The sequence below is a fragment of the Schistocerca piceifrons genome, chromosome 3 (genome assembly GCF_021461385.2).
Source record: "Schistocerca piceifrons isolate TAMUIC-IGC-003096 chromosome 3, iqSchPice1.1, whole genome shotgun sequence".
NCBI lineage: Eukaryota > Metazoa > Arthropoda > Insecta > Orthoptera > Acrididae > Schistocerca > Schistocerca piceifrons.
In genome coordinates, this window is record NC_060140.1 from 47,924,995 (window position 1) to 47,997,083 (window position 72,089).

Sequence of the window (72,089 nt, forward strand, 5' to 3'; positions counted from 1 at the left end):
AGTCTTTATGTTGGTATGATTACCACACTGACAAAATCATCACATTTCATCGAATATACTATTAGATGTATTTAAGAAAGAAGCTGCAAAGAGCTCCTCCCTCATTTGAGCTTCTATGTTGGTGTGATTACCATACTGACAGAATCATCCACATCTCATCCATAATCCAATTGGATGTTTTTAAAAGAGTATCTGCAGAAAGCTCCTCCCTCCTTTGAGTCTCAATGTTGGTATGATTTCCACACTGTCATAATCATCACATTCCATCCATTATCCTATTCGAAGTATTTAAGAGAGGAGCTGCAGAAAGCTCCTCCCTGAATTGAGTCTCTATGTTGGTTTGACTTCTACACTGACAGAATCATTGCATTTCATTCATTATCCTATTGGAAGTATTTAAGAGAGAAGATGCAGAAAGCTCCGCCCTCTTTTGAGTCTTATTGTTGGTATGATTACAACACTGACAGAATCATCGCAATTCATCCATTATCCTATTGGAAGTATTTACGAGAGAAGCTGCAGAAAGCCCCTCCCTCTTTTGAGTCTCTATCTTGGTATTATTACCACACTGACAGAATCAACGCATTTCATCTATCATCATATAGGAAGTATTTAAGAGAGAAGCTGCAGCAAGCTCCTCTCTCATTTGAGTCTCTATTTTGGTATGATTACTACACTGAGAGAATGACTGGATTTCATACATTAACCTATCAGAGGTATTTAAGAGAGTAGCTGCAGAAGGCCCGTCCGTCATTTGAGTCTCAATGTTGGTGTGATTACCACACTGACCAAATCATCACTATACTCCAATATCCTATCAGAAGTATTTAAGAGAGAAGCTGCAGAAAGCTACTCCCGCTTTTGAGTCTCCACGTTCGTATGATTACGACACTGACAGAAACAAGGCATTTCATCTATGACCCTATATGGAATGTTACAGATGGGAGCTGCTGAAAGCCCCTCCCTCATCCGAGTCTCTATATTGGTATTATTACTACACTGAAAATATCATCCCATTTCATTTCATCTATTACCCTATGTGATATATTTCTGATGGAAGCTGCATAAAGCACCTCCCTCATTTGCGTCCCTATGTTGGTATGATTACTACACTGACAGAATCATCGCATTTCACCCATTATCCTATTGGAAGTATTTAAGAGGGAAGCTGCAGAAAGCTCCTCCCTCAATTGAGTCTCTATGTTGGTATGATTACTACACTGGCAGAATAATTGCATTTCATCCATTGTCCTATTGGAAGAATTTAAGAGAGAAGCTGAAGAAAGCTCCTCCCCCATTTGAGTCTCTATGTTGGTATTATTACTACACTGACAGAGTCATCGCCTTTCATACATTAACCTATTGGAAGTATTAAAGAGGGAAGCTCCAGAAAGCTCCGGCCTCATTTGCATTTCTTTGTTGGTATGATTACTACACAGACACAAACATCGCATTTCATCTATTAGCTTATGTGAAATATTTCTTATGGAAGCTGCAAGAAGCTTCTCCGTCATTTGCGTCTGTTTGTTGGTATGATTACCTGACTGACACAATCATCGCATTTCATCCACTATCCTATTGGAAGTATTTAAGAGAGAAGCTGCAGAGAGTTCCTTCCTCATTTGTGTCTCTAGGTTGGTATGATTACTACACTGACTGAATCATCGCATTTCATCCATTTTCTATTGGAAGTATTATAGAGAGAACCTGCTGATAACTCCTCCCTCATTTGAGTCTCGATGTTGGTATGATTACCACACTGACATAATCATCGCCTTTCATTCATTATCCTATTGGAAGTATTTAAGAGAGAAACAGCAGAAAGGTCTTCCTTAATTTTAGTCTCTATATTGGTATGGTTACTACCCTCACAGAATCATCGTATTTCATCTATTACCTTATGTGAAATAATTCTTATGGAAGCTGCTGAAAGCTCCTTCCTCATTTGAGTCTCTATGTTGGTATGATTACTACATTGACAGTATGGTCACATTTCATCTATTACACTATGTGAAATATTTCTGATGGACGCTGCTGAAAGCTCCTCCCTCATTTGAGTCTCAATGTTGTTACGATTACCACACTGACAGAATCATCGCATTTCATCGATTATACTATTGTATGTATTTAAGAGAGAAGCTGCAGAATGCTCCTCCCTCATTTGAGTCTCATTGTTGGTATGATTACTGCACTGACAGAATCATCGCATTTCATCCATTATCCCATTGGAAGTTATTACGAGACAAGCTGCAGAAAGCATCTCCCTCATTTGAGAATCTATGTTGGTATTATAACTACACTGACAGAATCATTGCATTTCATCCATCATCCTATTGGAAGTATTTAAGAGAGATGCCGCAGAAATCTCATCTCTCATTTGAGTCTCTATGTTGGTATGACAACTACACTGACAGAATCATCGCATTTCATCCATTATCCTATGGGAAGTAGTTAAGAGAGAAGCTGCAGAAGGCTCCTCCCTCATTTGAGTCTCTATGTTGGTATGATTACCACACTGACAGAATCATCACATTTCATCGATTATTCTATTGAATATATTTAAGAGGGTAGCTGCAGAAGGATCCCCACTCATTTGCGTCTCTAAGTTGGTGTGACTACCACACTGACAGATTCTTCGCATTTCATCCATAATCCAATTGGATGTATTTAAAAAAGACAATCTGCAGAAAGCTACTCCCTCATTTGAGTCTGTATGTTGGTGTGATTTCCACACTGACATAATCATCACATTTCATCCATTATCCTATTCGAAGAATTTGAGAGAGACGCTGTAGAAAGCTCCTCCCTCAATTGAGTCTCTATGTTATTATGATTTCTACAGTGACAGAAGTATCGCATTTCATCCATTATCCTATTGGAAGTATTTAAGAGAGAAGCTGCAGAAAGCTACTCCCGCTTTTGAGTCTCTACGTTCGTCTGATTACGACACTGACAGAATCAAGGCATTTCATCTATGACCCTATATGAAATGTTACTGATGGAAGTTGCTGAAGGCTCCCCCCTCATTTGAGTCTCTATATCGGTGTTATTACTACACTGACAATATCATCGCATTTCATCTATTACACTATGTGATATATTTCTTATGGAAACTGCGGAAAGCTCCCCCCTCATTTGCGTCCCTATGTTAGTATGATTACTACACTAACAGTTTCATCGCATTTCCCCCATTATCCTATTGGAAGAATTTAAGAGAGAAGCTGCAGAAAGCTCCTCCCTCATTTGAGTCTCTATCTTGGTATGATTACCACACTGACAGAATCACCGTATTTCATCCATTATACGATTGGAAGTATTTAAGAGAGAAGCTGCATAAAGCTCCTACCTCATTTTAGTCTCTATGTTGGTATGATTACCACACAGACAGAATCATCGTATTTCACCCATTGTCCTATTGGAAGTATTTAAGAGAGAAGCTGCAGAAAGCTTCTCCCTCATTTGAGTCTCATTGTTGGTATGATTACTACACTGACAGAATCATCGAATTTCAGCCATTATTGTAATGGAAGTATTTAGGAGAGAAGCTGCAGAAAGCTCCTCCCTCATTTGAGTCTCTATGTTGGTATGATTACAACACTACAGAATCATCACATTTCGTTTATTATCTTATTGGAAGTATTTAAGAGAGTTGCTGCAGAAAGCTCCCCTCTCATTTGAGTCTTTATGTTCGTATGATTACTACACTGACAGGATCATCGCATTTCATCCATTATCCAATTGGAAGTATTTAAGAGAGAAGCTGCAGAAAGCTCTTCCCTCATTTGAGTCTCATTGTTGGTATGATTACTACACTGACAGAATTATCGCATTGCATACATTATTCTATTGGAAGTATTAACGAGAGAAGCTGCAGAAAGCTCCTCCCTCATTTGAGTCTCTATGATGGTATTATTACTACACTGACCGATTTCTCGCATTTCATCCATCATCCTATTGGAAGTATTTAAGAGAGAAGCTGCAGAAAGTTACTCCCTCATTTGAGTCTCTATTTTTGTATGATTACCACACTGACAGAATCATCGCATTTCATCCGTTAACCTACTAGAGGTATTTAAGAGAGAAGCTGTAGAAAGCTACTCCCTCATTTGAGTCTCTATGTTGGTATGATTACCACACTGACAGAACCATCGCACTTCATACATTATCCTATTGGAAGTATTTAAGAGCGAAGCTGCAGAGAGCTCCTCCATCATTTGAGTCTCTATGTCGGTATGATTACTACACTGACCGAATCAACGCAATTCATCCATTATCCCATTGGAAGTATTTCAGAGAGAAGCTGCAGAAAGCTCCTCCCTCATTTGAGTCTCTATGTTGGTATGATTACTACACTGACAGAATCATCGCATTTCATCTATTACCGTAAGTAAAATATCTCTGATGGAAGCAGCTGAAAGCTCCTCCCCCATTCGTGTCTCTATGCTAGTATTGTTACTACACTGACAAAATCATCACAATTCATCTATTACATTATGTGACATATTTCTGATGGAAGCTGCCGAATGCTCCTCCCACATTGGGTAACTATGTTGGTATGATTACTACACCGACAGAATCATTGCATTTCATCCATTATCTTATTGGAAGTATTTAAGAGAGAAGCTGCAAAAAGCTCCTCCCTCATTTGAGTCTCTATGTTTGTATGATTAATACACTGACAGACTCATTGCATTTTATCCATTATCCTATTGGAAGTATTTAGGATAGTAGCTGCAGAAAGCTCCACCCTCATTTGAGTCTCTATGTTGGTACTATTAATACACTGACAGAATCATCGCATTTCATCCATAATCCAATTGGAAGTATTTAAGAGAGAAGCAGCAGAAAACTGCTCCCTCCCTTTAGTCTCTATTTTGGTATGATTACTACATTGACAGAATCATTGCATTTCATCCATAATCCTATTGGAAGTATTTAAGAGAGAAGCTGCCGAAAGCTCCTCCTTAATTTGAGTCTTTATGTTGGCATGAATACCACACTGACAGAATCATCGCATTTCATCTATGACCCTATGTGAAATATTTCTGATGGAAGCCGCTGAAAGCTCCTCCCTCATTTGAGTTTCTACGTTGGTATGATTACTACATTGACAGAATCATCGAATTTCATTCATTATCCTATGTGAAATATTTCTGATGGAAGTTGCCGAAAGCTTCTCCCTTGTTTGCGTTCCTATGTTGGTATGATTAATACACTGACAAAATCATTGCATTTCATCCATTATCCCATTGGAAGTATTTAAGAGAGAGGCTGCAAAAGGCCCTTCCATCATTGGAGTCTCAATGTTGGTATGATTACTACACTGACCGAACTATCGCATTTCATCCATTATCCAATTGGAAGTATATAAGAGAGAAGCTGCAGAATGCTACACCCGCATTTGAGTCTCTATGTTCGTATGTTTACGACACTGACAGAATCAAGGCACTTTATCTATGACCCTATATGAAATACTACAGATGAAAGCTGCTGAAAGCTCCTCCCCCATTGAGTCTCTATATTGGTATTATTAGTAGACCGACAAAATCATCGTATTTAATCTGATACCCTATGTGATATGTTTCTGATGGACGCTGCAAAAAGCTCCTCCCACATTTGCGTCCCTATGTCGGTATGATTACAACATTGACAGAATCATTGCATTTCATTCATAATTTTATTGGAAGTATTTAAGAGAGAAGCTGCAGAAAGCTCCACCCTCATTCGAGTCTCTAAATAGGTATTATTACTACACTGACAAAATCACCACATTTCATCTATTACCCTATGTGATATATTTCTGATGGAAGCTGCAGAAAGCTCCTCCCTCATTTGCGTTCATATGTTGGTATGATTACTACACTGACAGAATCATTGAATTAAATCTATTATCCTATTGGAAGTATGTAAGAGAGAAGCTGCAGAAAGCTCCTCCCTCATTTGTCTCTCTACGTTGGTATGATTACTACACTGACAGAATCATCGCATTTCATCTATTATCCTATGTGAAATATTTCTGATGGAAGCTGCTGATAGCTCCTCCCCCATTTGAGTCTCTTAGTTGGTATGATTACCACACTGACAGTATCATCGCATTTCATCTATTATCCAATGTGCAATATTTCTGATGGAAGCTGCTGAAAGTTCCTCCCTCATTTGAGTCTCTATGTCGGTACGATTACCACGCTGACAGTAGCATCGCATTTCGTCTATTATCCTACGTGATATATTTCTGATGGAAACTGCAGAAAGCTCCCACCTCATTCGAGTCTATATGTTACTATGATTACTACACTGACAGAATCATCGAATTTCATCTATTATCCTATGTGAAATATTACTGATGGAAGTTGCAGAAAGCTCCTCCCTCATTTGAATTTCTATGTTGGTATGATTACCACACTGACAAAATCATCGCATTTCATCCATTATCCTATTGGCAGTAGTTAAGAGAGAAGCAGCAGAAAGCTAACCCCTTATTTGAGTCCCTATGTTAGTATTATTACTACAGTGTCAGAATGATCGCATTTCATCCATTACCCTATGGAAGTATTTAAGAGAGACGTTGCAGAAAGCTGCTCCCTCATTTGAGTCTCTATGTTGGTATGATTACCATAATGACAGATCCATCGCAATTCATCCATTATCCTATTGGAAACATTTAAGAGAGAAGCTGCAGAAAGCTCCTCCCTCATTTGAGTCTCTATGTTGGTATTATTACTACAGTGTCAGAATCATCGCCCTTCATTTATTACCCTATGGAAGTATTGAAGAGAGAAGCTGTAGAAAGCTCTCCCTCGTTTGAGTCACTATGTTACTATGTTTACTACACTGACAGATACATCGCATGACACTATGTGAAATATTTCTGATGGAAGCTCTTGAAAGCTCCTTCCTCATTTGAGTCACTCTGTTGGTATGATTACTAGACTGACTGAATCATCGCATTTCACCCATTATCCAATTGGAAGTATTTAACAGAGAAGTTGCAGAAAGCTCCTCCCTCGTTTAAATTTTAATATTGGTATGATTACTACACTGACAGGATCATCGCATATCATCCATTATCCTATTGGTAGTATTTAAGAGAGAAGCTGCAGAAAGCTCCTCCCTCATTTGAGTCTCTATGTTGGTATGATTACCACACTGACAGAATCATCGCATTTCATCCATTATCATTTTGGAAGTATTTAAGAGAAGCCGCAGAAAGTTCCTCACTCATTTGGGTCTCTATGTTGGTATGATTACCACACTGACAGGACCTTTGCATTTCATATATTATCCTATTGGAAGTATTTAAGAGAGAAGCTGCAGAAATCTGCTCCTTCATCTGAGTCTATTAATTTGTATGATTACTACACTGACAGAATCATCGCTTTTCATCTATGACCCAGTGTGAAACATTTCTGATGGAAGCTGCTGAGAGCTTCTCCCTCATTTGAGTTTCTATGTTAGTATGAATACAGCACTGACTGAATCATCGCGTTTCATCTATTACCCTTTGTGAAATATTTCTGATGGAAGCTGCTGAAAGCTCCTCCCTCATTCGAGTCTCTATGTTGGTATTACTACCACACTTTCAGAATCATCGCATTTTATCCATTATCCTATCGGTAGTATTTAAGAGAGAAGCTGCAGAAAGCCCCTCCCTCATTTGAGTCTCGATGTTTGTATGATTGCAACACTGACAGAATCATCGCATTTCAACCATTATCATATTGGAAGTATTTAAGAGAGGAGCTGCAGAATGCTTCTCCCTCATTTGAGTCTCTATGTTGGTATGATTACTACACTGACAGAATCATCGCATTTCATCTATTATCCTAAGTGAAATATCTCTGATGGAAGCAGCTGAAAGCTCCTCCCCCATTCGTGTCTCTATGCTAGTATTGTTACTACACTGACAAAATCATCCCAATTCATCTATTACATTATGTGACATATTTCTGACGGAAGCTGCAGAATGCTCCTCCCACATTTGGGTCCCTATGTTGGTATGATTACTATACCGACAGAATCATTGCATTTCATCCATTATCTTATTGGAAGTATTTAAGAGAGAAGCTGCAAAAAGTTCCTCCCTCATTTGAGTCTCTATGTTTGTATGATTAATACACTGACAGACTCATTGCATTTTATCCATTATCCTATTGGAAGTATTTAGGAGAGTAGCTGCAGAAAGCTCCACCCTCATTTGAGTCTCTATGTTGGTACTATTAATACACTGACAGGATCATCGCATTTCATCCATAATCTAATTGGAAGTATTTCAGAGAGACGCAGCAGAAAGCTCGTACCCTATTTGAGTATTTATGTTGGTATGATCACCACACTGACAAAATCATCGTATTTCTTCCATTATCATATTGGAAGCATTTAAGAGACAAGCTGCAGAAAGCTCCTCCCTCACTTGAGTCTCTATGTTGGTACGATTACTACACTCACGGTATCAAGCATTTCATCCATTATCCTATTGGAAGTATTTAAGGGAGAAGCTGCATAAAGCACCTCCCTCATTTGAGTCTCTATGTTGGTATTATTTCTACACAGACAGAATCATCGCATTTCATCCATCATCCCATTGGAAGTATTTAAGAGAGAAGCAGCAGAAAACTGCTCCCTCACTTTAGTCTCTATTTTGGTATGATTACTACACTGACAGAATCATTGCATTTCATCCATTATCCTATTGGAAGTATTTAAGAGAGAAGCCACCGAAAGCTCCTCCTTAATTTGAGTCTTTATGTTGGTATGAATACCACACTGACAGAATCATCGCATTTCATCTATGACCCTATGTGAAATATTTCTGATGGAAGCCGCTGAAAGCTCCTCCCTCATTTGAGTTTCTACGTTGGTATGATTACTACAGTGACAGAATCATCAAATTTCATTCATTATCCTATGTGAAATATTTCTGATGGAAGTTGCCGAGAGCTCCTCCCTTGTTTGCGTCCCTATGTTGGTATGATTAATACACTGACAATATCATTGCATTTCATCCATTATCCCAAAGGAGGTATTTAAGAGAGAGGCTGCAGGAGGCCCTTCCATCATTGGAGTCTCAATGTTGGTATGATTACTACACTGACCGAATCATCGCATTTCATTCATTATCCTATTGTAAGTATTTAAGCGAGGACCTGCAGAGAGCTACTCCTGCATTTGACTCTCTACGTTCGTATGCTTCCTCATTTGAGTCGCTCTGTTGGTATGATTACTAGACTGACAGAATCATCGCATTTCACCCATTATCCAATTGGAAGTATTTAACAGAGAAGTTGCAGAAAGCTCCTCCCTCGTTTAAATTTTAATATTGGTATGATTACTACACTGACAGAAACATCGCATTTCATCCATTATCCAATTGGAAGTATTTAAGAGAGAAGTTACAGAAAGCTCCTCCCTCATTTGAGTCTCTATGTTTGAATGATTACCACACTGACAGAATCATCACATTTCATCGATTATACTACTGGATGTATTTAAGAGAGAAGCTGCAGAAAGCTCCTCCCTCATTAGAGTCTCTCTGGTTGGTGTGACTACCATACTGACAGAATCATCTCATTTCATCCATTATCCAATTGGATGTATTTAAAGAAGAGAAACTGCAGAAAGCTCCTCCATCATTTGAGTCTCATTGTTGGTATGATTACTACAGTGACAGAATCATTGCATTTCAACCGTTATCCTATTAGAAATTATTACGAGGGAAGCTGCAGAAAGCTCCTACCTCTTTTCAGTCTCTATGTTAGTATTATTAGTACACCGACAGAATCATCGCATTTCATGCATCATCATATTGGAAGTATGTAAGAGAAAAGCTGCAGGAAGCTCCTCCCTCATTTGAGTCTCTATTTGGTATGATTACTACACTGACAGAATCATTGCCTTTTATCCATGAAACTATAAGAGGTATTTAAGAGAGATCCTGCAGAAGGCCCTTCCGTCATTAGAGTCTCAATGTTGGTATGAATACTACACTGACCGAATCATCGCATTTCATTCATTATCCTATTGGAGGTATTTAAGAGAGAATCTGCTGAAAGCTACTCCCGCATTTGAGTCTTATGTTCGAATGATTACGACACTGACAGACTCAAGGCTTTCAGCTATGACCATTTATGAAATGTTACAGATGGAAGCTGCTGAAAGCTCCTCCCTCATTTGAGTCTCCATATTGGTATTATTACTACACTGACAAAATCATCACATTTCATCTATTAACACATGTGATATATTTCTGATGGAAGCTGCAGAAAGCTCGCCCCAACATTTGCGATCCTATGTTGGTATGATTACTACAATTACAGAATCACCGCATTTCATCTATTATACTATGTGAAATATTTCTGTTGGATGCTGCTGAAAGCTCCTCCCTCCTTTGAGTCTCTATGTTTCTATGAGTACCACACTGACAGTATCATCGCAATTCATCTATTACCCTTATGTGATATATTTCTACTGGAAGCTGCAGAAAGCTCCTCCCTCATTTGAGTCTCTATGTTGGTATGATTACCACACTGACAAAATCATCGCGTTGCATCCATTATCTAATTGGAAGTATTTAAGAGAGAAGCTGCAGAAAGCTCCTCCCTCATTTGAGGCTGTATGTTAGTATGATTACTACACTGACAGAATCATCGCATTTCATCCACTATCCTATTGGAAGTACTTAAGAGGGAAGCTGCAGAAACCTCCTCCCTAATTTGAGTTTTTATGCTGATATGATTACTACACTGACAGAATCATTGCATTTCATCCACTATCATATTGGAAGTATCTAAGTGAGAATCAGCAGAAAGCGCCTCCCTCATTTGAGTCTCTATGTTGTTATGATTACCACACTGACATAATAATCACATTTCATCCATTATCCTATTGGAAGTATTTAAGAGAGGAGCTGCAGAAAGCTCCACCCTCAATTGAGTCTCTATTTTGGTATGATTACCACACTGACAAAATCGTCGCATTTCATCCATTATCTAATTGGAAGTAATTAAGAGAGAAGCTGCAGAAAGCTCCTCCCTCATTTGAGTCTCTATCTTGGTATGCTTACTACACTGACAGAATCATCGCATTTCACCCATTATCCAATTGGAAATATTTAAGAGAGAAGCTGCAGAAATCTCCTCCCTCATTTAAGTTTCTGTATTGGTATGATTAATACACTGACAGAATCATCGCATTTCAATCATTTTCCTATTGGTAGTATTTAAGAGGGAAGCTGCAGAAAGCTCCTCCATCATTTGAGTCTTTATGTCGGAATGATTACCACACTGACAGAATCATCGCATTTCATCCATTATCAATATGGAAGTAATTAAGTGAGAAGCTGCAGAAAGTTCCTCACTCATTTGGGTCTCTATGTTGGTATGATTACCACACTGACAGGATCATTGCATTTCATATTTTATCCTATTGGAAGTGTTTAAGAGAGAAGCTGCAGAAATCTCCTACCTCATCTGAGTCTATATGTTGGTATGATTACTACACTGACAGAATCATTGCATTTCATCTATGACCCAATGAGGAACATTACTGATGGAAGCTGCCGAGAGCTCCTCCCTCATTTGTGTTTCTATGTTGTTAGGATTACAGCACTGACAAAATCATCGCATTTCATCTATTACCCTATGTCATATATTTGTGATGGAAGCTGCAGAAAGCTCTGCCCTCATTTGAGTCTCTATGTTGGTATGAATACTACACAGACACAAACATCGCGTTTCATCTGTTAGCCAAAGTGAAATATTTCTGATGGGAGCTGCAGAAAGCTCCTCCCTCATTTGAGTCTATTTGTTGATATGGTTACTGCACCAACAGAAGCATCGAATTTCATCCATTATCCTATTGGAAGTATTTCAGAGAGAAGCTGCTGAAAGCTCCACCCTCATTTGAGTCTCTATGTTGATATGATTACCACACTGTCAGAAACATCGCACTTCATCTATTACCCTATGTGAAATACTTCTGATGGAAGAAGCTGAGAGCTCCTCCCTCAATTTAGTCTCCATGTTGGTATGATTACTACACTGACAGAATCATCGTATTTCAAACATTATCCTATTGGAAGTATTTAAGAGAGAAGCTGCCGAAAGCTCCTCCATCGTTTAAGTCTCTATATTGGTATGATTACTACACTGACAGAATCATCGCATTTCAACCATTATCCTATTGGTAGTATTTAAGAGAGGAGCTGCAGAAAGCTGATCCCTCATTTGAGTCTCTATGTTGGTATGATTATCACACTGACAGAATCATCGCATTTCATCCATTATCATTATGGATGTATTTAAGAGAGAAGCTGCAGAAAGTTCCTCACTAATTTGGGTCTCTATGTTGGTATGATTAGCACACCGACAGGATCATTGCATTTCATATTTTATCCGGTTGGAAGTATTTAAGAAAGAAGCTGCAGAAATCTCCTCCCCCATCTGAGTCCATATGTTGGTATGATTACTACACTGACTGAATTATCGCATTTTATCTATTACAGAATGTGAAACATTTCTGATGGAAGCTGCTGAGAGCTCCTCGCTCATTTGAGTTTCTATGTTGGTATGATTACAGCACTGACAGAATCATCGCATTTCATCTATTACCCTATGTGAAATATTTCTGATGGAAGCTGCTGAAAGCTCCTCCCTCATTCGAGTCTCTATGTTGATAATTTTACTACACTGACAAAATCTTCGCATTTAATCTATTACCCTATGTGATATATTTGTGATGGAAGCTGCAGAAAGCTCCTCCCTCATATGAGTCTCTATGTTGGTTTGATTGCTACACTGACAGAATCATCGCATTTCATCCATTATCCTATTGGAAGTATTTAAGAGAGAAGCTGCACAAAGCTCCTCCCTCATTTGAGTCTCTATGTAGGTATGATTACTACACTGACAGAATCATCGCATTTCATCCATCAACCTATTGGAAGTATTTAAGAGAGAAACTGCTGAAAGCTCCTCCCTCATTTGAGTCTCTATTTTGGTATGATTACTACACTGACAGAATCATTGCATTTCATCCATTGTCCTATGGGAACTATTTAAGAGAGAAGCTGCAGAAGGCTCCTCCGTCATTTGAGTCTCTATGTTGGTATGATTTCTACACTGACCGAATCATTGCATTTCATCCATTATCCTATTGGAAGTTTTTAAGAGAGAAGCTGCAGTAAGCCCCTCCCTCATTTTAGTCTCGATGTTGGTATGATTACAACAACTGTCAGAATCATCGCAATTCATCCATTATCCTATTGGACGTATTCAAAAGAGAGTCTGCAGAAAGCTCCTCCCTTATTTGAGTCTCTATGTTGGTATGATTACCACACTGACATAATCATCACATTTCATCCATTTCCCAATTGGAAGAATTTAAGAGAGAAGCTGCAGAAAGCACTTCCCTCAATTGAGTCTCTATGTTGGTACGATTACTACACTGACAGAGTCATTGCATTACATCCATTATCCAATTGGAGGAATTTAAGAGTGAAGGTGCAGAAGGCCTTTCCCTCATTTGAGTCTCAATGTTGGTATGATTACTACACTGACAGAATCATCGCATTTCATCTATTATCCTATGTGAAATATTTCTGATGGAAGCTGCTGTAAGCTCCTCCCTCATTTGAGTCTCTTTGTTGGTATGATTACCACACTGACAGTATCATCGCATTTCATCAATTGGCCTATGTGAAATATATCTGATGGAAGCTGCTGAAAGTTCCTCCCTCATTTGAGTCTCTATGTTGAAATAATTACCACACTGACGGTATCATCGCATTTCATCTATTTCCCTATGTGATATATTTCTAATGTAAGCTGCAGAAAGCGCCTTTCTGATTCGAATCTCTATATTGGTATGATGACTACACTGACAGAATCATCGGATTTCATCTATTATCCTACGTGAAATATTTCGGATGGAAGCTGCTGAAAGCTCCTCCCTCATTTGAGTCTCAATGTTGGTATGATTACCACACTGACTATATCATTGCATTTCATCTATTACCCCGTGTGAAATATTTCTGATGGAAGCTGCTGATGGCTCCTACCTCATTTGAGGCTCTATGTTGGTATGATTACTACACTGACAAAATCATCGCATTTCTTCCATTATCATATTGGAAGTATTTAAGTGAGAAGCTGCAGAAAGTTCCTCCCTCATTTGAGTCTCTATGTTGGTATGATTACAGCACTGACAGAATCATCGCAAACCTTCTATTACCCTATGTGAAATATTTCTGATGGTAGCTGCTGACAGCTTCTCCCCCATTTGAGTCTCTATGTTGGTATGATTACTACACTGTCAGAATCATCGCATTTCATCCATTACCCTATCGGTAGTATTTAAGAGAGAAGTTGCAGAAAGCCCCTCCCTCATTTGAGTTTTGATGTTGGTATGATTACAACACTGACAGAATCATCGCATTTCATCCATTATCATATTGGAAGTATTTAAGAGATAAGCTACAGAAAGCTCCTCCCTTAATTGAGCCTCTATGTTGGTATGATTACCATACTGTCATAATCATCACATTTAATCCATTATCCTATTGGAGGGATTTAAGGGAGAAGCTGTATAAAGCTCCTCCCCCATTTGAGTCGATATGTTGGTATTATTACTACGCTGACAGAATCATCGCATTTCATCCATCAACCTATTGGAAGTATTTAAGAGAGAAGCTGCTGAAAGCTCCTCCCTCATTTGAGTCTCTATTTTGGTATGATTACTACACTGACAGAATCATCGCATTACATCCATTATCCAGTGGAAATATTTAAGAGAGAAGCAGCAGAAAGCTCCTCCCTCATTTGAGTCTGTATGTTGGTATGATTACTTCACTGACAGAATCATCGCATTTCATGTATTACCCTATGTGAAATATCTCTGGTGGAAGCTGCTGAAAGCTCCTCCCCCATTCGAGTCTCTATGTTGGTATTATTACTACACTGTCGAAATCATCACGTTTCATCCATTATTCAATTGGGAGAATGTAAGATAGAAGCTGTAGAAAGCTCCTCCCTCAAATGAGAGTCTATGTTGGTATGACTACCACACTGACAGGATCATCGCATTTCATCCATTAACCTATTGGAAGTATTTAGGAGCGAAGCTGCAGGAAGCTCCTCCTTCATTTGAGTTTCTATGGTGGTATGATTACTACACTAAAAGAATCATTGCATTTCATCCATTATCCTATTGGAAGTGTTTAAGAGAGAAGCTGCAAAAAGCTCCTCCCTCGTTTGAGTCTCTATGTTTGTATGATTACTGCACTGACAGAATCATTGTATTTTATCCATTATCCAATTGGCTGTATTTAGGAGAGAAGCTGTCGAAAGCTCCACCCTCATTTGAGTCTCTATGTTGGTACTATTACTACAGAGACAGAATCATCGCATTAGAGCCATTATCCTATTGGAAGTATTTAAGAGAGAAGCTGCAGAAAGCTCCTCCCTCAATTGAGTCTCTTTGTTGGTATGATCACCATACTGACAGAATCATCGCATTTTATCCATTATCCTATTGCAAGCATTTAAGAGAGAAGCTGCATAAAGCTCCTCCCTCATTTGAGTCTCTATGTTGGTATGATTACTACCCTGACTGAATCAAGCATTTCGTCCATCATCCTATTGGAAGTATTTAAGGGAAAAACTGCATAAAGCTCCTCCCTCATTTGAGTCTCTACGTAGGTATGATTACTACAGTGACAGAATCTTCGCATTTAATCTATTATCATTTGTGAAATATTTCTGATGGAAACTGCTGAAAGGTCCTCCTCATTTGAGTCTCTATGTTGGTAAGATTACCACACTGACAGTAACATCGCATTTGATCTATTACCCTATGTGAAATATTTCTGATGGAAGTTGCAGAAAGCTCATCCCTCACTTGCATTCCTATGTTGGTATGATTACTACACTGACCGAATCATGCATTTCATCCATTATCCTACTGGAAAATTTTAAGAGAGAAGCTGCAGAAACGTCCTCCCTAATTTGAATCTCTATGTTGATATGATTACTACACTGACAGATACATCGCATTTCAGCTATTACCCTAAGTGAAATTGATGTGTCGGCAGCTGGGCCAACACCTTGTAGATCGAGATGCCTGAAAATGCACGCTAGACTAACGCAGAAAGGCGTGAAGTACTGGAACAGGCTACGTAATTAATGCTATGAAGAAAAGTATGTAGCTGGATTAACACTTATCTTTAATCAATCATTGTGGTACATCGCTCTTGACGATGCACAGGAGACTTTATTTACAATCACTATAAGGCTAATGGCGCCTTGCTAGTTCGTAGCCATTAACTTAGCTGAAGGCTATTCTGTCTCTCGGCTAATGAGGTAGAAAGGCTTCGTACATCTAGTCGCTAGCTAGGTCGTCCGTACAACTGGGGCGAGTGCTTGATCATATCAGGAGACCTGCCTTGTGGTGGCGCTAGGTCTGCGATTCCACAGTGGCGACACGCGGGTCCAACATGTACTAAATGGACCGCGGCCGATTAAATCTACCACCTAGCAAGTGTGGTGCCTGGCGGTGACACCACAAAAATATTTCTGATGGAAGCTGCTGAAAGCTCCTCCCTCATTTGCGTCCCTATGTCGCTATGATTACTACACTGTCAGAATCATCACATTTCAACCATTATCCTATTGGAAGTATTTAAGAGAGAAGCTGCAGAAAGCTCCTCCCTCATTTGAATCTCTATGTTGGTGTGATTCCCACAATGACAGAATCATCACATTTCATCCATTATCCTATTGGAAGCATTTAGGAAGAAGCTATAGATGGCTCCCCCTCATTTGAGTCTCTATGTTGGTATTATTACTTCAGTGTCACAATCATCGCATTTCATCCATTACCCTATGGAGGTATTTAGGAGATAAGCTGCAGAAGGCTCCCCCTCATTTGAGACACTATGTTGCTATGATTACTACACTGACAGATAAATCGCATTTCATCTATTACCCTATGTGAAATATTTCTGATGCAAGCTGCTGAAAGCTCCCCCCTCAATTGAGTCTCTATGTGTGTATAATTACCACACAGACAGAATCATCGCATTACATTCATTATCCTATTGGAAGAATTTAAGAGAGAAGCTGAAGAAAGCTCCTCCCTCATTTGAGTCTCTATATAGGAATGATTACTACACAGACAGATTCATTGCATTTCATCCACTATTTTTTTGGAAGTATTTAAGAGAGAAGCTGCAGAAATCTCCTCCCCTTTTTGAGTCTCTATGTTGGTATTATTACTACAGTGACAGAATCATCACATTTCATCCATTATCCTATTGGATGTATTTAAGAGAGAAGCTCCAGAAAGCTCCCCCTTCATTTGAGTCTCTATGTTGGTATGATTACCACACTGACAGACTCATCGCATTTCATCTATCACCCTATGTGAAATATTTCTGATGGAAGCTGGTGAAAACTCCTCCCTCATTTGAGTCCTAATATTGGCATGATTACTACACTGACATAATCTTCGTATTTTATTCATTTTCCAAATGGAAGTATTTAAGAGAGAAGCTGCAGAAAGTTCCTCCCTCATTTGGGTATCTGTTTTGGTTTGATTACTACACTGACAGAATCATCTCTGTTCATCCATTATCATATTGGGAGTACTTAAGAGACAAGCTGCGGAAGGCTCCCATGTCATTTGAGTCTCTATATTGGTATTATTACTTCACTGACAAAATCACTGCATTTTATCTATTACACTATGTGATATGTTTATGATGGAAGCTGCAAAAGCTCCTCCCTATGTTTGTATGATTACTACACTGACAGAATCATCACTTTTCATCCAATATCCTATAGAATGTATTTAGGAGAGATGCTGCAGAATGCTTTTCCCTCATTTGTGTCTCTATGTTGGTATAATTACCACACAGACAGAAGCATTACATTTCATCCTTATCCTATTGTAAGTATTTAAGAGAGAGGCGGCAGAAAACTCCTATCTCATTTGAGTCTCTATGTTGGTATGTTTACTACACTGACTGAATCTAGCATTTCATCCATTATCCTATTTGAATTATTTAAGATCTAATCTGAAGAAAGCTCTTCCCTCGTTTGAGTCTCTACGTTGGTATTAATACTACACTAACAGAATCATCGCATTTCATCCATTATCCTATTGGAAGTATTTAAGAGAGAAGCTGGAGAAAGCTGCTCCCTCAATTGAGTCTCTCTGTTGGTATGATTACTACAGTGACAGAATCATCGCATTTCATCCAATAACCTATTAAAAGTATTTAAGAAAGAAATTGAAGAACGCTCCTCATTCATTAGAGTCTCCACGTTGGTATGAATACCACACTGACAGATTCATCGCATTTCAACCTTTATCCTATTGGAAGTATTTAAGAGAGAAGCTGAAGAAAGCTCCTCCCTCAATTGAGTCTCTATGTTGGTATGATTACTACACTGACAGAAGCATTGTATTTCATCCATTATCCTATTAATAGTATTTAAGAGAAAAGCTGCAGAAAGCTCCTCCCTCATTTGAGTCTCTATGTTGGTATGACAACGACATTGACAGAATCGTCTCATTTCATCCATTATCCAATTGGAAGTTTTTAAGAGAGAAACTGCAGAAGGCTTCTCCCTCATTTGAGTCACTAAGTTGGTATTGTTACAACACTGACAGAATCATCACTTGTCATCCATTATACTATTGGATGTAATTTCGAGAGAATCTGCAGAAAGCTCCTCCCTCATTTCAGCCTCTATGTTGGTATGATTACCACAGAGACACAATCATTGCATTTCATTCATTATCCTATTGGATGTATTTAAGAGAGAAGCTGCAGAAGGCCACTCCGTCATTTGAGTCACAATGTTGGTATGATTACTAAACTGACCAAATCATCGCATTTCATCCATTGTCCTATGGGAAGTATTTAAGAGAGAAGCTGCAAAATGCTTCTCAATAGTTTCAGTCTCTTTTTTGGTACGATTACCACACTGACAGAATCATCGCATTTCATCCATTATCCTATTTATTGTATTTAAGAGAGAAGCTGCAGAGAGCTACTCCCTTATTTGAGTTTTTATGTTGGTATTATTACTACACTGACAGAGTCAAAGCATTTCATCCATTATCCTATTGGAAGTACTTAGGAGAGAAGCTCCAGAATGCTCTACCCTTATTTCAGTTTCTATGTTAGTATGATTACGACACTGACAGAAACATCACATTTAATACATTATCCTATTGGAAGTATTTAAGAGAGAAACTGCAGAAAAAGGCTCCTCCCTCATTTGAGTCTCTATTTTGGTATGATTACTACACTGACAGAATCATTGCAATTCATCCATTATCCAATTGGAAGTATTTATGAGAGAAGCTGCAGAAGGTCCCTTTTCTCATTTGAGTCTCTTTGTTGGTATATATACTACACTGACAGAATCAAGCATTCCATCCATTATCCTATTGGATGGATTTAAAAGAAAGAAGCTGCAGTAAGCTCCTCCCTTATTTGAGTCACTGTGTTGGTATTATTACTACACTAACAGAATCATCGCATTACATCCATTTTCCTATTGGAAGTATGTATGAGAGAAGCTGCAGAAAGCTCCTTCATCATTTGAGTCTCTATGTTTGTATGATTACTACACTGACAGAATCATTGCATTTCATCTAAGATCCAATTGGAAGTATTAAGAGAGAGGCTGCAGAATAGTCCTCCCTCATTTGTGTCTGTATGTTGGTATATTTACCACACAGACAGTATCATCGCATTTCATCCATTATCCTATTGGAAGTATTTAAAAGAGATGCGGCAGAAAGCTCCTATCTCATTTGAGTCTCTATGTTGGTTTGTTTGCTACACTAACAGAATCTAGCATTTCATCCATTATCCTATTGGAAGTATTTAAGAAATATGCTGAAGAAAGCTCTTCCCTCATTTGAGTCTCTATGTTGGTATTAATACTACACTGACAGAATCATCACATTTCAATCATTATCCTATTGGAAGTATTTATGGGAGAAGCTGCAGAAAGCTGTTCCCCCCATTGAGTCTCTATGTTGGTATGATTACCACACTGACAGAATCATCGCATTTCAACCATTATTCTATTGGAAGAATTTAAGAGAGAAGATGCAGAAAGCTCCTCCCTCATTTGAGTCTCTATGTTGGAATGATTACTACACAGACAGAATCATTGCATTTCATCCATTATCCAATTGGAAGTATTTAAGAGAGAAGCTGCTGAAATCTCCTCCCACATTTGACTCTCTATGTTGATATTATTACTACACTGACAGAATCATCATATTTCATCCATTATCCTATTGGAAGTATTTAAGAGAGAAGCAGCAGAAAGCTCCTCCCGAATTTGAGTCTCTATGATGGTATGATTACTACACTGACACTATCATCGCATTTCGTCTTTTACCCTATGTGAAATATTTCTGTTTTTAGCTGCTGAAAGCTCCTCCCTCATTTGAGTCTATATGTTGGCAAGATTACTACACTGACAGAAACATCGCATCTCATCCATTATCCTAATGGAAGTATTTAAAAGAGAAGCTGCAGATAGATTCTCCCTCATTTGAGTCTCTATGTTGGTATGATTACTACAGTGATAGAATCATCGCATTTCATCCATTATCCTACTGGAAGTATTTAAGAGAGACGTTGCAGAAAGCTCATCCCTTATTTGAGACACTATGTTGTTATTATTACTACACTGACAGAATCAAAACATTTCATCCATTATCCAATTGGAAGTATTTCAGAGAGAAGGTGCAGAAAGCTCCTTTCTCATTTGACTCTCTATGTTGGTATGACTACCACACTGACAGAATCATTACATTTCATCCATTATCCTATTGGAAGTATTTAAGAGAGAAACTGCATAAAGCTCCTACCTCATTTGAGTCTCTATGTTGGTATTATTACTACACTGACAGAATCATCGCATTTCATCCATTATCCAATTGGAAGTATTTGAGAAAGAAGGTGAAGAAAGCTCTTAACTCAATTGAGTCTCTATGATGGTGTGATTACTACACTGACAGAATCAAGCATTTCATCCATCATCCTATTGGAAGTATTTAAGAGAGAAGCTGCAGAAAGCTCCTTTCTCATTTGAGTCTCTATGTTGGTATGATTACCACACTGACAGAATCATTACATTTCATCCATTATCCTATTGGATGTATTGAAGAGAGAAACTGCATAAAGCTCCTACCTCATTTGAGACTCTATGTTGGTATTATTACTACACTGACAGAATCATCGCATTTCATCCATTATCCAATTGGAAGTATTTCAGAAAGAAGGTGCAGAAAGCTCTTAACTCAAATGAGTCTCTATGATGGTGTGATTACTACACTGACAGAATCAAGCATTTCATCCATTATCTTATTGGAAGTATTTAAGATAGAAGCTGCAGAAAGAACCTTCCTCATTTGTGTCTCTATGTTGGTATGATTACTACACAGACAGAATAATTCCATTTCATCCATTATCCTAATGGAAGTATTTCGGAGAGATGCTGCAGAAAGCTACTCCCTTATTTGAGTCTCTATGTTGGTATGATCACCACTCTGACAGTATCATTGCAATTCATCTATTATGGTATGTGAAATATTTCTGATATAAGCTGCTGAAAGTTCCTCCCTCATTTGGGTCTCTTTGTTGGTATGATTACCACACTGACAGAATCATCGCATTTCATCCATTATCCTATCGGAAGTGTTTAAGGGAGAAGCTGCAGAAAGCTCCCCCTCATTTCAGTCACTATGTTGCTATGATTACTACACTGATAGATACATTGCATTTCGGCTATTACCATATGTGAAATATTTCTGATGGAAGCTGCAGAAAGCTCCTCCCTCATTTGAGTTTCTATGTTGGTATGACAACGACATTGACAGAATCGTCACATTACATATATTATCCAATTGGAAGTTTTTACGAGAGAAAATGCAGAAGGCTCCTCCCTCATTTGAGTCTCTAATTTGGTATTATTACTACACTGACAGAATCATCACTTTTCATCCATTATCCTACTGGAAGAAATTTCGAGAGGAGCTGCAGAAAGCTCCTCCCTCATTTCAGTCTCTATGTTGGTATGATTACCACAGTGACAGAATCATTGCATTTCATACATTATCCTATTGGAAGTATTTAAGAGAGAAGCTGCAGGAGGCCCCTCCGTCATTTGAGTCTCAATGTTGGTATGATTACTAAACTTACCGAATCATCGCATTTCATCCATTGTCCTATGGGACGTGTTTAAGAGAGAAGCTGGAAAAAGCTTCTCAATAATTACAGTCTCTATTTTGGTACGATTACTACACCGACAGAATCATCGCATACCATACATTATCCTATTGGAAGTATTTAAGAGAGAAGCTGCAGAAAGCTCCTCCCTCATTTGAGTTTCTATGTTGGTATGATTACCACACTGACAGTATCATCGCATTTCATCTATTATCCTATATGAAATACTTCTGATGGAAGCTGCTGAAAGCTTCTCCCTCATTTGAGTCTATATGTTGGTGTGATTACTACACTGACCGAATCATCGCATTTCATCCATTATCATATTGGAAGTTTTTAAGAGAGAAGCTGCAGAAAGCTCCTCCTTCCTTTGAGTCTCAATGCTGGTATGATTACCACACTGACAGACCCATTGCATTTCATCCATTATCCTATCGGAAGTGTTTAAGAGAGAAGCTGCAGAAAGCTCCTCCCTCATATGAGTCTCTATGTTGGTATGATTACCACACTGACAGTATCATCGCATTTCATCTATTATCCTATATGAAATACTTCTGATGGAAGCTGCTGAAAGCTCCTCCCTCATTTGAGTCACTATGTCGGTGTGATTACTACACTGACAGAATCATCGCATTTCATCCATTATCCAATTGGAAGTACTTAAGAGAAAAGCTGCAGAGTGCTACTCCCTTATTTGAGTGTCTAAGTTGGTATTATTACTACACTGACAGAATCAACATATTACATCCATTATCCTACTGGAAGTATTTAAGAGAGAAGCTAGAGAATGCTCCTCCCTCAATTGACTCCCTATGTTTGTATGATGACTACACTGTCAGAATCATCACATTTCATCCAATATCCTATTGGAAAAATTTAGGAGAGAAGCTGCAAAATGCTCCTCCCTCACCTGTGTCTCTATGTTGGTATAATTACCACACAGACAGAATCATCACATTTCATCGCATATCCTATTGGAAGTATTTGAAAGAGAAGCTGCAGAAAGCTCCTATCTCATTTTGAGTCTCTACGTTGGTATGTTTACTACAGTGACAGTTTCTAACATTTCATCCATTATCCTATTGGAAGTATTTAAGAAATATGCAGAAGAAAGCTCTTCCCTCATTTGAGTCTGTATGTAGGTATAAATACTACACTGACAGAATCATCACATTTCATCCATTATCCTATTGGAAGTATTTAAGGGAGAAGCTGAAGAAAGCTCCTCCCTCATTTAAGTTCTATGTTGGAATGATTACTACACAGACAGAATCATTGCATTTCATCCATTATCCAATCGGAAGCATTTAAGGGAGAAGCTGCAGAAAGGTCCCCCTCATTTGAGTCACTGTGTTCCTATGATTACTACACTGACAGATACATCGCAGTTGGTCTATTACCCTACGTGAAATATTTCTGATGGAAGCTGCTGAAAGCTATTCCATCATTTGAGTCTCTACGTTGGTATGATTACTAGACTGACAGATCCATCACATTTTATCCATTATCCTATTAAAAGTATTTAAGAGAGAAACTGAAGAAGGCTCCTCACTCATTAGATTCTCTATTTTGGTATGATTACCACACTGACAGAATCATCGCATTTCAACCATTATCCTATTGGAAGTATTTAAGAGATTCTGAAGAAAGCTCCTCCCTCAATTGAGTCTCTATGTTGGTATGATTACTACACTGACAGAAGCATTGTATTTCATCCATTATCCTTCTAAAAGTATTTAAGAGAAAAGCTGCAGAAAGCTCCTCCCTCATTTGAGGTTCTATGTTGGTATGACAACGACATTGACAGAATCGTCACATTACATATATTATCCAATTGGAAGTTTTTACGAGGGAATTTGCAGAAGGCTCCTCCCTCATTTGAGTCTCTAATTTGGTATTATTACTACGCTGACAGAATCATCACTTTTCATCCATTATCCTACTGGAAGTAATTTCGAGAGGAGCTGCAGAAAGCTCCACCCTCATTTCAGTCTCTATGTTGGTATGATTACCACAGTGACAGAATCATTGCATTTCATCCATTATCCTATTGGAAGTATTTAAGAGAGAAGCTGCAGAAGGCCCCTTCGTCATTTGAGTCTCAATGTTGGTATGATTACTAAACTTACCGAATCATCGCATTTCATCCATTGTCCTATGGGAAGTGTTTAAGAGAGAAGCTGCAAAAAGCTTCTCAATAATTTCAGTCTCTATTTTGGTACGATTACTACACCAACAGAATCATCGCATATCATCCATTAACCTATTAGAAGTATTTAAGAGAGAAGCTGCAGAAAGCTCCTCCCTCATTTGAGTCTCTATGTTGGAATGATTACCACACTGACAGTATCATCGCATTTCATCTATTATCCTATATGAAATACTTCTGATGGAAGCTGCTGAAAGCTCCTCCCTCATTCGAGTCTATATGTTGGTGTGATACTCTACACTGACCGAATCATCGCATTTCATCCATTATCTGATTGGAAGTTTTTAAGAGACAAGCAGCAGAAAGCTCCTCCTTCTTTTGAGTCTCTATATTGGTATGATTACTACACTGACAGCAACATCACATTTCATCTATTACCCTATGTGAAATATTTCTGATGGAAGGTGCTGAAAGCTCCTCCCTCATTTGAGTCTCTATGTCAGTGTGATTACCACACTGACAGAATCATCGCATTTCATCCATTATCCAATTGGAAGTACTTAAGAGAGAAGCTGCACAGCGCTACTCCCTTATTTGAGTGTCTATTTTGGTATTATTACTACACTGACAGAATCAAAGCATTTCATCCATTATCCTATTGGAAGTGCTTAGGAGAGAAGCTCCATAAAGCTCTAACCTCATTTCAGTTTCTATGTTAGTATGTTTACGACACTGACAGAAACGTCACATTTAATACATTATCCTACTGGAAGTATTTAAGAGAGAAACTGCAGAAAAAGAGCTCCTCCCTCATTAGAGTCTCTATTTTGGTATGATTGCTACACTGACAGAATCATTGCATTTCATCCATTATCCTATTGGAAGTATTTATGAGAGAAGCTGCAGAAGGCCCCTTTATTATTTGAGTCTCTTTGTTGGTATATTTACTACACTGACAGAATCAAGCATTTCATCCATTATCCTATTGGATGGATTTAAAAGAAAGAAGCTGCAGTAAACTCCTCCCTCATTTGGTATTATTACTACACTAACAGAATCATCGCATTTCATCCATTATCCTATTGGAAGAATTTAAGAGAGAAGCTGAAGAAAGCTCCTCCCTCATTTAAGTCTCTATGTTGGAATGATTACTACACAGACAGAATCATTGCATTTCATCCATTATCCTATTGGAAGTATTTAAGAGAGAAGCTGCAGAAGGCCCCTCCGTCATTTGAGTCTCAATGTTGGTATGATTACTAAACTTACCGAATCATCGCATTTCATCCATTGTCCTATGGGAAGTGTTTAAGAGAGAAGCTGCAAAAAGCTTCTCAATAATTTCAGTCTCTTTTTTGGTACGATTACTACACCAACAGAATCATCGCATATCATCCATTAACCTATTGGAAGTATTTAAGAGAGAAGCTGCAGAAAGCTCCTCCCTCATTTGAGTCTCTATGTTGGTATGATTACCACACTGACAGTATCATCGCATTTCATCTATTATCCTATATGAAATACTTCTGATGGAAGCTGCTGAAAGCTCCTCCCTCATTTGAGTCTATATGTTGGTGTGATTACTACACTGACAGAATCATCGCATTTCATCCATTATCTGATTGGAAGTTTTTAAGAGAGAAGCTGCAGAAAGCTCCTCCTTCTTTTGAGTCTCAATGCTGGTATGATTACCACACTGACAGACCCATCGCATTTTATCCATTATCCTATCGGAAGAGTTTAAGAGAGAAGCTGCAGAAAGCTCCTCCCTCATTTGAGTCTCTATATTGGTATGATTACCACACTGACAGTATCATCGCATTTCATCTATTATCCTATATGAAATACTTCTGATGGAAGCTGCTGAAAGCTCCTCCCTCATTTGAGTCTCTATGTTGGTGTGATTACTACACTGACAGAATCATCGCATTTCATTCATTATCCAATTGGAAGTACTTAAGAGAGAAGCTGCAGAGCGTTACTCCCTTATTTGAGTGTCTATGTTGGTATTATTACTACACCGACAGAATCTAAGCATGTCATCCGTTATCCTATTGGAAGTACTTAGGAGAGAAGCTCAAGAAAGCTCTACCCTCATTTCAGTTTCCATGTTAGAATGATTACGACACTGACAGAAACATCACATTTAATACATTATCCTACTGGAAGTATTTAAGAGAGAAACTGCAGAAAAAGAGCTCCTCCCCCATTTGAGTCTCTATTTTGGTATGATTGCTACACTGACAGAATCATTGCATTTCATCCATTATCGTATTGGAAGTATTTATGAGAGAAGCTGCAGAAGGCCCCTTTATCATTTGAGTCTCTTTGTTGGTATCTTTACTACACTGACAGAATCAAGCATTTCATCCATTATCCTATTGGATGGATTTAAAAGAAAGAAACTGCAGTAAACTCCTCCCTTATTTGAGTCACTATGTTGGTATTATTACTACACTAACAGAATCATCGCATTTCATCCATTATCCTATTGGAAGTGTGTAAGAGAGAAGCTGCTGAAAGATCCTCCCACATTTGAGTCTGTATGTTGATATTATTACTACACTGACAGAATCAACATATTACATCCATTATCTTACTGGAAGTATTTAAGAGAGAAGCTAGAGGAAGCTCCTCCCTCAATTGATTCCCTATGTTTGTATGATTACTACACTGACAGAATCATCACATATCATCCAATATCCTATTGGAAAAATTTAGGACAGAAGCTGCAGAATGCTCCTCCCTCATCTGTGTCTCTATGTTGGTATAATTACCACACAGACAGAATCATCACATTTCATCGAATATCCTATTGGAAGTATTTCAAAGAGAAGCTGCAGAAAGCTCCTATCTCATTTGAGTCTCTATGTTGGTATGTTTACTACACTGACAGTTTCTAGCATTTCATCCATTATCCTATTGGAAGTATTTAAGAAATATGCAGAAGAAAGCTCTTCCCCCATTTGAGTCTCTATGTAGGTATAAATACCACACTGACAGAATCATCACATTTCATCCATTATCCTATTGGAAGTATATAAGGGAGAAGCTGCAGAAAGCTGCTCCCTCAATTGAGTCTCTATGTTGGTATGATTACCACACTGACAGAATCATCGCATTTCATCCATTATCCTATTGGAAGAATTTAAGAGAGAAGCTGAAGAAAGCTCCTCCCTCATTTAAGTCTCTATGTTGGAATGATTACTACACAGACAGAATCATTGCATTTCATCCATTATCCAATTGGAAGTATTTAAGAGAGAAGCTGCTGAAAGATCTTCCCACATTTGAGTCTCTATGTTGATATTATTAATACACTGACAGAATCAACATATTACATCCATTATCCTATTGGAAGTATTTAAGAGAGAAGCTGCAGAAAGCTTCTCCCGAATTTGAGTCTCTATGATGGTATGATTACTACACTGACAGCAACATCGCATTTCATCTATTACCCTATGTGAAATATTTCTGATGGAAGGTGCTGAAAGCTCCTCCCTCATTCGAGTCTATATGTTGGCATGATTACTACACTGACAGAAACATCGCATTTCATCCATTATCCTAATGGATGTATTTAAGAAAGAAGCTGCAGAAAGATTCTCCCTCATTTGAGTCCCTGTGTTGGTATGATTACTACACTGACAGAATCATCGCATTTCATCCATTATCCCATTGGAAGTATTTAAGAGAGACGCTGCAGAAAGCTCCTGGAACATTTGAGCCTCTATGGTGATATGATTACCACACTGACCGAATCAACGCATTTCATCCATTATCCTATTGGAAGTATTTCAGAGAGAAGGTGCAGAAAGCTCTTAACTCATTTGAGTCTCTATGATTGTGTGATTACTACACTGTCAGAATGAAGATTTCACCAATAATCCTATTGGAAGTATTTAAGAGAGAAGCTGCAGAAAGCTCTTAACTCATTTGAATCTCTATGATGGTGTGCTTACTACACTGACAGAGTCAAGCATTTCATCCATTATCCTATTGGAAGTATTTAAGAGAGAAGCTGCAGAATGCTCCTTTCTCATTTGAGTCTCTATGTTGGTATGATTACCACACTGACAGAAACATTACATTTCATCCATTATCCTATTGGATGTATTTAAGAGAGAAACTGCATAAAGCTCCTACCTCAGTTGAATCTCTGTGTTGGTATTATTGCTACACTGACAGAATCATCACCTTTCATCCATTATCCTATTAAAAGTATTTAAGAGAGTAGCTGAAGAAAGCTCCTCCCTCATTTAAGTCTCTATGTTGCTAGAATTACTTCACAGACAGAATCATTGCATTTCATCCATTATTCTATTGGAAATATTTATAAGAGAAGCTGCAGAAAGCTCCTCCCCCATTTAAGTCTCTATGTCGGTATGATTACTACACTGACAGAATCACCGCAATTCATCTATTACCCTATGTGAAATATTTCTGATGGAAGCTGCTGAAAACTCCTCCCTCATTTGAGTCTCTATGTTTGTATGATTACCACATTGTCAGTATAATGGCGTTTCACCTATCACCCTATGTGAAATATTTCTGATGGAGGCAGCTGTAAACTCTTCCCTCATTTGAGTCAATATATTGGTTTGATTACTACACCGACAGAATCATCGCATTTCATTAATTACCTTATTGGAAGTATTTATGAGAGGTGCTGCAGAAAGCTCCTCCCTTACTTGAGTCTCTATGTTGGTATTATTACTACACTGACAGAATCAAAGCATTTCATCCATTCTCCTATTGGAAATATTTAAGAGAAACGCTCCAGAAAGCTCCTCCCTCATCTAAGTCTCTATGGTGGTATGATGACAACACTGACAGAATCATTACATTTTATCCATTATGTTATTGGAAGTATTTAAGGGAGAAACTGCCGAAAGCTCCTTCCTCATTTGAGTCTCTGTGTTGGTATAATTACCAAACTTACAGAATCAAGGCATTTCATCTATGACACCATGTGAAATATTTCTGATTGAAGATGCTTGAAGCTCCTCCCTCATTTGAGTCCCTATGTTGGTATGATTACGACACTGACAGAATCATCGCATTTCATCTATTACACTATATAAAATATTTCTGATGGAAGCTACAGAAGCTCCTCCCTCATTTGCGTCCCTATGATGGTATGTTTACTACACTGACGGAATCATTGCATTTCATCCATTATCCAATTGGAAGTATTTCAGAGAGAAGCTGCAGAAAGCTCCTCCCTCATTTGAGTCTCTATGTTGGTATGATAACTACACTGACAGAATCATTGCATTTCATCCATTATCATATTGGAAGTATTTAAGAGAGAAGCTGCAGAAAGGTTCTCCCTCATTTGAGTCTCTATGCTGATATTATTACTACACTGACAGAATCATCATATTTCATTCATTATCCTATTGGAAGTATTTAAGACAGAAGCTGCAGAAAGCTCCTCCCTAATTTGAGTCTCTATGATGGTATGATTACTAGACTGACAGTATCATCGCATTTCAACTATTACCTTGTGTGAAATATTTCTGATGGGAGCTGCTGAAAGCTCTTCCCTCATCTGAGTCCATATGTTGGTATGATTACTACACTGACAGAATCATTGAATTTCATCCATTATCCTATTGGAAGTAGTTAAGAGAGAGGCTGCAGAAAGCTCCTTCCTCATTTGAGTCTCTATGTTGGTATGAATACTACACTGACAGAATCATTGCATTTCATCCATTATCCTATTGGAAGTATTTAAGAGAGAAGCTGCAGAAAACTCCTCCCTCATTTGAGTCCTTATGTTGGTATGATTACAACACTGGCAGAATCATTGCATTTCATCCATTATCCTATAGGAAGTATTTAAGAGAGACGCTGCAGACGGCTCCTCCCTTATTTGAGTCCCTATGTTTCTATTATTACTACACTGACAGAATCAAAGCATTTCATCCATTATCTTTTTGGAAGTATTTGAGAGAGAAGCTCCAGAAAGCCCCTCCCTCATTTGTGTCTCTATGTTGGTATGATTACTACACTGACAGAATCATTCCATTTCATCCATTATCCTACTGGATGTATTTAAGAGAGAAGCTGCAGAAAGCTCCTCCATCATTTGAGTCTCTATGTTTGTATGATTACTACACTGACAGAATCATCGCATTTCATCTATTACCCTATGTGAAATATTTCTGACTTAAGCTGCGGAGGGCTCCTCCGTCATTTGAGTCTCTATGTTGGTATGATTACTACACTGACAGAATCATTCCATTTCATCCATTATCCTATTGGAAGTATTTAAGAGGGAAGCTGCAGAAAGCTCCTCCATCATTTGAGTATCTGTTTTGGTATGAATAATACATTGACAGAATCATCGCATTTCATCCATTATCCCATTGGAAGTAATTAAGAGAGAATCTGCAGAAAGCTGGTTCCTCATTTGAGTCTATATGTTGGTATGATGACTACACTGACAGAATCATCGCATTTCATCCAATATCCTATTGGAAGTATTTAAGAGAGGGGCTGCAGAAAGCACCTACCTCATTTGAGTCTCTGTGATGGTATGATTACTACACTGACAGAATCATTGCATTTCATCCATTATCCTATTGTAAATATTTAAGAGAGAAGCTGCAGAATGCTCCTCCCTCATTTGAGTCTCTATTTTGGTATGATGACCACACTGACAGATTCATCGCATTTTATCCATTATCATATTGGATGTATTTAAGAGAGAAGCTGCAGAACGCTCCTCCCTCATTTGAGTCTTTTTGTTGGTACAATTACTACACTGACAGAATCATCGCATTTCATCTATTACACTATGTGAAATATTTCTGATGAAAGCTGCAGAAGCTCCTTCCTCATTTACGTCCCTATTTTGGTATGATTACTACACTGACAGAATCATTGCATTTCATACATTATCCCATTGGAAGTGTTTTAGAGTGAAGCTGCAGAAAGCACCTCCCTCAGTTGAGTCTCTTTGTTGGTATTATTACTACACTGACAGAATCATCACATTTCATCCATTATCCTTCTGGATGTATTTAAGAGAGAAGCTGCAGAAAGCTCCTCCCTCTCTTGAGTCCCTATGTTTGTATGATTACTACTCTGACAGAATCATCGCATTTCATCCATAATCCTATTAAAAGTATTTATGAGAGAAGCTGCAGAAAGTTCCTCCCTCATTTGAGTCTCTATGCAAATTCCTTACATTAATCTCCATGTTGGACAGCTGCTGTTTGACGTAGACTTACCTTTGGTCACATGCTTAATTCGCTGTGGCAAGTTTAATCACTGAAGCGTAGAACAAATTTTGAAGGGTTGTGGATGGAAACATCAGGTCTACATGGTACATACTGCACATACACTACTTTTTATTATTGTTTCCAGTCAGGAATCACTCATTTAAAGCACCGCATGTGTGAGAAAATCCACACTGACACAGCTCTTTTAGGGATACTGGAAGTAATAAACAACAGTATAACATTTGTGTGGCAATGAGCGCCAAAGACTAAAAATCAGATAATGTGACTAATTTTTGGAGTGTTTGCTTTGATAACCATAACCACGGTCCCGGGGAAACGTGAGGAGGATTACAATTTTTTTTTCAGCCGGATTTCCTGCTCATCTATTTTATTAATTCTGGCACAGCATGCTTGACACAGCATTCTGGCTTGCTCTATGGCGATGTCCAGAATGTCTTATTTTCGCCAGCCTCTGATACAAGCACATTTTTGTGGTTCCAGTACGGGCCATCAGGGGTGAGCCTGTTGCACCAACTGCTCCACTACACACCAGACACTTGTTTGGCAGACATCCTTGTAACTGGAAGTAAAAGCAAATACATGGTTGCGTTAAGTATTTCTCAATATTTGTTTATGTTACAGTGAACTATAATACTGCATACCCTAAAAGGAGTACCTGTAACTACTATTACCAGCAGTTTGAAGCAGTACAAAATATGATACAATGACCTACCCTACACAATTTGTGATTGACAATCATTACTTGTGACATTCACTCAAGCTCCTGAGTCTCAAACTTTAGCATGCTGAAATACACATAGATTTTCTTCAGTTTCTATTGCATCAAGTTATGTTTTATAACTTCCATTTTTAATATCAGTTAATTGGACCATGCAGAAGTGCATGGACTTTCTATATAATTTGTTACTGTTATTTCCTGAAACAAATATTTCTGAGTTGTTGTATGTTCCTCCATTCTTGAGACAGAAATAAGTTAATAAAAACAGGACAAAATTATAGGCTTAAAATTTAAGTGATGGCATTCTAAAGACATAGCAGAACTATTAATAGTTTCAATTTTTCATGTGTAGCTAATATATAATTAAAGAATATGTAGGTTAAATACTAAGCTGTTAGGCTAAGCTTAAGTGAATTATATTAAACAATAAAAATTTTATTGCATGCAAAAAAACTCATTTACATCAAACTAATACGTAGAGGCTTTTTTACAGCATCTCTCTAGATGATGTCATCAATAAAACTTTCTGTTGGCTCGTCGTCCCCTTAAGTTGAAATCTTCACACAAACTTGCAGAGTTTCCTGACCGATCCTATTCCTTAATTTTGTCATCACACTGTTTATTGTACTAAATGACCTTTCCACATGGCAAGTCGAAACTGGAATGCACAGTACACATTCAGTGAGTGTCCATAGTGCTTTGTAGCTGATGTCGGCTCTCAGAATGAATGAAGCAACATGAGAAGACTTATTGTCTAATAACAGTGTTGATGTTTGTAAGCCCCAAAATCAAGCACAGTTCTTTACAATCACTAAAATCCAGAAATTCTTTAAAACTTTCAAAATATGCTCTTAGTTCTATCACTTTTATTGCCAACTCATAAAACTGTTGCTCAATTTCATCAATCATACTTTCAACAAATTTCCTTGCACTTTTCATAGCTTGAATCTGCTCCTCTACATTCATGAATAGCACACCCTTAACTTCTGTTGCATCCTCCTGCAGTTTCTTAATTTCATTAAGAGTTTCATTTTCTGCACTGTGTCCAATGCAGTCACAAAGACAGTCAATGTGTCTTAAATGTTCGAGAGTTCCAAAAACAAGTAGAGGGATTCGCTAAATTTTAAGTGACTGTCTCTACAAAAGTTTACGGGAGTTTGAGACTGCATTTAACTTATTGTCTAATATCACTACACCTACAATGAAATTGGAATTCATCATTTCTAACAAGATTCCTCCAGCTAAACTTGCTAAATCCGTGCCATCCTTCTGTATATGTTCACGCTATTTTCCTAACCTACAAGTCCATTATAATGGCATGTGAACTATGGGATAGGTACTAAAACATCAGATGTCAACAGCTTTGGGTATTTTTAAAAGAGGTTGCTCTAATGCATACTGAATTTCATGCAAAACATCTTCTCATTTGGAAGAACCATGAAAAAGTTTGTGTCTTGAATAACATGTAATGTGCGTTTTATAATGGTGTTTATTCCTAGAGTTAGTGGCAGCAATTGACAAAACATGTGCTCTAAAGTGAATGTATCGCAGCTTATGGCCCTTCCTCCCTGACAATTGAGCGTGGGCTCATGAGATAGAACCACTAAAATTAGTAGCACTGTCGAAAGAACAAGAAAATAATCTGTCATAAGAAAGTTTTCATTACTTCAGTTCAGTATCAATTGCTGTATATATGGATTCAGCTGATGTGCTTTCCAACTCAACGATACATAAAAATGTTTTCTTCACGTCAAACGATGGAGACGGTGCAACATATCAAACTACTAAAGACAATGGACTTTGGTTAGATACATTTGATTTGTCTGCCATATAATGAAAAATATATACACTTTGAAGATGAGATACTGCTCCACGACAAAGACTCTCCCAAACAAGTCAACAATTCTGATGCAGTATACTTACTAAAATATGTGGAGCTTTTGCTCTGAAATTTTAACCACTTTTCACGGTTAATGTCGCTTTTGAGTACTACCTTACTAATTAGAGGTTCATATTTTGTTGTGTGGGGTATTTCTTCCTTACTAAGGAAATACAGACTTCGAATTAATGATTACAATGCTTTGTGATTTAAATCTTTCAAGTTTCAATTTTGTTTAAATATATGCGTATGAATTGAATTGGAGCATTTAATCCCTGTAATATACAATTTTCAAGTGCAATGGCTCTTGCATGTTTTTCTGAGTTGGTGTGATTTTCTAGTTTTCCCATGCTTCCAGTAGCTTTTCTAAATTTAGTGAAAGCTACAGAAATGAACACTCCTCCTGTTTTCTGTAAAGCTTCAATATAGTTTTTTAAATGCATTTCACACAATTTGCAGAAAGCCCCACCCTGCTCGTGATCAAAGTACAACCAATTGTACTTACACTCCCATTTTTGCTGATACTTAATCTCGCATTCAATACTTCGTTTAGAATTGCAATTCATGGATTTGCCAGAAATAGCACATTTATCATTTGAAAACTGTGGAAGGGAATCTGATGACTTGGTAGACCTATGCAGTTCATCACAATCACTAGCACTTTCAGTAGTCACACTCGCCTGTCTTTTGCAATGCACTGTCTTTATTAGAAAAGAAAGAAATTAAGGTTTGTTGTATCGACATTGTGTTTTGGCACTAACACTTCTTTATATGTTATAAACTGATGAAGACTGCACATAGTACACTACATAATCACATCACACTCCCATAGTAACTTGTCGACTGACTGTCACAACCTTACAACAGCTTCAACAATGCATTGAGTTTTTATACAACAATGAAAGCTTAGATTATACTCATAGAGCAGCGTTGCCAAAAGTTCCACTCCCTGAATAAAACAAGATCCTCAGTCTTTTACATTTAGTAACATTCAAAATAAGCAAGGTGGTCCACTGAAATAGCAGGGTTTTGTGTTCCATAACAGCCATAAACTACTCTCAACTAGAATGATCACACCATCCCCCTCCCTTTTTCCCATGTTGTGCTGAAATCACAATAATTTGTTTAAAAACAAATTTGTCATAAATAATAAAAATTATGTAATGTGACTCATTTGTGGAGTGTCTGCTATGCTTACCGTAATCAGGGTGCCTGGGGAGAACACAGAGTATAATTAATTTCTTCAGCTGCTTTACCCACATTTCCTTTTTGTCTACCTCATTACTTTGTGAACAGCACTCTTAACAGAGCATTCCTTTCCTGTCAATTTCCACATTCCACATGTATATAATTTCGGCCAGCCTCTGGCTGAGGCTGATTCTGTTGGTGCTGGTGAGGGCAGTCATGGGTGCCCCTGTCGTTCCCACCACTTTGCAGCATAAAAACAGCTACTTGCCCTGGCTGGCAGATGTTCTTGGAACTGGAAGTATAAGCAAAGACAAATATGTGGTAACTATTTGTCAGTATTCATTAATGTTACAGTGCACTACAATACTGCGTACCCTAAAAGGAGTACTGGGAACTACACTACTGGCTATTAAAATCTCTGCACCATGATGTGCTACAGACATGAAATTTAACACACAGAAAGAAGATGCTGTGATACGCAAATGATTAGCTTGTCGCGGCATTCACACAAGGTTGGAGCCGGTGGCGACACCTACAATGTGCTGACATGAGGAACATTTCCAACCTATTTCTCATACGCAAACAGCAGTTGACCGATGTTGCCTGGTGAAACGTTTTTGTGATGCCTTGTGTGACGAGGAGAAATGTGTACCAAGCCTATCGCGATTGCAGTTTATCGTATCACGACATTGCTGCTCGTGGTGGTAGAAACCCAATTACTGTTAGCAGAACATGGAATTGCTGGGTTCAGGAGGGTAATAAGGAACGTCATAGTGGATTCCAACGGACTCGTACCACTAGCAGTCGAGATGACAGGCATCTTACTCGCATGGCTGTAGCAGTTCATGCAGCCACATCTCGATCCCTGAGCCAACAGATGGGGACGTTTGCAAGACAACAACCATCTGCACTAACAGTTCGACAACGTTTGCAGCAGCATCGACTATCAGCACGGAGACTGTAATGCAGTGTCAAGGGTAACTGCAGCCAGACAGGAGCGCCTGCGATGGTGTACTCAACGACGAACCTGGGTGCACGAATGGCAAAAACATCATTTTTTCCGATGAATCCAGGTTCTGTTTACAGCATCATGATGGTCGCATCCGTGTTTGGCAAAATCACTGTGAGCACACATTGGAAATGTGTATTCGTCATTACCATACTGGCGTATCACCCGGCGTGATGGTATGCGGTGCCATTGGTCACACGTCCTGGTCACCTCTTGTTCGCATTGACGTTACATTTCAGATGTCTTACGACCCGTGGCTCTACCCTTCATTCGATCCCTGCGAAACCCTATATTTCAGCAGGATAATGCACGACCGCATGTTGCAGGACCTGTACGAGCCTTTCTGGATACAGAAAATGTTAGACTGCTGCCCTGGCAAGGAAATTCTCCAGATCTCTCACCAATTGAGAACGTCAGGTCAATGGTGGCCGAGCAACTGGCTCATCACAATACGCCAGTCACTACTCTCGAACTGTGGTATCGTGTTGAACTTGCACGCCATCCAAGCTCCGTTTGACTTAATGCCCAGGCATATCAAGACCGTTATTATGGCCAGATGTGGTTGCTCTGGGTACTCATTTCTCAGGGTCTATGCACCCAAATTGAATGAAGATATAATAGTATGTCAGTTCTAGTATAATATATTTGTCCAATGAATATCTGTTTATCTGAATTTCTTCTTGGTGTAGCCATTTTAATGGCCAGTAGTGTACTATTATCAGCTATATTTGCGACAGTCTTTTTGTTGTGCCTATCTGCCACTCAGCATCTCCACTATATGGTGAGTTGCAACTTTCCTTTCCACAATATAATTAAAACACAGTAGCATGTAGTAGTATGCACAATGAATGAGACTCCCCCTGCGGGTCCAGGGTAAGAATAAGCCTGAGGTATTCCTGCCTGTCGTAAGAGGCGGCTAAAAGGAGTCCCTCCCCCTCAAAGGGGGGTAGTTCGCGCCTGCGTCTAGAGACAGATGGTTCAACGACTTACATTTGTGGTCATCTTGGTTTTTCGCTTATTCTGGTTTCTTCCTTCCTGTTTCCTTTCTTTGTCCTTCTCCCTATCTCGCTGTCTTCCCTACTTTTTACCTTGCCTTGTCCTCCTTGCCGCCTTGTCCACCCTCTCCCTGGTCTCACTCTCTGCCTTCTTTTTTCCTCTTCTTTCCTCCCTGTGCATGCCTGAAGGCCGACCCATGCATTTGCACGCGTTGATGGTGACAGGGTAAAGCGTAATTCCCCACCCTGGGTAGACAAGTAGGGCCAGTGCGTACCCCATGGTAAAGGCCAGGCCTGGGGAGGGGTGATTGCCCGAGCTGACACTTTCCGACCATGCCGATTGGTCCCTCCGGGAGGTGTGACCTGAAGTGTAAACATTCACCTGAGGTGGGAGTGCCCTCTGGGAGAGTCCCCACAAGGAAGGAGCACGCCATCGGAGACGCTGGCAATCATGGGGGATACATCCACAATGGATTTTCCTCCTCCTCCTCCTCCTCCTCCCCTCTCGAATTCTGCCCAAAAAACAGAAACTTTACCAGGCACCAGTGACAAACATACTACAGCCTGCCCCAAAGTTCCTCGTAGTTTCTAGATCTGAGGATAGAAAGGATTTTTCATCTGTCAACCCTTTGGTTATTCAGAAGGGTGTAGATGCCATAGCCAGATCTGTAAAGTCTTGTACCAGGATGCGTAACGGTACCTTGTTGTTCTCCTTTGGGCCACACTCCTGTACACATTCCCTGCCCAGGTGGAGGCTCACCACACTTCGAATTGGTCACGTGGTGTGGTATCTAATAGATCACTTGGTGGATTGACGAGAATATTGTCTCTCCTCGCTGAGCAGGGCGTGACGGCTGTCCACAGGTTCATGAAAAAGGTCAACAATGACCTTGTACCAACCCAGACACATTTGTTGACCTTTGATAGTGTTCAGCTGCTTTTGCACATCAAAGCGGGCTGTGAGGTTATTTGTGCTTGCCCCTAAGTCCCGACACCAACGCGCTGCTACCAGTATCAGCATTTTAAGCACACCCGACGGTCTTGTTCTAATGCGGCTAAATGCGTCACTCATGGCAGGGACGCCCATGAAGGTGACCGTCCGCCTCAGTCTCCTAGTTGCGTGAACTGTCAGGGTGACCATGCAGTGCCCTCTCGCAACTGCCCCAATACAGGAAATTCGGGTCAAAGAGAGAGTATCCACCTCGGTTGCTCGCAAGCTATTTGCTAGTAGGAAGCCCACGCTGCTCCCAGTGGGGCAATACAGCACTGTCCTCACCTCACCTCTCCTCAGACTACCAAGGAGGTGTCGATGCAGACATGCAATATGACCTTTTGCGCTATGGTCGTCCATTTGGCCAGTGCTAAGATCACCTGGTTAACGTCTCCTCTTCATCCTGTCACCCCTAGCCCACAAACACCTTCATCAGTTTCTGCCAAGAATAAGACCCAGAAATCAGATTCACGGGCCTTCAAGAAGGAACCATCCCGTGAAGACTTCTTACATAAACCCAGCCATCGACCAGTACTTTGCTTCCTATGAGCCCTCTTGTAAGGTCGTTTGGTCAAAGTTCTCCTTCTCTGCCCCCATTCATTTCTTCTCCTGTGCCACACAGCAGTTGCCACCCCAGGCCGTCATTCGTTTAACGTAACCCCCCCCCCCCGTGGGTCCAGGGTAAGAATAGGCCCGAGGTATTCCTGCCTGTGGTACGAGGCGACTAAAAGGAGTTTCAACCGTTTCCGCCTTCCATGTGATGGTCCCCCTTGGGGTTTGACCTCCATTTTTCAAAATTCTACAGAAGTACGAGCCTTTTGGGGAAGGACACCTTATGTGGTGTACCACTGGTCCTAAGTGCACTAAGACCTTGGCATTCAGCATTGCACCGGCGTTGTAACCATACCCACTACTCCTCAAATTGGGCCTAAACGCCTGATGGGTTGTCCAAGTTACGCCCATAGTGCATCTCCATCTGCACCAGCGATCATGATGGACTTTCCATGGCACCAGAAATCCAGCATGGTAGCCAGCCCGTTGTGGTGGGGTCATCATGTACCCTCTAGGTTGTAGCCCCCTGACAACACAGGGATCGTTCTGCCGATACCTGAGCTGCACCCTCCCCACGTCGGCCAAGGAGTAGATGCCCGTCTCCCTGGGGCATCAGGACTCCCAGCAATGGTCATCCTGCCAGGTGGCCCTTGCTGCGGCTGGGTGGCGCCCATTGGGAGAGCCCCTGGTCGGATTGGGTGGTATCGGGGCGGACGTTTCGCAGATGAAACGTCAACACGCATCAGGTCACTCTGCGGATGAGTCTTTCAAAAGAAAAGGCACCGTTTCTAGTTCTGGTTCTCCTGCCCTTTCCCCCTTGGCCACTCCATGGGAGGAGGGACAGGCCTGCCGGCTTGGGGCGAAGTACCTCCCCCACTATTTGGTCTGTTCTCGAACAGATGGGGGGACATTCGCCACCTCCAAGCCCATGTTCTTTGTTCAGCACATTGAGGACATCTTCGTGGAAATCAAGGCTCTCAGCAAGATGCGTTCAGGGTCCATTCTTATCAAGACCACCTCCGCCACACAGTCGGCGGCGCTCCAGTCATGCGACCGCCTAGGGGACATCCCAGTATCCATTGTCCCACATCTGGCACTAAATAGGACGCAGGGGGTTATTTTTCATCGTGACCTCCTGCTACAATCTGATGAGGAGCTCAGGGCCAACCTGGAGTGCCGAGGCGTGCATTTCGTCCGGCGAGTCCAGCGCGGCCCCAAAGACTGTCGCATCGACACCGGGGCCTTTATCCTCGCCTTCGAGGGGGACGTTCTCCCAGAGAAGGTAAAGGTGATGTGCTACTGGTGTGACGTGCGACCTTACGTCCCGCCTCCTATGCGCTGTTTTAGGTGTTTGCGCTTTGGGCACATGTCGTCACGGTGTGAGGCTGAACCCCTTTGTGGCGATTGTGGACGTCCTCTTCGTGAGGAACATACAAGCACCCCACCACCTCGGTGCATTAATTGTCCTGGCGTCCACTCGCCTAGATCCTCAGACTGCCCCGCATATCAGAAAGAGAAGAAGATACAATAAATCAAAACTTTGGATCGGCTCTCTTATTCTGAGGCCAGGAAGAAGTATGACCGCCTCCATCCTGTGCCATTGACCACTTCGTTTGCCTCAGTTGTGTCCACTCCTTCCGCGGTATCCACACCCCTATCCTGTCCCCCCTCCACCTCCTCCGCCCATCAGGGGGCTCCGCCTCCGCCTCCCAAACCCCTCCCTTCAAAATCCTCCTCCCCCGTGGCCCCCACCCCCTCTGCCCCAGGGGCCACCCTTCCTCCTCCTCCTCCTCTCCCCACGCCACCTGAGAAGCGATCCTCTTCTCAGGCGTCCATCGGGGAAACGTTCCGGACCCCAGCTTCCGAGGTCCGGCGTTCCAAAACGGACCCCGCGCGTGAGGTCCTTCTTCGGGTCCAGCCCACCATCCCTGTGCCTCCTCGGCCTTCCAAGAAGGCCTCCAAGAAGTAGTCTCTATCCTCCTCTCCACCCCGGCGCGTTTCGGCTGACGCTCCATCCGTGAGTCGCTGCTCCCGGCCGTCCTCAGTTTCGCCGGGACGCTCTGCTGCCAGGCGCTCAGCTGACCTTTCGTCGGCAAATGATGCTGCCCCTCCTAAACAACCAGGGAAAGCGGCCGCAGCTGGCGACGAGTCGATGGAACCGGATCCGCCTCCCGTCGGCTGTAGCGTTGTTTCCTCGCAACCTGGCCTTCCGCAGCCATCGACGTGACCAGCTCTTCCCCGTCTCGTTCCACCAACTTTTTGACTAGCGATGGCGTTGTTTCGTTGGAACATAAGAGGTATTTGATCTAATCAGGAGGAATTACAACTGCTCCTCCGCCTGCACTGTCCGCTCGTCCTTGGTCTCCAGGAAACCAAGTTGCGCCCGACTGACTGTATTGCCTTTACCCACTATACCTCGGAGCGGTATGACCTCACCCCTGTGGACGGTATCCCAGCTCATGGTGGGGTCATGTTGCTCGTTCGGGATGATGTCTATTACCATCCCATCCCATTGACCACCCCACTCCAAGCAATAGCGGTCCGCATTACTCTTTCTGCTTTTACTTTTTCCGTTTGTACCATCTACACTCCACCATCATCTGCTGTTAGTCGGGCTGACGTGATGCACCTGATCGTTCAGCTTCCACCGCCGTTTTTATTGTTTGGCGACTTCAATGCCCATCATCCCCTTTGGGGCTCTCCTGCAACCTGTCAAAGATGCTCACTCTTGGCGGATGTCTTCAGCCATCTCAATCTTGTCTGCCTCAATATCGGCGCCCCGACTTTCCTCTCGGACTCTACTCATATCTACTCCCACTTGGACCTCTCGATCAGTTCTACCACTCTTGCCCGTCGGTTCGAGTGGTATGTCCTTTCTGACACCTATTCGAGCGACCACTTCCCCTGTGTCGTTCGTCTCCTGCACCACACCCCATCCCCACGTCCTTCGAGCTGGAACATACTGAAAGCTGACTGGGGACTTTACTCCTCCCTGGCGACCTTTCTGGACCACGATTTTCCCAGTTGTGACAGTCAGGTCGAATATCTCACGGCTATTATCATCAATGCTGCCGAACGTTCCATTCCTCGTACTACTTCTTCTTCACGTCGCGTTTCCGTCCCCTGGTGGAACGAGGCTTGTAGGGACGCTATCCGTGATCGACGACGTGCTTTGCGCACCTTTCGCCGCCATCCTACGTTGGCGAATTGTATTGACTACAAACGACTCCGAGCGCAATGCCGTAGAGTCATCAAAGACAGCAAAAAAGCTTGTTGGGCCTCTTTCACCAGCTCCTTTAACAGTTTTACTCCCTCTTCCGTCGTTTGGGGTAGCCTGCGCCGGCTGTCGGGCATTAAGGCCCACACCTCGGTACCTGGCCTGACCTCAGGTAATGAGGTCCTTGTTGATCCTGTGGCTGTCTCCAACGCCTTTGGCCGCTTTTTCGCGGAGGTTTCAAGCTCAGCCCATTACCATCCTGCCTTCCTTCCCAGGAAAGAGGCAGAAGAGGCTCGGCGACCTTCCTTCCACTCGCTGAATCTGGAAACTTATAATGCCCCCTTTACTATGCAGGAACTCGAACGTGCACTTGCACTGTCCCGGTCCTCTGCTCCGGGGCCAGATGCCATTCACGTTCAGATGCTGGCACACCTTTCTCTGGCGGGCAAAAGCTTCCTTCTTCGTACCTACAATCGCGTCTGGACCGAAGGTCAAGTCCCCATGCGTTGGCGTGACGCCGTTGTTGCTCCTATACCCAAACCCGGGAAGGATAGACACCTTCCTTCTAGTTACCGCCCCATTTCTCTTACAAGCTGTGTCTGTAAGGTGATGGAGCGCATTGTTAATGCTCGGTTAGTCTGGATTCTTGAATCTCGACGGCTACTTACTAATGTCCAATGCGGCATTCGTCATCGCCGCTCCGCTGTTGACCACCTTGTGACCTTGTCGACATTCATCATGAACAACTTTTTGCGAAGGCGCCAAACGGTAGCTGTGTTCTTCGACTTGGAGAAGGCTTATGATACCTGTTGGAGAGGAGGTGTCCTCCGCACAATGCACAGGTGGGGCCTACGCGGTCGCCTGCCGCTTTTTATTGATTCCTTTTTAACGGATCGAAAGTTTAGGGTACGTGTGGGTTCCGTATTGTCCGACGTCTTCCTCCAGGAGAACGGAGTGCCTCAGGGCTCCGTCTTGAGCTAGACCCTTTTTGCCATTGCGATCAATCCAATTATGGATTGCATTCCACCTCTTGTCTCCGGCTCTCTCTTTGTCAATGACTTCGCGATCTACTGCAGTGCCCAGAGAACATGCCTCCTGGAGCGCTGCCTTCAGCATTGTCTAGACAGCCTCTACTCATGGAGCGTGGCAAATGGCTTCCGGTTCTCTGAAGAGAAGACGGTTTGTATCAACTTTTGGCGATATAAAGCGTTCCTTCCGCCATCCTTACATCTCGATCCCGTTGTTCTCCCATTCTTGGACACAACTAAGTTTCTAGGGCTCACGTTGGACAGGAAACTGTGTTGGTCTCCACATGTCTCCTATTTGGCGGCCCATTGTACACGTTCCCTTAATGTCCTCAGAGTTCTTAGCGGTTCATCTTGGGGAGCGGATCGCACTGTCCTGCTTCGCTTGTATCGGTCCATAGTCCGATCGAAGCTGGATTATGGGAGCTTTGTCTACTCGTCCGCTCGGCCATCCCCCTTACGCCAGCTCAACTCCATCCACCATCAGGGGATACGTCTTGCGACCGGAGCCTTCTACACTAGTCCTGTCGAGATTCTTTATGCTGAAGCTGCCGAGTTACCATTGACCTACCGGCGCGGTGTACTGCTGTGTCGGTATGCCTGCCGGCTGTTGTCTATGCCCGACCACCCCTCTTACAAGTCCTTCTTCGCCGATTCTCTCGACCATCAGTACGGGTTGTATGTGTCTGCCCTGCTGCCCCCCGGAGTCCGCTTCCGTCGCCTGCTTCAACAATTGGATTTTGCCCTCCCTACCACCTTCAGAGAGGGTGAGAGCCCGACACCACCTTGGCTCCAGGCTCCGGTTCATATTTATCTCTACCTCAGCCCCCTCCCGAAGGAGGGTACTCCGGCTGGATGGTATTGCTCAAGGTTTGTCGAACTTCGTGGTCGACTTGCCGGTCACACCTTTATTTACGCCGATGGCTCCAAAACTGACGATGGTGTCGGCTGTGCCTTTGTCGTCGGGGCCGCCACCTTTAAATACCGGCTCCTCGACCAATGTTCCAGCTTTACGGCCGAGCTTTTTGCTCTCCATCAGGCCGTTCAGTATGCCCGCCGCCACCGCCATTCATCGTATGTACTCTGCTCTGACTCTCAGTGCTCTTCAGAGCCTTGGAGCTCCCTATCCGGTCCATCCCTTGATTCAATGGATACAGAAGTCCCTCCATTCTTTCACTGATAATGGTGGTTCTGTCAGCTTTCTGTGGGTTCCCGGACATGTAGGATTGCCTGGAAATGAGGCTGCGGATGCTGCAGCCAAGGCTGCAGTCCTCCTGCCTCGGCCAGCCTCCCATTGTGTCCCGTCATCTGACGTTCGTGGGGATGTATGTAAGAGGCTTGTGTCGTTGTGGTGGGATGCTTGGTCATCCCTCCAAGGAAACGAGCTCCGGGCAGTAAAACCGCTCCCAACTGCTTGGACAACATCCTCCCGACCATCTCGGCGCGAGGAGGTCCTCCTGACCAGGTTGCGGATTGAGCATTGCCGGTTTAGCCACCGCTACCTGCTCTCCGGTGACCCAGCCCCGCAGGCCCTTATGGTCGGGCATTACCAGTGCGCCATGTTTTATTGTCGTGTCCCCGTTTTAGTCAATTTCGTGTTGTCCTGTCCCTGCCATCTACTTTACCGGATGTTTTAGCTGATGACGCTCAAGCAGCTGCTCGTATTCTGCGTTTTATAACTTTAACTGGCTTGTCCAATGACATTTAACCTTTTTACTTATTTTATCTGCATCTTTGTCAGGTCCTTCTGGTGTCCCCCCCCATCCCCTTGAGGTTTACCAGATTCCATGTGCTCTAACAACAGTGACTGGGCGCTAATGACCTCAGCAGTTGAGTGCCCTTAAACCCGACCAAAAAAAAATCTGTTTTACCTGGCCACACCACGGGTAGCCAGACATGTGGTTCACCAGCGGAGGAAGCTCCCACTCCTGACCATCTTAACATGGTAGCTGACGAACCTATTGAAAAAATGGATGATGACACACTGCCTATTGATAGTGGCAGCAGTGCTCGCTCGAACCCAGGCCCTTGGCGGCCTCAGAGGGGACCCCTTCTTGCTTCTCCTTTTTCTTTTTCATCTCAAAATGGCACTTCTTCATTGGAATTTTCGCGACATTCGATCCAATGCTTGCACTGTCAGCTCGTAGTAGCTCTCCAGGAAAACGTCTTTTAAGTACTTTTTCCCCACGATTCATACATTTATTATTAAAATAAAGAAATTTAATGCATACACAGAACTGACTACAGCAATATCTTCTGGACCTGTACACAATATGTAACTGACTGTGGACATAATTCTCCAATGTTAACAAACATATCAGTTGGCGACAGAGTGAAGAAAATGTGTTATTACTCTCATTTTTCACGATTATAAGTGATGTGTAACAAACAGAATAGTTGTTGTTTTTAACACTGTGCTAACAGAAGCTTAATGTGTGTTCCATCAAATTAAAATGGTCAAAAGTCAAACACGGATAGGTATAAATAAAAATACATATTAAGCAGCTAGTAGTTATAATCCTTAAAGTAATTTCATCAGTTTATGAGCCCATTACCCATTACCTTCCACAAGTTCAATGAGCACTGTCGGACAAAATCTCCCAATCTTCCTAATATCACCACTTATCATAGGTTTAAGGAAAAATTAAGACGCCACAAAAAACTTTGCGAAAAACTTCATCCGTTACATACGATACAGCCTGTAACTGAAAAAGCACGTAACGTAAATGTAATTTAGGTATTTTGTTTCTCCAGAACAAACACAATAAGTACCACAATGATCTTCAGTGCTTACATTAAAGAAGTAAGAAAAGGTGCAGCTCTAACCCCTAGAAACATTTTGGCAATCATTAAACAAAAAACACATATCGATACACTGTACAAAACAACTCTCAATCAGACTCTGGATTTTGTTGCTTGGGGTCCTGCTGTTTGGTCTTTGAAAAAGCAATGGAATTAGTGTCAATCCTAGAAACTCGGCAGACTTTTGGCAGAACTTTAAAAGAATCACGACCCAAAAACGGAAAGATGACCCACAGAGAGTCATGAAGGGGAAGAAGGCATCTGTTCTTCCAAAACTTACTAAAGTGGTATACTCACACCCATAATGTGAAAATTTCAACAAAGTTAAAGAAGGAACTGCACAATCACAGGCTAGTGAACTTTTTAACAAACACAATCTACAGCTTACTATGATGATCAAACTAACTACATAACAGAGATGATGTTACTTACCAAACGAAAGTGCTGGCAGGTCAATAGTTGCGAAAGCGAGAATTTTGTGTGTATGTTTGTGTTTGTTTGTGTGTCTATCGACCTGCCAGCGCTTTCGTTTGGTAAGTCACATCATCTTTGTTTTTAGATATATTTTTCCCACCTGGAATTTTTCCCTCTATTATATTCATAACTACATAACAGATATCATCTCAGCGGAATAGGGAATAACACAGTGTACCTGGTGTGGATGGAGCCACACCTCAGCACAACTCAAAATTCTGCACTCAAGTTACTAATAAACCCCTTAGCAACAAAAGAACAAACCAGTAGACATTTTCCTAAATCACAGAATCCAAGAAAGCTGTCTAATCCAATAGATCATACGTTTATAATCATATTGAGAAATAAAGGTGGCAAATGGGAGCGAAAGGCTATTTACAATTTGTACAGAAACCAGATGGTAGTTATAAGAGTGGAGGGACATGAATGGGAACCAGTGTTTGGGAAGGGAGTGAGACAGGGTTGTAGCCTCTCCCTAATGTTATTCAATCTGTATATTGAGCAAGCAGTAAAGGAAACAAAAGAAAAGTTCGGAGTAGTATTAAATTCCATGGAGAAGAAATAAAAACTTTGACAGAATTACAATGTCATTGGTGAACCTCAGAGACAGCAAGGGACTTGGGAGAGTAGTTGAACGGAATGGGCAGTGTCTTGAAAGGAGGGTATAAGATGAACATCAAGAAAAGCAAAACGGGGATAATGGAATGTAGTCAAATTAAGTCGGGTGATGCTGAGGGAATTAGATTAGGAAATGAGACACTTAAAGTAGTAAAAGAGTTTTGCTATTTGGGGAGCAAAGTAACTGATGATGGTCGAAGTAGAGAGGATGTCAAATGTAGACTATCAATGGCAAAGAAAGCGTTTCTGAAGAAGAGAAATTTGTTAACATTAAGTATAAATATGTCAGGAAGTCGTATCCTAAAGTATTGTATCCATTGTAGCCATGTATCGAAGTGAAACCTGGACGATTAATAGTTTGGACAAGAAGAGAATAGAACCTTTCAAAATGTGGTGCTACAGAAGAATGCTGAAGGTTAGATGAGTAGATCACATAACAAATGAGGAGGTATTGAATGGAATTGGGCAGAAGAGAAGTTTGTGGCACAACTTGACTAGAAGAAGGGATCAGTTGGTAGGACATGTTCTGAGACATCAAGGGATCACCAATTTAGTATTGGAGGGCAGCGTGGAGGGTAAAAATTATAGATGGAGACCAAGATGTGAATACCCTAAGCAGATTCAGAAGGATGTAGGCTGCAGTACATACTGGGAGATGATCCAGCTTGCACAGGATAGAGTAGCATGGAGAGCTGCATCAAACTAGTCTCAGGACTAGACCACAACAACAGATGTCTATGGCCTCCTCAAGTCTTGCTGCTACCAATGAAATTGTATCAACCAAGACAAATAGATAAATTAAAATACTAGAAGTGTAGGTGGCAAAAGGTGAATAAGGATAAAATTGGCTGACTCACACTTAGGTGAGACAAAGGCAAGTTGTCATAACTGCTGCTTAGCAGACAACTCCAACAACTATACGATCACAGTGTATGCTACTGAGCAGGCCACAGCCAGGAAAGTTACACAGAGTTCGTGAGTACACATCAATGACTTGCTTCTCAGCATTTCTTCACACTAATTACTACTTCCTTCACTCCGTTTTAGTTTTCTACATTTTTCATTTTCTGACCTGTCTATTTTCCACAGTCCCCGTCCTTGTCCCTTCTGTTATTGTTATATACAATGCACTCAGTTTTTTGCTCTTATTAACTCATGTGCAATGTTTTAGCACTAACCTCTTTCTTGCCGATTACTCTGTGTTCCACCTCAAAGTTCTCAGGTTTTTGAATCTCGTCCAGTACAGTCCCAAACAATCAGTCTTCCCTTCTCATCCTGACTGGTAAGTCTTCCCTAACCCAAGGTTCTAGGTGACTTTTCCAAACTCAATCCCTTTCTCTAAACTTCTCCAGTTCCTTTCCCTTCATCCCCCTTCCTTCTCTTTCAACCCTTCTTTGAGGATGGAACCAGTGGCTCCAAAAGTGTGTGTACGTGTGTGACCCCTCCTGCCCGCTGAGTAGATTTTTTATCTATCTAACAGCAACATAAACTGTCAGACTCTCCAAACTGTGTTTCAGGCTGCCATACATGCTGTGGTAGGAGGCATACTTACGATAGTGACAATAGACATGGGTGACGCAGCAAGTGTTATTTCCTGAGGCCTGTTTGAAAAATAGTGTCACCTGATCAACCTGCCTAATTTATGGCAGGATTTTAGTAGCTATAGCATAGCACACAATCTCAGATAAATGGCAGCCCTGTTTTCTGCTGGTGATAGGGAAAGTAGCAATTATAGGCATGTTGCTCATAATAAAGGCATTAATCATGGACTGCCTAATCGATGTTCATTTGTCTTGTGAGAAGAAGGCTATAGTAGATGCCTACATGAAGGAAATTTTATATTATGTTCACAAATGTGAAGCACAGTCTCATCTCATTGGAATGAAAATTGCCAGGTGATCAAATCACAGTTCGTCGACATAGAAAATAATAAATCTTGACACCAGCATACCGAAATACCCACTTAACTGAAGACTGAACAGAAAATTAAATTGAAGTTATGAGAATCTCAGTGTTTAACTAAAATTCAGAGAATAGGTTTAGTTAATATTTCAGGGAAATGAGCTGAGATATTTGGAGAAACAGCTAGTGTTATCTGAATATTCTAGCACATGAACCATTCTGCCTAACTTTCTGCCCATTCCTTGTTTGAAACAGACAGCTGTAGAGAAAGAGGTACACATGATGATATACTGGGAAGCAATTGGGCCGTAAAACAGCCTAATCTCCAACCTCTTGTAGGCTGCAGCTAAGGCTGGGAGAAGTATTAGGCTGGTATTGCCCATGAGGGAAATTAATAAAATGGTAATCCTGTGTGAATCTGACCAGAAAATTTTAAATCAACAAATCCAGTGGATCCAAGGGATCAGGTACTTCATTTCAATTAATTTGAGTGTGTCATACTCGCAGATACTTCTAGAAAGACCATGCTTTTATCTTTACAGGTCATACCTACCAGTTTAGAATGATGTCATTTACTCTCAATGTGAGTGGTGGTTTAATTATAGCACCAATGGATTATTTATTAGGCCTGGAATTACTAAAAAGAATTACTTTATTTGTGGATGATTTGTTGACTGCCACACTAACTTGGGAAGAGCATGAGGAAATGGTAGAGAAAGTTTTATACCAATTTCAGCAACATGATGTTACAGGCAATTTCAAAAAATGAAATTTGGTGGTGTGAAAATGAATTTCTTGGAGCACATTATTATGCCTTAAAGTGTCCTAACTGACTACAAAAATACAACCATTTCATTACTTTCCAGTATCCCAGACAAAGAGGCAATTAAAAGTACCTTTAGATTTATCCTACTTCTAGTGTAACTTCATTCCAGACCAATTATTAAATGCAGAACTATTACTGAACTTTCTACACAAACATATATCATAGATTTGGTCAGAAGTATGCCAATCTGCTTTCGGTAAAATCAAAAATGCACTAGCTAATTCACAATAATTGTACCATCTGGATATGTACCAGGTTGGGAGCTTGTCTCTTCCAAATCAGAAGCATTTACAGTACATGAACTGTCTGTGCCATACTCTTTGCTAGTGAGCCTACACGGCCACTGGGTTAGAAGTTCTCACAATTATATGCACTTTTGGGAAATTCCATCACTGTTTTGTTGGTAATCACACCAAAGTATATTGTGATAACCAGCCTTTAAGCTTCCTTCTCAATTGAAAATAACTGCATGCAACACTGGTTCAGTTCTACAATACGGTTTTGAAATAGTTTACGTAAAGGGAGAGAATGATGTAGTAACTTGGGATCTGAGGGATAAAGTACTAAATATAAAGTCTTACTGATGCAAGATAACATTTCTCATCTGCATTAAATATCTTTAGTTACGTGTCTCATCTCCGTGACAGAGGTCCCAGGTGGAGAGAAATCTGAATACAATTTGCCCTTAACCCACCTGAGGCACTAGTTACATACTGTGTGCTTCACAATAATGTATTACATTATTGCTGTCACATGAGGTATGATAACTGGTAAAAGCTAAGCTTGTGCACCCATAGAGCACTGGGGATCCTGGAGTGGCTAAATGTGCTGAGAAAATCAATGACTATTGCTATTTTCCTTTCCTCCAAAGCAGCATGTAATGGATTATCCAGAAATGCCTAGTCTGTCAAAATGTTGAACCTTTGAACCATGGTTCCAAAGGTGAGCTACACCTAATCATTACCAAGAAATCCCTGCAAATACTTGCCATTCACTTAAGGGGTACCCTTTCCTGGTGCTGTGCACATGTTAAACACATTGTTGGAATATGAGAGCTATCTTCCAAATATGTCAACTTACATATCTTGAAAAGTGCCACTAGCGCAGTGACAATATGACAGGCGATTAAAAATTACACTCCACATGTTGGGAATCAAGAAGTAATCTTTTCTGATAATGGACAAAACTTTACTAGTGTAAAATTTAAAAAGTTCCTGCATGTTTATGATATTGAACAGATCCTAAAATCAAGTTACCATCCTGAAAGTAAACCAGGAGAAAGAGAGCTTTGAGAGTTGGACAGATTATTGAGAACTTCTGCTTTAAACAACAAATTTTGGCCAAATTACTTCGCATTATTTTAAGGATATTTTAATAATCTACTTCATACCTCTATAGTATGTTCTGCTCCTCTGTTTGTCTCAACCTCTTCACCCTCTGCTCTATGTATGTGGCACTATCCTCACCTGCACAAAGAACATTATGTATAAGAACAGATGTATGTAGAATAGCTAAAATGTGGACAGAAACAGATAAGAACATTTCTGAAAGAAATTTATTGGGAGAAATGACTTTTACTTGGGTAACTCAGTCAACAGAGCATATGCAAGCTAAAGGCAAAGGTTCACAGTGCAACTTGGAGAGCTCCACACAGTTGTAATCTGCCAACAATTTTCATATCACAGCACACATTACTGGAGAGTGAAATATTCACTATGGGGACATTTATCATAGCCTCCTAAGCCACAGGTATTGAACACTTACCACAAGTCAACAAAAATTTGAATCTGAGGAGTAATTTTTGTAAAACCAATGACATAACTCTGAATATCTGTCAGAGTTGTTTACAATTAACGAAGAGATGTAAATTAGTATAATGTTACTACCTAGCCAGTGTTTCAAGCACCAGATCTGCGGACGGCCACGTTTGCTCGTTCTGATGCCAGCAGCTTGCAGTGTCGCCTTGTCCAAAACACTGCTGGCATTTGCTATAAGACAAAGGCACATTATTCATAAATGTTCTTTTTAGTAGTGTACTGTTACTTAGTTATGAGTTTATTTATGATAAAAATAAAAAATGTAAATTAATTCAGATGTATAACAAACAATTCTGAAAAATAAAAGTAATGCACCTGTAACACAGCTGATGTGTAAAAAAAAACCAAATAGGTAACTGAAATGTGATTCAAATGTAATTACATTTTAAATAATAAAACCTTAAAAGTACACTTGAGATAAAGAACATGTTATGTGACACTATTTGCTAGTATTCACTGTTTTAGTTTTAGAAAGTTGGCTGTATTAATAATAACTAAGACTTTCTGTTCTAGTGTGTGCTTGTGTTTGGTTATGGGGTGGTGAAGGGGAGGAGGATGGTGTGGAGGTGGGGGGCTTGAAAGGCAGCTGTCAGATTTCAGTCACAACAGACATGCCTACTGAACTTTAAACTGTCATCCCTCCTTAGTTGCTCAAGAAGAGACCAAAAGCACCAGCTTCAAATATTTTCTGATTAAGCAGCCCACAATCTAACAAAACTAAAGAGAGAAAAAAAAATGCTGAGCAGTCCACTATGCCTCACTAAAGAACATATCAGTGAGTAAACCATGTAAAATGTGCCCTGCAGGAATTCCACCCCAGAAGAGCGTCTTGTCAATATACAGAAAAGTGCAAAGAGTCATCAGAAAAAAGATAGGGCAAGATACCAAATGGGGAACAAATAATTATAACATAGAACTAGAAGAGACTTTTCCCAACATGAAACACATGTGATAAAGAGGCAGAGGGGATGCAGGGCGGTTGAAGGATGTCGTGGAGTGGGAATCTCATGGAAGTGGAGGAAACCAAGAAGAGATTTAGGTGACAAATCTCATGCTGTAGAGAAAGTTGTTTTACAGTTGTGGTTCTTAGATGTTGTACACATTGAAATCAAACAATAGATGCACCAGGCACTCATTCTAATGTGAAGTTTAGTGGTCATTATGCACCCACAGAAATCTAAACATTGGTTGTAAGCCAGCAGGAGTGAGATACGGGCTACCAGATCTATTTGAAGGACACAAACTGACATTGTGTCTGGGGGATGAATTGAAGAGTTGAGTAAAAAACGTTATTCCTCATGTCCAGACATTAATAGACAGGATGAGCCTACCTTCAGAAAGTATCAGACTGAACAGCGAAATTCCTATCTCTAATAATTTTCCTTGACAAGTAATTCATTCCTCAGGTGTCTTCCATACAAAATGACCATATTTCATGGTCCATTTGATTCTCTCTTTGTGTAGAGTATAAAATTAATTATGGTTCACAAGTATAGCAGATACATTAAGTATGCATACATAACAAAGCTGGGTCTGCAGAGCTAGTTATGTGGAATTGGAACAGACAAGAAAGTGTGGTCTGTTCCCCACAGTCTAAATTAATAAACCTACTTTAAAATATGTATTACATAAGGAATCATGATTCAAGTCATAAGTATGACATCCATGTAAGCTTATAATCAAACTCTCAGCCCAGTAATATCATGGATTCTAAAAATTTAGAAAAGTCAATGTTAAGTCCAGGACATCAGACAAACTGCATGAAACAAAAAAATGAAGTAAAAACAGCTCCATTTGCAAAGTGAAGGTAGGTGAAAGTAACAAGATAGATTAACTCTTTAGAAAACAAGGATTGGTGACATTCATGTGAATGTTCCATTTTCTGTATCAGACTAATTAAACACTAGGTTAATTATACAGAAATGAGGAAAAGGTGTGTATACTTTTAACTCACAGAAGCATATACTGCAAAACGTTGGCCAGACTTACAGCAGCTTCAGAATATGATACAAGTACTATGTGTGGAGTACTTGAGTGAATCTAGTTTAAGGTGCTCATCTCTAAGGCCTTGACCACAATAATGGAGGCATGCAGAATATTTTACAGAGCTACAGGTGGGTGGCAGGGAGAGGTCCAATTTTAAATGGATATATTTACTAACAAAGAAACGTGACTCACTACTCAGAGAATAGGGCAAATGGACATACTGTAGTGAAGAACAATGAGTAGGCCTTTAGTTTTAATGCACAAAAAGTAGCCACATACAGAATGTCACATACAAACACACAAATGGAGCATTTGAACTCTACAAAACACATGGAGTGGAAGATTCTATACATCCATCTTCTCACAGATGGTTGTGGGCCTTGGCTTTTCAGTATGGACTGTCCAATCTGTACAATTGAACAGCCAGCAGGTGATGTTTCAAGTGATCACTGTATTAAAAATCTACAGGTGCCAGTCATTGAATATTGGCCTTTGTTCTGACTGGATCAGATGTGGGAATCTTCCAACACATTTAAAAACAGTATTCTCTGTAAAATAACAATTTGGCAATTTAGATGGCTAACAACTGTTCAATTTGACGCTCTGTACCTGGAGAAAAATGTTATTTGAAAATTGTACAGATGCCACACCGCAGATACAAGTGTTGAAAAGCACAGAAGGGGAAGAGTGTTTGGGAGGAGAGAGAGAGCCACAATGCTATTCAGTCTGTACAATGAACAATAAGTTTAAAAAAGAAGATGAAAGGAAAACATTGAGGTTTTTGAATGAGTTTTAATTCCATGAGAGATTGAAAATCACTTGGGAGAGCAGTTAAATAAATCACTTTAAAGAGATTGTAAGATGAACAACAAAAGCAAAACAAATGTATTGGAAAGTAGTCTAATTAAATTAAGTGATTCTGAGTGAATTAGATCATGGAATTAGACACATGAAGCAAGACATTATTGTATAACAGGATGCCATAAAAATATGTGGTATTCTCCCTTGGTTTAAACTGACTAAGGAGTTAGGTATTTTATCTAAAGATATACAGTACAAGTTTTCTCTTATCACATTTGTTGTACATGATCCAGAAGAGTTCATCAGTCTTCTGACTGGTTTTTGTGGCCCATCCTGACCTACTCTCCCTTCTCCTGAAGTAGTTTTCTCTGTAGCTCCCCCAGGTATGATGGAAGATACTCTTTGCTCTCTTAACATGTGGCCTGTCATTTTGTCCCTTCTTGTCATTGTTTCTGTGGTTAAACTCTTCATTTCTTATAATTTGGGCCACTGAGTTCAACATTCCTATGTAGAACCCCCTCTCTAACACTTTTATTCTGTCCTTTTCTGGTTTTCCCAAAATACGTAATTGACTTCTATACAATTCTGTGGTCCTTTCAAATTTGCAATGCTCCCCCACCCCTTCACAACCACCCTGACCCCTACAGCCCCCCAGTCTATTAGGACATATGAAGGAATGTTAACTGTGCCTCCAGCTTTATTTGATTGCACATCTCCCAATACTTTGTTTATCTCCCAATACTTTGTTTATCTCCCAATACTTTGTTTATCTCCCAATACCTTGTTTATCTCCCAATACCTTGTTTATCTCCCAGTACCTTGTTTATCTCCCAATACCTTGTTTAACTCTTAATTTTCATTGGATAACCAATGTCTTTTAACTCCTCTTCTATCGTGTCATCAGGCAAATTTTACCCCACATAGATGCCTTAATGTACACTTTCCACCTATCAACTCAATACTCTGCGTTCAACAGTGGATCTACTTTTTCACTCTTAATGTTTGTTCCTTTTGGTTTTATTTTCACCAAAGGTTGCCTTGACTTTTTTATATGCTCAATAGTCCTACTAACGACTATTTCACTTTTGATTTCTTCACGTTTTTTCTGCAGTCATTTCACTTTGGCTCCTCTGCTTTCCTATTTATTCTACACTTAAATGACTTATAATGATGTATTCCTATTTCTTACTGCACGTTTTTGCATTTCCTTACTTAACAAATAAATTGCAGTATTTCCTCTGTAACTCAATGTTTCTTTAGTCACCTTTGCATACTTACATTTGTCTGTTCAACTTCCGTGATTATCCTTTTCAGATAAATCCCTTCCTCTTCAACTGACTTGCCTATTGCAGTATTCATTACCACAGTATTTACTGCTTCAGAGAACTTTTGAATTGAATTGAATTTTATTTGATCCTGTAAGATTACATCATGTACAGTAAATGTACGTGTAATATAGGACATGTCAAAGTATTAAAATTCTTTATCAATTATTTTTCTACACCTTTAGCTTACATTTTTACATCACTGATAATGAGTAACAATATATACAAATTTAATGGCATAAGTATTCTGCAACACTGTAAAACTCTTTTTCAATGAGATAGTCTTTAAGTTTCTTTGTAAATTCATTGTGAAGTACACTATCTTGCAAGGTTTTGGGCAGACTTCTTAGTAGTCTGATACCAGAGTACTGGGGTCCTTTTTCTAGCATTGCCAGTCGGTGGGGTATGCTCCGTACTTCATTCTTCTTTCTTGTATTGTGGGTGTGTACACTAGCATTTGTAATCCAGTCCTCACTACCTTTTGTGATGTACATTATTGTTTTGTATATATATAATGATGAAAAAGTTAAGATACCTAAATTCTTGAAACAGTTTCTGCATGTTTCAGAGGTCTTTCTTCTTAAAATGGTCCTAATTGCTTCTTTTTGTAATGTGAACACTCGTTTTGTCTCTTGTTTGTTTGAGTTTCCCCACACCGTCACTCCATACTGTAAGTATGGTTCGAAAAGTCCATGATACACTGTACACAGAAGGTTCTTGTCTGAATACTGTGATAGCTGCATCATTAAGAATATGACAGAGCTCAGTTTCTTACAGACATTATTAATATGTTTTTCCATTTCAGTTCATTATCCACAAGAATACCTAAGAATCTAGCAGATTCTACTTCCTCCAGCCTTGTTCCGTCAACCTCTAAATCCATGTCTACAGCCTTTTCCTTGTTTTTAAACACTGCATACATAGTCTTTTTTAGATTTATAACCAGTTCATTTTCCAACAGCCATTGAGCTGTGACATTTGCAGATATGTATGCTCTTCTCTCAAGCTGTTCCATATTTTGGTCACTATTTAGTATTGTCATGTCATCAGCATACAATATTTTCAAACACACACATAATTCTTCCAAGTACCCCACTTCCTTCATCACCAATAGTTCTGGATAATTCTCATAAGTTTCTCTGTTCATCATCATTACTAACATCATTACTAAATTGTGATATGACTCTTATAACTGCTCCCGGGTACACCTTGCAATCCAATATCAGATTTTGAAAAAGGTCTCAAAATGATGTAATCCAGCTAGAATCTTCTCACGACTCTACAACTTTTCGAAATGTACCTCCTCCTCTATTAATTTTCAAATAGTATATTCATAATTAATAATAGACTTATAAAACAATAGAATCTGGTTTTTTACTTTGTCACTCCCATTGCCAAGTTCATACTGTTCTAAAAGTCTGCCTTCTATTACATTGCCTACTACAGCATTCCAATCACTCACAGTTATTAGATTTCCATACTCCTTTCATAAACATTTTGTCATATACTTTCACTCTGTCTTTATCAGATTGTGACATTGGCAGATATACGTGAACCATTAGTGGTTTTTCCCCCTGTCAATTGTGGTGAGCATAATCTTATTACTGAACTGCCCACTGTATTTACCCGCACAGATCCACACCCAAAATCTGGGTAAGCAGTTGTAATGTGCATCACACAAGTCAGCAGATACAGCTATAAGTTCAACAACAGCCAGAGGCTGACATTCACGGACGCTCACAGAGCCTCTCATCTGTGCACTCTACTGGCCAGCTGACAGCTTTTGGAGACATGACTGGCCAGCTCTAACTCAGTCACATTTGCCTTGATGTGTGTGTTACCTCACTGTTATTGTGCACCTCTCCATTGCTAGTGTACCTATTGTAACAAGCTGTGTCTAGGCTTCATAAAGTTGATTGTGTCTGTCCAACCTCTTGTGGAATTGGAATATACACAGTGACTCATTTCATTTTAGCCAAGGAATCTTTGGGATTATCTGACTGCCTCTGCTTCTTGGCTTTAGATTTCTGCCATGAATAATTACAACTTATTCCATGAAAATGGACATTGAAACTATTTGACAACATATTAGTTGGAAAGATATTTGCTGTGACTACAAGGAATGATGGCATCTGGACAGCAGTTTTGCATAATGGCTTACCACACAGAACAGTCATCGCTTCTCTCTTTTTTAATTTAAATGAATGTGATATTTCTCCAATACAGCCCATATAATTTGGCTATGCAGATGACTGGGCAACATCTTCTGACCTAGCCATATTCAACCAATACTTCCAAAAAAGGTTACAACCTAATGTAAGCAAAACTTAAGTTGCATGTTTTCATCTGTCAAACAGACTGGTACACAGAGCCCTTGATGCCCATTTTGAGAGAGACAGAGTATCATAACATGCACCCAAAATACCTTGGGACAGACACTTTATTTAAGTAGCACTTAACACCAACACAAGAATAAGTCCTAGCACTCACGATTGAGAGAAAATATGGGTATCATCTGAGCCTCCTCCACTCGTTTCCGATGGAGGAAGGCTTGGTGATAGTGGATGGAAGCTTGAAGCTAGCAGCGTTCTTAATATAGGTTAAAACAGCGATCGCAGGTGTTGGTGATAGCAGTGTTATGTGCTGCTGTCAGCATAGATATTGGGGAACGGACCTCGGTGACGGAGAGCCGTGGGTGGTAGGCCCACATGACGGAAGAGGGAGTGGAACTGTTGAAAGAACTAGTAAATGTAATTCAGCTAGCTTTTTTGCTATCCCAGAAACGCGACGACACTGTATTCGTTATAAACAGTGGTGTGTGCAGTTCACGATAGTAGAATGATAGTTAAAACGCAGAGAGCACGTCATCACGCGCAAATTGCGTCGGCGCATGCCTCAGTCCACCAAGGGACCGGAACACAGCGTGGTAAAGATGAAGTGCGAGGAATGGAACATTCTGTAGTGGTAATGACAGCGTTCGTAAGGTATTCTGCCTGGACTTGGGGAGATACTGTTCGTCAAAAGGCGCCAGTGAGTAAAGTCTCCTCTCAGCATTAGAAAGCCACCATTTGGATGTAGATATTGGTGGGATATGAGTCAGCAAACGGATAGAAGATGGGAGACGATCGCTTTAGTACGTGTCAGAGAACGGACCTCTCGAGACGACGGGCAAGCTGGGCAGTGAAGGAGAGGTCCAAATGGGAATTGGTGTATGAGGAGTCGGAAGGAAACGTGGGTGCTTAAATTGATTGAGAGGGTCAGCCAAGAAGGCACTTCTCTGACAAGTTCTGGGAGAGCCCCAAACGGCATGGTGCACATTAGTCACCGAGTAGCAGAAAGGGGTGAGGGAGTACCCAATAAGCCGTAGGAATCTACCGTTGTGACACCGAATGACAGAGGGATGTAAACGGTGCAAAGGGAATACTGAAGTGAGGAAGGTACGTACTGTTGTATCCTAGCCAGTAATGCCAACCGAGCCCGCTGTCAAAAGGTTGGCAGCATCAAAGTACGGACGCCGTCCGCATAAGCAGCGCCAGCGAGACAGGAAATCGCCGCAAGTCTGCGCGCGCCACCGCTGGCTTCTGGCTTCTTAAGCGCTGGAGTCGCGAGCGCTAGGACAGTTCTGTATTCGCCGCTCAGTTGTATACTCGCCACCGAATTGTGTACTTGTTAGTCAGTTGTGTGTTCATCGCAGCAGAGTTGTTGTTTGTCGTCAGCCGACGCTGACCTAGCCGCTCCGACTCGAAATAGACAGATCTCTGTAGACACCGAGTTCACCACTGTGTTTCTGTATCTTCATGAATAAAGATAAGTACCGACTTTTATTTAATCTGAGAGTTTGGGTTTTCATCTTTCTGTTCACTGTTCCAGCGGACCGGTCGGCCCGCTATTAAAAGTGTGGCGGTGACTTCGTAAGCCATTTCTACAGCCAAGTGTTTGTCGCTACGAACACCACCACAAAACGTACAAACTGCAACTACTTGAAGGTGGGTAGTAAGGGAGATGGGTTGACTATCAACGTCATTCTGGAAGAGTAGCATGACGCCCCCATGAGATGGAATGCCGTCTTCAGGGGGAAGGTCAAAACCTACCGGGAAGAAATGCGAGAGTTCAAAGCAGTCGTGAGGACGCAATTTCGTTTCCTGGAGGCAGAGAACAAGTGGACGCTGCCATTCTATGAGCGACAGTGCCGTGTTGCATCTAGAAAAGAGGACATAAACTTTCCACTGGAGGAGAGTCATGATGAGGACAGGGGAGGAGGGAAAGAATGAAGAGGCGTCATCTCATTGGCTGCCGAGAGTCAAACTTGAAAGACTCACTGCTACAGAGCAAGGAGGCTCGAGGATCGTGCTCCATTAGATGTACAGAGGCGTCGGCATTCTCCCTCCATTGGTCTGCAGAGTCCAGGGAAGAAAATCTGTTGGCAGTGCGCAGCGGCGACAAGGAGGTCGGCTGGGTGAGGGTGTCAAGTGGTGCAAGTGGTGACACAGGTAGAGAGTCTGAGTCGGCGAAGGCGATGACCATTTGTCTTTGACTTTTTGGAACCTTTGCGGGTGGCAGATGATTCAGATGTTTGTTGGCTGGACGTAAAAAGGTTTTTCAGGAGTATTCCTTCTGTCCTTTCCGGCCTGCTGGTAGTGAAGCATGTGACTTCGCCCTATGAGGCGAAAGTTTCGTGGCTTGCCGCGCAGGAGGAGGAGGAGGAGGAGGAGGAGATGACTGGGATGCTGTCATTTACAAATACGGTGGTGAATTTGAGGTTGCATGTCTTTCTGCTACATCTTGCTCCATGGACGACATGGCCACATAGAGTACTGTAAGTGCCAGATGGTAAATCGCCGGGTTACTGACTAGTCAACAACTTGCGAGCGACAGGGTAAGGCACTTTGTCCCATGTATCTCAATGAGCAGGCCATCCAGCAGATCCACGTGAAGGAAAATTTCGGGAGGAGGTTGCAAAGTCGCCATAGCAATTGATACAGTGGAGAGGAGGAGGTAGACAATCGCCCTCATGAGCATGCCTACGACAGGTTACACATATGACCACGAGTTGGCATGATGTTTGAGGTACTGCTACCAATGTCATTGTTACAGCAAAACTGTTTCAGAATGTACAGACGGACTGAGATAACTTCATAGCCTGCTTTGGTCTTCGTTAGAAGCACTACTCTATCAAAAGTGAGAAGAGAGCCTATGGGCAGCTACCTTTTTCATCATTCGATGTACTGCAATGGCGCCCTTTTCAGAGAGGCATCTTTGGATTTCTGACTCGGTTAGACCATCGAGCAGCCTATAGTAAATACCACAACGTGAAGAATTGAGCAGCCGGCCGAAGTGGCCGTGCGGTTAAAGGCGCTGCAGTCTGGAACCGCAGGACCGCTACGGTCGCAGGTTCGAATCCTGCCTCGGGCATGGATGTTTGTGATGTCCTTAGGTTAGTTAGGTTTAACTAGTTCTAAGTTCTAGGGGACTAATGACCTCAGCAGTTGAGTCCCATAGTGCTCAGAGCCATTTGAACCAAGAATTGAGCATCCGATGGGCCTTGACACGAATATGATTGCAATGGAGGAGCAAAGCAGCAAGCAGTTGTTGTGCTTGAGAATCAGAAGTAGTCTCCAAAAGCAAAGTGCCATGCATAAACTAAAGCAGGATTTCGCAGGGCCAGCAATTGCATCAGCACCTCTCTGAATAATAAATGGAGGACTGACCATCCTCGGTACAGGAAACCACAATGAACTGTGGTGCAGCTGGTAGGGTCTTTGAATCGTTAGCCACATTTCGTTTGTGTGTAGTAGGTGTAGACTGTGAAGAAGATGATTAGCAATCATTGGCGATTTTCTCACAATGAGTCAGTGTCTCTGACAGCGCGCTCTTTCCAACTGGGGGGCCACCCCTCAGTAGGGGGCTTACCCGCCTTAGGTGTTGGCGAGGTGTGAACAATCACCTGACAGGCAAATTGAGAAGGTAACATCTCAGAGGGACCAATTGGCAGTCACCCCTCCCAGGGCCTGGCCTGTACAAAGGGGTATGTGCAAACTCTACCTTTCCACCGGGGGTGGGAATTACGCGTTACACATCACCTGTTATGCATCAGATGCGTGGGCCGGCCTTTGGGAGCAGAGAGGGTGGAAGAACGAAAAGAGGAACCTCAAACGCCGAAGCAGAGGATGGATGAGAGAAGGGGAATAAATAAAGAAAGGAACGAAAATAAGTGACGATGTCAGGCTACTGAAAATGCAGAACATATTTCGAAAAAGATTCCAAACATGTTCCCCAAGGGACGGGAAAAAGAAAAGCAAGAGGATAGACATATAGCAGGGAAAGGAAGAGATGCTGCAAAGGCTGGGGCCCCGTGATAGCCTTGCACCAACCCGCCAAAGAGTGGGGAGCCCCTGAGGGGATAGTCGTGAGGATCGTACCCAAATCACCAGCTGAAGTAAAGTGTAAGGGCATGCATGCATGCGTGTTTGCACTGGGACGTGCAGGGAACCCTACGTTTCTATCCTTAAGTAACAAGCGGCAAGGATCACTGTTGTGCACAACAGCGATATTACTTCGTACCAATATACAGGGTGTTTCAGTAGTGCACATGGAAAGTACGGGCCAAAAGTAGCTAAAGACATCCAATGAACACTGGTGAGCATATCATCCCTTGCCAAGGCATCATATTAATTAGAGATGGCAACAAACTATAAATGCCGATGGATGCCACGATATTTAAATTGGTATCCTAAGGTTTGGAATCTACTATCCGTTTACGCATACCCAACTACATCCCCCCCCTCCCCCCCCCCCCCCCGTGCACTCTGATGTACAGGCCTCACAATCAGTTACGAATATGAAGGCATCATGGAGAGAGAGGTTACACCAATGAAGAATACGCTGGAATGGCCTTCATGTGGTGCAAAGCGGATGGCAGTGCCCTTGAGGCAGCACGATCCTATTATAACATTACAAGTCGGGATTGATCTATGAGTTGAGGTGTTGAATATCTCATTTATATCGGTCAGTTGGTATGGAGAAATTGAGATTTGGGGGATTTCTTTATATAGTTTTGCGTGATTGAGTCCCGACGCTATGCAAAGCTATCATTTAGGTACGTGCGATTTGCGATCTGTTGTTATTTTACGATAATATCTTTTTTTTCTGGTTACCGTTAAAATATGACGATAAATGTTTGAGATCATTTGTAATAATAGTTTAATAACTATGTAGATAACGTGACGTCATTCGTTTACTCATAGAAAGTCGGGATAAGTGATTACGATTCCAGAAATAATTGATTGGACGAAGTTAAATTGCACACAATCTTGTAGGGCGAATTATGACCTTGAAATTGGTTGTAGATGTATGAAGGTCAATTTAGTGACAGGCTAGTAAGCGTCGCGAGTGCGTCGCGGTATCAAGACGTATTTTTGCGAGTTTAAAGCAAACCAACGGCGGCGCGAAAGCAAATTTACGCGAATTCTTAATTATCGCTAAAGTGTGGAATATTTGATGAGCCATTCTGGACGACGTAAGTTTGTATCCAAAGATTATTTCCAAAATCCAATATAAATGCTGTTGATCGAAGTAGCCTAGGAACCCAAACGCTCATACGTGGTGATCAGCAGAAACAGTGTACTATTTTTCATGCACACGTTTACAAACTATATTTTGCGCCCACAAATCATCCACACCTCTATAAACATTTGAAAGCATTTGATAAAAAAAATTTCCATTTTTTTTTGTGGAAAAAATATAAGAAAATATCACTGTTCATGAAATAACAAAATATAAAGAAGTTTATTCGTATAATGGTGTAGAACATTACGTATTTTTAATATTGTGACAGACTGATCGTACGTGCTCTCGTTGCAAGTCAAGTATTGGGCCTGATTAAGAGTAGCTGGTTCTTAAAGTCTCAAAGGTTAAGTGAAGAATAATATCACACTTAATATATTATTAAGGTAGTGGGTTTCGATGCAGCGTTATTTAAGTTAGCTATTCCGGAATCAGGTGATACCGTGGCCGTGTAGTTCTGTGTTGTGGACAACAAATAGGTAAACTCAAACAAAAACATTTCCCATGCTCAGTCGTCGTCTCTTCTTTCCCTCTTCGATATCATACACGTATACATATACAAATGGTATACGAGGCGCCTCACAACACAGCGGACGCGACGGTATACTATGAAGAAGCTTTCTCTTTCTGCAGGCAGCCCAACAGGCGTACATTAAGCTGGCTATATCAACGCCTTGGGGAAACCCGGAGTTTCGCACATGTACGAGAAGGTCGATCTACATCCATAACACCCGATGCAGAGGAAAGGGTGTTACTCTGATGTACGTGTACAATGCGTACTTCAACGAGGAGGATTGCTAGCCAAGAGTGTGTCGTGAGCCGTAGCAGTGTGTGGCGGATTTTACATCTAACCATATAATCTCCAGCGAGTGCAAGCCCTCAACAGTGCAGACTCCCTGTTACAGAGAATTTCTACTAATGGGTGAAACAATATTGTATCCTGAATCCCCTGCCTGCAAGTAGTATTTTGTTCAAAGATGAGGCTGCATTTACCCGTGAGGGTATTTTTAACTACGATAAGTGTCACATTTGGGCCGGATTTTAGTCCTAACGGAACCCATATATCACATAATCAGCAGCATTATTCGTTGAAGGTCAAGGCAGGACTGCTCGGACACCATGTAACTGGACCACTCTTCATACCACAAAGACTAACCGGACAGCAGTGCATGCGGTTTCTGCGGACTATACTTCCAGATTTACACGATGAGGTCCCACTGAACCAACGCCTGAACATGTGCTGTGGCGCCGTCATGCATCAGCCGCATTTCATCTAAGAGTGCGCCGGCTTCCAATTTGGAAGTACGGCCAACATTGAAAGCCACAGCATAGGCATTACTCTGCCTAACTAGAGTCTCCGGATTTAAATATCGCGGATTGCTGTGGTTAGCGTAGATCTGGCTTTTGACATGACCCCACGAGATCAGCTCTCTTGAGGAACTAGACTTGCGGATTGAAGCAGCGCTCCAGCATGTAGAGGATTTCGTAGAACTGCCTGAGAGGATTCGTAACTCATTTTAGAGACGAGTTCATTGTTGCATTCAGACGCATGGACCACATTTTGAACGCCTACTTCAACGTTTAGAGATGCCATGTGTTCCTTGACACTGATGAACTGGAACAGTCAATGTGCTATATGTCTAAAACGGTTGATTCATGTACCCATGTGTATTGGGACGTTTGAATAGTTTTTGCCTGTGCTTTCAATGTGTGAATTATTGACCATCACTTCCGAAACACCCTGTATTTGAAATTAATTAGCACGACCAGAACATCTTGAAGAGCATGGGGTCCCATTCACCTGCAGAGTTTTCTTTAGTCAATCACCTACACACTGACTAAAGAAAAGTCACCCGAACTTTACAGTAGTACGGTGTCAGTGTATTCGGCTGACGGTCGTGCAGTTATCCTAAAGGATCAGTAACTTTCCTACTCGTTGCTTGTCTCTGTGCAGAAGCAGAATGAGGAGACTAATTTCATGTGAATTTCCTGTTACAACAACTTGACTGCCTCCACTCACTGCTTGGAATAAAGAGTTATTGGGTTTGTCATTATAGTTAGGCAACTACTACACTTTACATGGAGAGTACTCTGTTTTAAATCACAGGTATGAAAGAGCTTCTGGCGTGCCACAGGGGAGTGTTATGGGACCATTGCTTTTCACAATATATATAAATGACTTAGTAGATAGTGTCGGAAGTTCCATGCGGCTTTTCGCGGATGATGCTGTAGTATACAGAGAAGTTGCTGCATTAGAAAATTGTAGCGAAATACAGGAAGATCTGCAGCGGATAGGCACTTGGTGCAGGGAGTGGCAACTGACCCTTAACATAGACAAATGTAATGTATTGCGAATACATAGAAAGAAGGATCCTTTATTGTATGATTATATGATAGCGGAACAAACACTGGTAGCAGTTACTTCTGTAAAATATCTGGGAGTATGCGTACGGAACGATTTGAAGTGGAATGATCATATAAAACTAATTGTTGGTAAGGCGGGTACCAGGTTGAGATTCATTGGGAGAGTGCTTAGAAAATGTAGTCCATCAACAAAGGAGGTGGCTTACAAAACACTCGTTCGACCTATACTTGAGTATTGCTCATCAGTGTGGGATCCGTACCAGGTCGGGTTGACGGAGGAGATAGAGAAGATCCAAAGAAGAGCGGCGCGTTTCGTCACTGGGTTATTTGGTAACCGTGATAGCGTTACGGAGATGTTTAATAAACTCAAGTGGCAGACTCTGCAAGAGAGGCGCTCTGCATCGCGGTGTAGCTTGCTCGCCAGGTTTCGAGAGGATGCGTTTCTGGATGAGGTATCGAATATATTGCTTCCCCCTACTTATACTTCCCGAGGAGATCACGAATGTAAAATTAGAGAGATTAGAGCGCGCACGGAGGCTTTCAGACAGTCGTTCTTCCCGCGAACCATACGCGACTGGAACAGGAAAGGGAGGTAATGACAGTGGCACGTAAGGTGCCCTCCGCCACACACCGTTGGGTGGCTTGCGGAGTATCAATGTAGATGTAGATGTAGATGTAAACAGTTCAGTGTTTGCTTGTTGTACAGTGTTACAGAACGGTTTTCAGAAACAGTCCTGCAGCATATGCAGATTCACATAACCTCACATTAGTCCACTACCGAACTGAATAATAAAATGCAGCTGTAGATTACAAGTGATTGTCAGCTGTCGTATTATCCTAAAACACATTCACATGATAGCAGGGAACAAGAGAAACGTTTTGGAGGCGCAGTGCCCAACACAGGCGGCCAGCCTGCAGCGTCCTTCAGAGAGGGTGGGAGGTTAGCGCGGGGGGAGTGTCTGACGAGCTGCAGTGAGGCAGAAGCTTTGGCGAGCGGCGCAATCCTCCGCCAAACGTAGGGACGGGCGCTGGAGATCCGTATCTTGCAAGTGGAAACGGAACCTCGAGCTTCGTAAGCTTAACCGAGCAAAACGTAGCCCAGAGAATTCTCGTCGGAGAGCTCGCGTCCGCTTGTGATCATTCAGAGCTCAGACCCTTCAGAGCCCAGTCAATCAGATTCAAGTTTCCTTGTTGGAAAGAAATCACATCTCTTAACTAAATTTCGTAACTTCATCTTATAACTTCTACTTCATAGCTTCGACTGCTGACTCGCGAGATTCGTAAGCTTCAGCCAGCAGCTGATCTTGGAAACAGTTAGGGCCGTCCGACACTCACAAGGGGAAGGCCTCAGACACGGGCAACCGATTCGGCTCAAATTTGGCAGATCGCTTGTGTACAACCTAAAACGAAAGACTATAAGATATTTTGGGTCAACACCCTCGTAATTTTAAGAAAATCATCCCTAAAGGTTATGACGAGCAATAGACTCAAAATTGGAGGGATCGATAGAAAATTGTAAATGAGGATTTTTCATCATCAGGTATGGGGTCCGCAAATGCAAACTTTTCCAGAAATGGAGGTGAGAAACTCTTAAAACTGCCGCTTCTGTACCCACATGGTAAACGCTTTTCGCCGACAGCGCCGATAGCTGCCGGCACGGTAGCTCAGCGTTTCGGTCAGAGGGCTGCGTGCTCGCTAAAACTGAGTCAAAGAATCAACGATCAATTTGAGGGGATGCCTTGTGACGTCCGCCCAGACCGAACACAACGAACAGTATCGAACAAAATGAATAAAAAAATAAAATAAAAAAGCTTAGCGCAACGGCCAAGGTAACTGGTTGGGAATCGTAAAACCCGGGTTCGTAGCCGGCCGGAGTGGCCGCACGGTTCTAGGCGCTACAGTGTGGAACCGCGCGAACGCTATGGTCGCAGGTTCGAATCCTTCCTCGGGCGTGTATGTGTGTGATGTCGTTAGGTTACTTAGGTTTAAGTAGTTCTACGTTCTAGGCGACTGATGACCTCAGAAGTTAAGTCCCATAGTGCTCAGAGCCATTTCAACTAATGCACTACCGGAAGCAGGCAGTTCTGTTTCTCGGCGTTCCAGATTGATAGGAGCGGCTATTGTTGAGCGATCTTTGGACCTGACGAAGGAATGACTTTTGTTGATACTTAAGTAGTATACCACGAAGGCGAAGCAGCAGGTGATTCAGTGGAAGATATCGTGACTAGTGAATTGCAAAATGGTCATAACTGTCTGGAAATCTCCACGTCATTGGGAATAGGTGTTTCATTTGTTCCCGATGAGTATTACGAACCGGGTATTAAACGATTGAACTACGGCGCTACACCCCTTGAAGTAAAAGTAAAGGCGGTAGCGCTAGCCAGGAATCATCCAAATTGGAACTTACAAACACTGCAAAAGAATGGAGCAACAACAGCCCTGAAAAGGAAGGACGACTTGAAATTGTGGGAAAGTGATATCGTTAAAGGAGGGACAAGATACAAATACCAGGCGATAAATAAGTGGACATACGACCGATTTGTCGAATCTCTTTGTCGTAACGAGAATGTAACAACGAGAATACTTCAGGAGTGGGCTGCAGGTGCAGCGCTTCAATATACGGCCAACAAGGATTTTGCGTTTGCTGAATCATTATCTTGGGCAAGAAATTTTAAATCGGAGTATAAAATTCGTCAGCGGCACGTCTCTCATAAGGAGGTACAAAATATAGAAGATATACAGAAAGTGGCAGCTCTTTTCAACACGCAAACGGCGTCACTTATGACCGGTTTTAATCGTGAATACGTGATCAACACCGATCAAACAGGATGCGAGTGTCGAGTGAACATTCGACGCACGTTATCGCAGAAGGGAGAAAAACGAACTCTTGTCGCAGTTGGCAGTAAAAACAAAGTAACACGTTCGTACACGGCGCAATATGCCATTACAGCCTTTGGAAAAGTGTTGCCTAAGGTTTTCCTGTGTTTTCGATAACCCGGGGACCAAATGTAAAATTCCTTACTTGTAGAGGTCAAGCGTTTAACCGACTCGTTGAAAACTGTTTACATTACCTGCTCCAAATCCGGGAAACTGACGAATGCGATTTACAGAACATTTCTTGAGAATGTTTTAAAACCATACGTTTCTGATAACAAGTTTTGTCTAGTAGCGGATTCCTGCAGTAGACAAAGTAATAGTATAATATATGACACAATGTTTATAGATGGCGATTGTCAGCCGGCGTGCACAGTAAAAGTAATACCGCCAAACTGCACACCTGTATGCCAACCGTGTGATAGTCTTTCACCTGGGGATAGAAATAAACATTTCCAGGCTTCAGAATTGCAGTGTGCTTCTGGAAACCCAGCGGGAACTGCACAACCGCACGGATGCAATAACTATTCACAGCATAATTCATAACCAAATTTCAGCACCGATTTTTCAGGCGTTCATTAAATGTTATTGGTGCCGTGACTATATTTGTTTCGAATGTTTATATGACAAGTGCCATCCATCTAGTTGTTAGAAGAAAAGTGAGGACACGTAACAGTGACTGGAAGAGCCATTGTAAAGTAACCAGGAGGAACATGTTAGTTGTTTACTATGCCAAGAGGTTTGAGAAATTTATTTGCGTACCTTATTATCATCATTATTCCTTATTGATTTACTTACCTTATTAACCCTCCAGTCCCTATCAATTGAGATAAGGAGAAATACAAACGAAAAGAAAAACATCCGCTAGGTTTCTTCAAGATTCGAACCCGTGTTCTCCGATTCCCAGCCTGTTACCTTGGCCGTTGCGCTATCCTTTATTTCTTTATTTTTTTTGCGTTTTTGTTCGTTGATGATCGTTTTTGGTCGTTGAGGACGTCACATGACACCAGTTAGAGTACGTTTGTTGATCCTTCCACTTGGTTTTTTATTACATAGGCCAAACGGCTATCTGACCGAACACGCTGAGCTACCGTGCTGGCTATGCTATCGGCGCTGTCGGTGAAAAGCGTTTACCATGTGGGTACAGATGCGGCAGTTGTAAAAGTTTCTTACCTCGATTTCTGGAAATGTATGCGTTTCGGACCACATACCTGATGATGAAAAATGCTCTGTTTACAATTATCTATCGATCCCTCCAGTTTTGAGTCGACTGCTCGTCATAGCCTTGAGAGGTGATTTTCTCAGAAACGCGGGGGTGTTGACCCAAAATATCCTAGTCTTGCGTTTTAGGTTGTACACAAGCGACCTGCCAAATCTGAGTCGAATCGGTTGGCCGTGTCTGAGACCTTCCCCTTGCCAGCCACAGGCGAGGGCCTCTGACGCCACTACCGACTGACGTCGCAGCACTTCCGTCGCAGCACTTCCGTCGCAGACAGCTGCTGCCGTCTGAGGCGTAGCGAATTTTGAGGTAATTTATAATATAACGGTGTCAGAGCCTCACTCTGTTTGCGGTGTCACACGGCAGATGTTCAATTTGCCTGCAAAATATCGAAAAACTCTGACGTATTACCTTCTGCAGTCCTATGTATTACCTTGAGAAACTGTCGTAAAAGTGGTCTGTACAGAAGACAGTCACTACATACTCACACGATTATACTCAATTTCCCTCCCTCTTCCCCCCTACCGACTCTCATGTATGATTTATCGGATTTGCGTTGCCACAGGGCCTCATAATTAAATGTTTATTATAAGTTGCCACTGGTTGTCAATGCTACATACGTAATAATACGTATTTAATGGCTCATTTGCATTAATTGTGGATTGCCTGACATTTGATAGGTTGTGGGTATGAGAGAGCAGAGTAATGGACGTATTATGATTACTAGTATTTATTCGCCTAACAAAGGCTATCGGCCATCCATTCGACAACTGCATCAGTTTTTAGTTACGTTCATCTGAGTAACGTTGCACTCAGTGATAAATTCCCTTCTTCAGCATGATAATGCCAGACGACGCACAAGCACTGCTGCATCTGCAACAGCCCGGTGTCTAGTGCTCAGTCACCGACCATCCTCCATATAGTCCCGTCTTGGCCGCATACGATTTTGTATGTTTCCAGAACTTGGAGAACGCCTTCGCGAACTTGACTTTGGTAGTAGTGAAGCAGTACAAGCAGACTTGAGGTTGTCAACAAAGTCAACCACTCTACAGTAACCGTATCAACAAATTGGTCCACGTCGGGAGAAGTATGTGCGTCGCCAGGATGACTATGTTGAGAAACAAATAAAACAAATTTTATTAACATTCTACATATTTGTTCTTCACGTCTACGTATTTAAATAGCTTCAACAGTTTTCGCACAAAAAATGTGGAGGCATTACTTTTCACCATGCCCTCGTCCTGGGGCCAGTATGTTTAATCGGCAGAAACTAGCACGCCGTTGAACCTACTGCCGTTCGTGGCAAAGGTGCCATTCCTGGCCGAAAGAAGACTGGTAGTAGCAAACGTTGGCCTTCATTCATATGTCCTCTACAATGTTGTGCTTAATTTGCAGGAGAATTTTTTGAGAAGTTCCCTGTTCCGGTTTTTCCAGAGTCTGCGGTTAGAATCGAAGCCGTTTTGATGTGCTGGTGCACATAAGTGTTGAAAATTAGATGGAGGTGATAAAATAAGGACTGACGAGGTTCTCCTCAGAATTCTCGGGGAGAGGAACATGTGGAACATGCTGACAAGGAGTAGGGACCGGACGGCGGGGAAGGGGTTAAGACAGCGAGGAGTGACTCGAGTGGTGCAGAGGCTGAAAGCCGCGCACAGAGGCGGAGGGAGAGTCTGGAGGCCACTGGGGGCGGTGGCCGCAGAAGCAGCAGCTCTGGGGGCGGAGGTCGGCACAGGAGGGGAACCCGTGGCGCGCCAGAGAAAAAGTGCAAATCATTCTAGCTGAAGTGTAAATTACATTCCACATGTTTACTTACAATTAAAAGTACACCAAATTCCTATTAATGGGATCGCATTATCTGTGTGGACGTCAGCGCTTTGTGAAACTGAAGCCTGCTATATTCTTTCGCAATTACAACGAATACTTTCGTTTAGAATACGAATACCAGGTTTGTAGATGACTAAACTCTCGCGGATGTTTTAAACAGTTTATGCTTATCCATTACGGATATTTTAGAACCGTGACAACATATTGAATGTAAAAAAGTTACACACAAGTGCAACAAGTCACTTTTTTTTATAATAATAATGCTTTATTACATGAACCGGTTTTCAGGTTCATCTTCAGATGGTTTCGGGAGGATCCGGGAAGTTACATCATTACTGGTAGTAGCATAATGCTGGGTGCTGGTTCTATGGCATGAAGATGGGTCACACTTTAATGTATCGCCATGATTAGCTTATCTGTAGATATGGATGTAAATTTATAGTTTTCATTTACTGCCACAGTA